Consider the following 72,089-nt stretch of genomic DNA (forward strand, 5'->3'; position numbering starts at 1 on the left):
TGCTGAACTCTTGCTTGTGGCCACCAGGTCCCTGTGGTGCCAGGGGAGCTACCAGCACAAGGCAGGTAGGTAGACAAGGGACCCACACCAAGGAGGAACCTCACCTTACCCCAGCCTGCACAAGACATTGCCAGGGCAGAGAGAAGGAAACACACAAGAAGATTCAATAAAATGAAATCTACATTTTTGCACAATAGCTCTGTAGGTTTAACAAGCATCTGAAGTCAGCCCTAGGACTGACCCTTGGAAAGGCCTATTTTCTTCTCCTCCTCTACCTCCTGCTCAACTCACATGGCCAGCAGTGAGAACCATTTTGACTGGAAGCAAGCAACCTCTGAGCCAGTTACTGGGATCAAGCTCAGAGAGTCTGCTCATCTAATAGGGGCTGGTAATTGTCCAGCTGACACATGGCCCAGGCCACCCACAGGCAGGACAGCACACTGGTAAGCAGCAGGCTGCTAGCTAGTGGGGATGGGCACTGCCACCTGCACCAAGTCTTACTACAACTCTGTCTGGGAATCCATTAGCCCCTGTCTCCCCAGGGTGCCCTTGCCTCCCAGCCAGCTGCTCAGAGAAAAACAAAACAAACACAAAAACAAAACAAAAAACACAAACAAAAAAACAAGCAAAACAAACAAACAAACCAACCACATAACCAACCAACCAAAACACACACCCCAACAGGGAAAAAACAGAGTCCTAAAAAAAAAAAAAAACCAAAACATAAACAAAATCACACACAAATCAAACATACCAGAAAATCTAGCCAAGCCAGCAGGACTCATCAGATGAGGCAGCCAATACTGAAGGTGCTGGTGAAAAATGGACAACTCAGCAACATCAAGGACCTGCTTCAGAAAGCCACAGAAGCCTAGCTCTCCTCTCCAGCTGATGCCTACCTGGACAACAAAGCCTCCCCAGCTGCCTTATCAGGGGTGGCACCCTACAAGCTCATTAAATCATAGATACAATCCATGTGTGTTGATCAATAAATAATTGCTTTATATATTCAATCTGTGTATACCCCACTTGTAGAGCATCTTTTTGTCTGTCTACAGGCACCCATATAAACTAGCCCGGAAGGGGAGTGCTAACCACTTACTTGCAGCCCGGTGACTGGAAGGAAAAAAAGTCACTTTGTCTGAGAAAGGAATTGTGTTTGGTATTGAGCTCATCACGGTGCCCATTAGGTAATACTATACTGTTCATGTACATGCAACACAGCTGAAACTGTGGTGGGCTACCATGGTATTTTCACTTGGCCATAAAATGAACTCCATCAGTGTTTGTCCTGGTACTGCTTCCCATGTGAAAGCAGGGTGCCAGGGTTCTCTCTGCTCCAGGTGCCTATCCAACTGTTGCTGCTCATACAACACTGACCAGCAACAAACATAAATGAAAAACCTATGTGGGGGCTTGTATAACTCAGCCACAGAATCTGGTGTATCTGGTGTAAAAAAAAAGGACACTGGGGCTGTGGTTGTCACACAGAATAGAAGTAGCTACTGTGAGCTGATGGCTGTTCTTTTTTTTTTTTTTTTTTTTTTTTATATATGTAGGCAAATTAAGCTCAGCTTCCAGTTCTTCTTTATTTTTAAAAATTGACCAGCACCTTTACTTAATTATATATGCATTTAAAATATTGCTAATGAAAACTTATTAAGTTTCTATAGCACCTTGTGGGTGCCTTCCCATTAACATTCTTAGACTTCCCATGAAGGTGTGATTTATGGCCTTATTCTGCAACTAGCCATTGGAGGGATTTTGAATTCACTAAGACAATCTGCGTGAGTAAATGTTACTCACATACATTAGTGGTTTTCAAGTCAGGCAATTAACTTAGAAATGTTTGCAGGCTCTTCCTTCATTTTTTTCATACCGTAGTCAGGCACAGTACTAATATCCAGTACTGAGTCTAATAAGATTTCTATTACCTTCTAGGGTTAATAATGAACACAGCAGGGACAAAATCAGTATCACTGTATAAACTATCATTAAACAGAGTATCTAAGCATCAGCTTCATAGCGAGTGAAAAGCTCAGTGTATATAAAAATTTGTATTTGTCTACTTATCTTGTTCAAGTTCTAACTTTAATATTAAGCCTTGAATTTTAAAATTGGCAACATGCAAACACATTGTGCACAGTCAATTAAACTGAACTCTACTATTTTGTGTAATCGCAGGAACTGTAAAAACCACAAGTAAAATTTGTTTCAGCCCATTTCAAACATGTATTTTAGGTTTTTTTCATTAATTAAAAAAATGTCTGAACCCATTGATTTTAAATATGGAATTCCCTGAAGAACTGGACCCTATGTATGACCACTTCAACTTCAAACCTTAATCCATACTACACACTATAACAGTAAAATTAAATTTTACTATATTCCTTCATTAGCAACATGTGTTCATGAAATTGAAATACTTAAAGTTATGAAAGCTGAGGCATGTGTCTGGTATAGCATATGGAAGTCTGTGGTAGAGGGTTCAAGGCATATTCCTGCCTGGCTAACCTCGGGCACTTAGTTTAAGTGGTTGGGTGGACAAGTTGGCTCCATACAACCTGCCAAGCCAGCAAAGAGAGACAAATCCAAACCACTTAAGTCTGAAGTCACTTCCAGACATGATAAAGTGATGGCAGAATCACATTTTGGGGGAAGGAAGGGAAAAGATAAAATGTCTCTTTCATTAAGAGGGAGACAAGTAAATGGAAATAGAGCAGAAAGGGGTAAAGGACTCACAAGGGATCTCAGCTCCCCACATGCTCAGGGCAATAACATCATCCAAGTACCTTGATAATCCCAGTTGAATTACACTGGGTGAAAGGGAGAAGCCAGAGCTAGCGTCTCCTGCGGTCTTCTCCCACTATGGACACATGTACCCACAGGTCACACGGGGCAGACACAACCCAAATCTAGATGATGTCTATGCATGGCTCTTCCCTTTACTCTTCTCTGTTAAAGCGTGACAGTGAAAGGAGAAGCACCACATGAGTGCTAATTAACCTCAAAATGCACAGGTCTGCACAGTTCTGGTCTGAGAAAGTTTATTTATGGCTGAACCCCACTTGGAGTAACGTGCAGGAACCTGCAGCCACTCCAGTTTTAAAAGTAATCCTGCTGTTCTTAATGTGAACCACACACCAACACTGTCATTAATACTAGTTGGCATTTATTAGCAGTTTGAGATACAAGGCAGTCTATGAACTTAGAAAATGTGGCCTCTTAAGGCAGGTCTCTTCAGAAAAAAAAATGAGGCAACACAGCAGAGAAACAAATTGAGGATTTGCTTGCAGCTTTGTAATCTGCTTTTTCAGAGATTGGATCCATAGGTGAAATACATGGAGCAATAAGATAAACTTTCCAGGACTAAATCTAGATCATCTTTGAATACTAAACATCTTTTGAAATCCACTATTAAAATGAAATAGTTTCATAAGTACCACAATTTATCTTCCCACATAAATGAGAAGAAAATTAGTTTTAAATACCTCAGAAGCAAATTTTTTCTTCCTTCAGAATCAAATGGGGCTGAGGACTTTTTGAAAAAACAAAGGGATTGACAGCGAACACCTGCAAGCATCTGTCGCCACACGCATTTCTCATTTACATCTTTATTTTTCTCCTTCTCCCTCAAAGTAATTAAAAATCTTCCTTTTGCTGGAAGGCCTGTGGGAAATCATTGCAGGGGAGTGACTCTGAGAGATGATGAGGTTCTGAGGGGGACCAGCTTCCTCCGGGTCCTCGGTCAACATCACTTCCACTGTGCAGCAGACCTGGCAAAGCTTCCTTGACATTGCTCCAGCAGGCAGTGGTGGCACATGGAAATGATGTTTCCATGTCTCAGAACAGGGGTTTGTGCCTCTGCCCAAGGGCTGACTCACTCTACTGACTTTGACCCTGATTGACCCAGCCCTGTTTTGTCTGTAAGAGTCAAGCTGTACTTTAGGTAAGTGCAGCTAAATTTGGGAGATGATGATTTTATTTCTTCACGTCCACTCAATTAATCTGTTCCTGGACTGTCAGTGATAATAATTCCCCAAGAATTACCGATTAAGTCATATACTTAAAATTGTTTTCTAAAATCTCCTATTATCATCTGAGAACTTTGACAGTGACTCTGTCATTACAGACCATTGTGACATCCAAAGTAAGGTTTATGATTTTTCTTGTACATTCACAGGGCTGTAAATGTAGTGGAAGTGTTACCACTTCATATTCTACTTCTTATTTGCTAGAACTTTCCTTACCTAATTTTCCCTCTGGGATCTTTGCAAACATAAACTTCCTTATTCTTTTATGATATTATCTGCAATTCCTCCTTGTCTCCATTATTAGTACTGAAATTATTCACTGTCTTTCACTTTCTACTTTGTAAAAATGTTAAATTCCCTCCCCATCCCAAATTGTTTAAGGGCTTTCACTTCTGACATATCAGATAGTCTAAAGCTCTAGTTTTCTGTTTTGCTTAACCCTAATTAAATTTCTGGCCCACAAACAAATGTTGCCTATTGCCTCTGTGGCAGCTTTTGCTTTTGATTAATCTAGAAATACTCATTTTCCTATATATTTTGTACTAAAGGAAGTTGTCTTTAAAGTCGAACAACTTTGCTCTTCAAACACTTAATCAGTGAATACCACGCAGAGATGTAATCTGCTTTCATACAGCCATTCCTGCATCAATCTACCATGAAGCATTTTGTACTACCTACAAACCAGAAGACTATTTAAGAGCATTTAACCACAATAGGACATAAATACTCAGATTACAAAATAAATAAGTAAATTGAGAAGATAAAAAATATAAGATTAAAAAAAAAAAAAAAAAAGGGCCAGGGGGAATTTAATCCTGATGTAAATCCAGCTAGTTAAACTGTATTCTTGCTATATGGCCACCATTAGCCCACCCCTGCAGTTTCCAGATGTTTATTACAGGATATGTCTGGACAAATCTTCTTTCATAAAAGCTCTTTGACACAAAGACACTAAACTTTAAGTACCTTAACACAAAAGCCGACCTTTTAAAGGGGATTTACTTGAACTTTTTGTATACAAAAACAGCTGGAAAGGGAATAGAATGACAATGAAGTAAAACAATACTTACAATCAGTTAGTAAATCTCCATCTTCTTTAGGCACAAAAGCAAACTCCATACACCATCAGCACCACATACACAATAGTCCTATTAAGCTCACAATTTTCTAGAAGATTAAGGGCTGGATCAAAAGACCACTGAAATAGCTGGAAATCTTGCTATTTGTTTGAATAACTCTGGATCTGGTCCATACCGACTCCATAAGAACAACTGCTCATAACAACTCAGCTTAAAGCTGTAAGAAAACAACTCTGGTTATAAGCTCCATAAAAATACAATAAAAAGGAACACATGCTTTCTTTCTATTTACTTTACTTTCCATAATTTTTAAAATGGAAACTTCCAGGATTTTTCTGCACAATTTTTCTGCACAACAAGGCATTGAAGTTTGTTTCCCTATTCTAAGATGTATCATTATTTACAGTGAAAATAACTGCGTTTTTATCCCTCAGATTGATTCCGAAACAAAAGGTAATTGTCAAAAATTGAGGGGACAGCGAGATGTACTTTTTCTTTCTAAAAATGTTCTCCATATTGTTTATTCCAGGGTCCTGGTTCTGTATTTCTTCTATGTCCCAGCTCCCTATGGGCTTTTCCTCACAATTTCACATGATCACTAAATGGAAGGACAGATTTCTGTAACTGACAGTTTTACTCCCACTTGTACGTATGTGTCTGTGTGTATATATTTGCATTATAGAGCAAGGCCAAAAAATCAATATAGCGTCAAATGATAAAAACAAGGACCGTGATTCCAAAACATTTTAAATAAAACATATGCTTGTTGGATACTGACCATTCTTAATTCCAGGCAAAGCTGCTACTCTTTGCAATGAGTGTCAGAAGAAGTAAGTTTCTATTGTTCCTGTAAGACGGAAAAACAAAACAAAACAAAAATAATGATCAAAGAATGGTTGTCCACTGGCTGACAAAAACACACAGATTTGTAGAACAAATGAAGCCATGTCTACAAGCAGGATCTCATCTTACCCCAAGTAAAAAACTCTGTATCAAAAACTCCAGTGATTTAAATGAGACTAGAACAGATGCCAAAGTTATGTTGCTCTTATAGACAGAAAGGTTAAGCCATTTTGTAAATTTTTTTCTACCACCCTCAGAAACTGAAAGCTATTATTGCCAAATGTTATATTTGGCAACCAGATCATACTGAGGAGACCTCTATTTTAATTTTACAGCTATTTTAATAAATTTATCCTAGGCTTTTTAGATTACTACTATATGATTAGCATCTTCTGTATACAAGTAGACAGACCTTATTGTCCACCAACAACAAGCTGGATGAGATTCAAGTTAATCAGACAATCATAACCCTAGTAAATCCAACAAATCAAACAATATGGAACATCTACTGACTTCTTCCAAGTCAAGGCAGGTGCTCCCTATGATCTCCAGCTTACAGTGGGCAAACAGTAAACCTTATCACTACAAAATTAACTTATCTGTATGTTTTGAAGACATCTGAATAAGCCAAACATGTTTATATCAGCCACAGCTACAGAATTTTTGATGCAGCACTGGAAGCTCTAACACTGCATTTTTCATACTGCCAAACCACACCAAGTGCCTACAAAAAGTTCCCAAACTTCTGCTGTTAAGATGTCCAAACCAGACATTTCTACTTCTGCCTCATTTTATTACAGAAAGCTTTTCTCAGACTCATACACAGTAATGAAATTCAATTCCTGCATAGGACCTTCTTACTTACGGGTCTTATTAACTTTTTTCACAGGGGAGAAATCATATTAAGCCCATTATATGCATATAAAGACCGAGGTATGGAAAAGTAAAGCAGTTTTTCCAAATCACCACCACTAGCAAAGGAAGAACACAATCCTCAGTCTTTTAACTTTGTTGCTACATCAAATGGCGACTTTTGCCATTCCCTAAAACCACATAAGTTTTGGAAACTGTTTTATCACAGCAATCATCTCTAGAAATTTTCAGAGCCAAATTATTACCCAGAAAGGTCATTTTGGTGGGGAAAAAAAAATAAAAATCATTAAATACATAAATTTTTTCTAGCTCCATTTTTTGTGATTTCTCAGATTAGTATGCCAAACAGATATTATCTCTCCTTTTCCCACAGAGATCACAACACAAGGTGGTTATTTATTGAAAATTCTAAAAAAAAAAAAAAAAAAAAAAAAGGCATTAAAACTTACAGTTTTATTTATACAGCTCTGTAGAAGTAGACTTCTCGTGATGTTATAATTTTCTGAATTCTGGCCAAGGATTTTCAGTTAATATTCTTTGATACCACCCTGCAAGCCAATAGTTACATTGCAAAATCAATGTATACAACTATTATTTGGCTTTTCTCTCTTTGCCTGCAATAAGAACTACATTTCTGAAGCTATTTATTGGCACTTTGGTAATGCCATAAAGGCTATTTCTTCCTTCCTAATTGTGCTTTTGTTCCTTTCTGTGCTGAGCAAAGTATGGCAAAGGGTCAAAAGTACATATCCTTTCTTTCCAGTGAATTGAATAGTATAAAGTAGTTTCCTGGTCAGCTCCAAATTCTTAGAAACTACAAGAGTGGCAGAAACTTGGGGACACAAGTGCTCCCCAGATCCTTACTGCCTAACATTACAGGACTGTGGAAGAGCTGCAGACAACTTTCTAACACATTATTCTGGAAAAGATTTCCCCAATTAAAGCCAACAGTAGGCCACAACCAGTAATAGCAATAAATTGTTCCAAAATATTCCCACTCTGCTCCTAACCCTGCCTTTTACAGGAAGCAACTATTCCCTTTCACCAAGTTTCCCCCAATTACAGGGAAATCTATGAGAATCACTAAAAGCCAGAAAACTTGCGGATGCTTTTCAAGGCTAAGAAAATCCAAGCCTTCCTACAACATTTCTATCATCTTCCCACTCTACCCTAAATCACATTTACATTACTCACTCTTCCATTTTACACTTCCCACAACTCGAGTCCTTCCTGTCTTGTCTTCCTTTTCCCTCCTTTGCCTGCAAATCTCTTCACTTTCATGTTTGCCTCATGTAGAGTTATCAGAGTGCCTGTGTTATATTTTTCTTCATTAAATTGATTACTTCTTTAAGTCACCTCTCTGCCTTCTGAAGACAGACGCTCCTTTCATGACTGCACAGCAGTGCAGATTACCATGCAACAGTACGCTGCATTGCAACTTTTATTTGTAATAAGCATAGCTCCTCTTTTTGCATGGGCATTGCATGGCTTTTTTTTTTACAGTGCAGCTGCTGCCTCCTGCAGCTGCAGGATTTGCCGGACAATCCCTTTGAAGTAGCAGCTCTGCAGCTCACAGCTCTCTGAACATCAAGCACAGTAGGGATGCAGAAAGGCTGCTGCTGCTGGGGAGAAGATGCTCTCCCTTCCTGTTGGTACTCGGCTGCTGCTAGGGAAAGGATGCTCCCCCACACTGTAGGACTCAGCAGCCAGGAGGAGCAGCCACCAAGGCCATCCAGCTACAGTGCTGAGCTCCACCACAGTGGGGTAACCCTGCAGTTATGGAGGTAACATTTTGCTTTCTTGACTGACGGAGTTGTTCAGTCTTTCCCAAGAGCATGGAAGTGCATTGAATTAGAAGACGTTGCCTCTCACTAGAGACAGGATCGTGTTTGTATTGACCATTGCTCCTGCTGAACTCAATTGCAGCTGCATTCCCTCTCGCCACACACACACATCTTGCAGTACTGTCATGTCTTTTGAAGCTCAGCATCAGGGTTCATGTAATTACACATAAGCATATGTATATGGTTGCATATGCATGCATTACTTCAAAAAGATTTGCATAGTAAAGCCTGTAAAATGAGAAAACACCAGTATTAAAGGAAGCAGATGTGATTCAGCAGCTTGTTGTGGGCATGTGAGGGGACAATCATGTGTGACTGCAGACTTCTTTAGTGCATATCATGCCAACCCTCCACTTCCTATAAAATCTTAATCACCTCTTGAGCTCTTCTTATCATATCCAAGTGCTTCACAACTATTAATCTATTCATGTCAAAATACGTTTTCAATACTGTTATAACCCCTCTTAAAACAAAGGAATGTTGGCAGATGTTACATATGTTAACACACAATAGCATATGGCATTCAACACATTTGACTATAAGATCTTTCTTTTCCATCCTCATGCATTGTACACTGCAACAGAGACCACAATCCTGCAGGTACTAACCAGCTCTGATTCAACATCAGCAGCACTGCTCATAGTGTACACTGATCAAACAACAAAAGCTTTCTTGGAAAGGACCTTAACCCAGAATAAGTCTGGTATCATTTGGGTCCCCCATTCCAATGAAAAAGTCGCAGGGCTGATGGGCAGCAGAGAGGGATCTCAGTAACAGATCTCCACAATGCATAGGCTCATTAAAAGCAAGAACACGAGTAACTTTCAAATCAAACATTTCTTAAGTCTGATTATGCAACTTGCATACTTTGTTGATAATTTTTGCAAAGTTCTGCTGAGTGAGGCATATCATCTCTGTCCCCCGTAGCTGCAAGATCCTGCTGATCAGAGCAACCTTGCAGCTGGGTGAGACAGTGACTGCTGGGCTGGCCCAGCCCCCAGAGATCCCGACTTCAGCACAGGCTTCTGTTGAGAGAGACAATCTTTTGTTTTCATTGCTTAATTGAAAAACTTTAACTGTAGCAACACCAGGCCTCAACTTGCATAATTAATAGAGTGTGGACCATTGAGATCCATAGCACAGACCACTCCTGCTTCACCTAATTAAGTAACAGCTAACAGTCGTGAGCTTCGCCATATGCATATGTAAAGCCTGATGATAAAAGGGGAATGACAAATCTAACAGCTTTTGTTGTTAGGCTACAGAAGCTTAGGAAGCTGCTGAGAAGTCTGGTAGTTACTTATGTGGTTATAGGAGAATTCCTTCTGCTTTTAAGTATAATTTTTTTATTACTTTTTTTTTTTTTTTCCTCTTACCATTTGTTTCACTGCATGTACACGTTTGGTCATTTCTATCTACTTTAGTACTTGTGGCCTCCTTTTTTCTTCTATTCTTTGTGTTGTTCTGTATGTATTTTTTTTTTTTTTTTAATTATCTTCTCCTGCTTCCCTACAACCAGTAGGAGTAGTGAGTATATGGATGCTAAGTGAATATATGCTTTGAATCTATATCCAGCTCTACAGAGGAGCCTGCAAAACTCTGGAAATAATTATTTCTGAGAAAAATTGTGTTTATCTTTCACAACAATTGTATTGAATGTGTGAACTTGTACAGTTTCTGTTGTGTGGTCCAGTTACAATGGAGGAGTACTGAGAGGAGATGCCTAGTACAGATGTTTCAAGAACCAACTTATCAATTTCTAAGAGTGTGTAAGCTGAGGATTTTCAAGGACTTGTCACTTTGGTGCATCTTCCTGAGAACAGCAAAAAGCACTCTTGAGGCCTCCATCTGCCAAAGTCACTCTTCCAAGATGTGGAGGTGGTAAAATTTCTGAGTTGAATATTGTAATATTTTTGGCATAGATAAAATAATATGTTTTCTTTGACTGCTGCTTTATAAATGACTAAACTGCTTTCTATTTGGAACTTCCTCAATATTCAAATTGAAGTGGGTAACACAACGGAAAAGTTGCCCTGGGCCAGCTGCAATTGAAGGAGCAAGCACCAGCATGTAAGGTCTTATGTGAAGATTCAACTGGAAAGATGCAGTCTTAACTATTGATAGCAAAAGTAGCTCCACCTAGAATAGCTACAAAAGTACAGATATGCACTCTTTTCCTAAGTGACTACATAATTACAACATTGTTTTTCCCACCTTCTCCTTTCTGAGTTGGTGCTATTGTTATCTGCTGTGTAGCTGCTACGATGACTCAAACGACAGAATTATGCTGGAGATTACATATATATGGAACACTGAGGCCCAAGAATGCAAGTTATTCTGGGCAAACAACTGTGGCAGGGGGCAGCCAGAGGCGGGTATTTATTCTGCCAAGCACTACATGTACCATGTTATAAGAATAAAAGTTGTACGTTTTAAATACTGCTTTCAAGCTGAACCTCAAAACAAGCTCTGCTTTAGTTCAAGGCTTGAACTTGCTGTTGAAAAGAAAATCAACAGAGCAATTTTCTTTGTCATGAGTAACTGTATCTACCTATGACTTTGAGTGTATAATAAGAAACTTAACAGAGTTAACTGGAGTTTTCCACTGCAGTTTTGTCCTTATTTGCTCTAGTAATCATTCAAGCTTAGCAGTATTTGTTAAATTCAGATACAGGTCAACTGTATTTTGATTAAGTTCAAAGAAATAGGTGTAGCTGTTATATCATATATCATTAAAAAAAAAAAAACTTATACAGAAAAATAGTGGCTTGATGATGCCTGTCTTGATAAATGTAATAATATTTTGCTTCTCAGCTGATGCAATACCATGTTTTTCTCTCTGAAGTAAACTATCTTTCTGAAAATTCTAGTTAAACTACAAGTAATTTGTGTTATTTAGAAGTATTTTATAAAGGAATACCTTCAGCAAGGTAAGCTAGGTACAGACATCATCTCTCTTCTGCAAGTAAATAAATTAATCAAAAGGAACACATATTTTTGACTGATTACCTTATGTAAAGTCATTTCTTTTGGTTTACACTGTATCTGCAGTGCTACAATAAATCTAATTTCAGGATTGTCAGATCTGCCACAGATTAACAGGTTATAAATAATGGGACATGAGGCAAGGAGTTGGGCCCAATGTATGTTGGTTAGTGTAAGCCTCATATACAGAAGTGAGACTGTTTTGAAGTGACCAGGACTTTGTTTGCTCTGACCTGGTTGCTAGAAAATATTGATAGCTTAACTATGGGAAAAAGAGAGTTTTCTTATAGTTACCTCAATGCTTACCTGAATCAGCTAAAACCACAAGTCATTAAAACAGGCTAGGATGTTGGTTTGTTTTGGCAATAAACACTATGCTAGGCTCAGTCGGAAGGCTGAAGAAGGTGGGATAATAGCAATAGATTACACCGATCTACTAAAGCAGCCTCTTGCTGCTTGAGTGGTCCCTCTAAAATCTGTGTGAATGTTCAGGGGTAAAGAAAAGGAGGCAGAAGGTGGCCTTAAGAAACCCCTATAGGATATGCATCCACTATCATTCTGTTGCAGACTGTGGTACATCCACTGCAATACTTATTCAGAAAGACTCCTGGCACCTTCTGGAGATGCTCCATCATATCTGATCACTAATGCAGCACAGAGCTTGTAATGAAGTAATACTTTATCTTCATTCATTAAACCAGCTGTCTAAGGTCATAAACACAATGAATTGTTTTTATCACCAGGAGTCCTCCCGTAAGCATGAGGATGATGATTAACATCGTATCTCCAGTTCTGCTTACATTTGCAACCTCACAACAGATGCTTGGCTCCAGGGTTGTTTAAAAGCCATCAGAAAATGTCTTGCTCACTAGTGACCTCTGCAAGAACTTTGGTGGCTGCTACATCGATCTGACCCAAGGAGTGCTCCTCAGGCAAACGTGAAGGCAGACTGTTTTTTTATTGATTAGCCAAATGGTCTAGCCTTCCTGTTTTGTCTCCTCATTGGCAATTAAGGAAGAAATCCATTGAGGGAGTGGTGGCAGTGAACCTTTCCCTCTGACACAAATAACCTTAATCAGGCCTCTTAGTTAATTTCTGAAATTGTTCTGTATCGACCTCTGTTTGAAGCAGGATTTTCATTCTACAGCCCTATCAGTAAAACACACACATCTTCCTGTTAGCAAAGAAGGCTTTTTCTAATGATGACATCTTTTACTTCTTATTTACAATCCTAATCACATTGTTGATTCCAGTAATCTTTCCTGCACTAAGAGCTCTTGTTAATTTTCTTGAAGGAGAACCTGGGTGGGTTTTGTTGGGGCTTTTTTTGTTGTTTGTTTGTTTGGGTTTTGTTTGGGTTTTTTTGTGTGTTTGTTTGTTTGTGGTTGTTTTGTTTTGCTTTTTGTTTTTTTTTAACCCAGATAATTAAAATTAAACCAAGTAATGAAAATTTAGGAGATGAGGGAAGGGAATGTAGAGAGAAAAGGGGCAGAGGGGAATGTGCTATTCTCAATGTGATCTAACATCCAGATAGTAAGGAGGCCATTATGTTTCCCAGCCTAAAACTAAGACTGATACCTAAAATAGAACCAGAAAATAATTTCTAGTGACCCAGCTAAGCAATGCAGATTAGCTTTCTACACCCAAAACTATGATTGTCTACATTATGAAAGTGATTGCTCAGTCCAAAACACAGCATTTAGGCATTTTCTTACTTGTGTGATTCCTTTTGTGACAGAACAATGGAAATATGTCACTTGTGTAATGAGAAATTAAGCGTTTCCTCAGCTCCTCCCCAGTAACCACTGATTTAAGGCATCCCCAAATGAATGCATTAATCCTCTAGCTCCATCTTCCCCAGCTCTGTTCTACACAGTTTCATGAAAGGGCAGGTCTTGCTTGTCTTTCTTAATGTCGAGTGATGTTTTAGTCTGGGAACCATCGAAAAAATATGGAATATTCATAGATTATGTCACTATGACTCCATTGCTACTCTGTGATGATGGGCAAAGGAACTTGGTCGTGGGAGGGGAAGCCCTGGCCTTGGGGCACTAATGCGTGCTGAATCTGGGGCTAAGCATCCCCCCCATCTGAGAGCTCTTCTTCCCTTTTGGCACACACACTCAGTTTTTTGGTGTTAATTTATTCTCCCAGCATGTGTCAGTTAAATGCAAAGTTCTTAATCTTTAAGAAAATCTGTGAGGTTAGTTAGATGGAGATGCTAGGGTGGTTCTGGTTAAGCAGGAGTACTATTTATCATATGTTCTCCTTGCTAGAAAATGCCTCTCTGTACTTGGGGTGCCAAAGAGACACATGAGGATTTTGGCAAGGAGGAAAGGTTTGACTTACCTATGTGCTATCTCCGTCAGCATGGTGGATTTACAAACCTGATGTCATCTATTTACATTTCTAAATCACAGCATGGAGTGAAATGCAGCAATATGAAAGATTAGTCTTCATTTGGCGAAGTAACTGCCAAATTAAATGATGACAGATGGAAAAACTAAAAGCCATGGTGTCAGGAGTCCAGTGATAGCCCTCTGCTTTAGCAAGAGGTAAGTACATAAACCTCAGCTGGTGCCCGCAGAACATATGCGTCCAGTTTGAAGACAGCCCTCGGACTTTTTATTTAATCAATACCCCCTATCGAAGAGAGCAGCAGCATACGGCATTAGAACTAAACCGGTGTTATTAGAAAATGATATACTGCACATTAGGATGTATAATTCATGTCACCTTCATTTGCTTAGACCGTCGTGAAAATCCATAAATCATTTTCTCGTTCATGTATTGCCTAAGTGCAATTTGTCATTTTGCATTAGAGGGCTGCCTCAGATCATCGGCGCTTTTAATTCACTGCTCAGGGTTTAACACAACGCCGGCACGGCGGGTGTCGGCGGAGCCTGCGGAGGAACCAAGCGCTGCTTGTGGCCGCTTTACACAAAATGGACACCCGGGTGCGCTGTGAAACGCGTGGAGGGGAGGCGAGAGAGGATCGGGCCACCCCGGGGCTGCACCCGCGGCCAGCGCCCGGCCCGCCGGAAGGAGGGCGAGAGGCAGCTCTCCCCGCGCTTATACATGTATATGAATATACACATATATTCCCGCGTGGTTATTGCCCCGTGTTACAAAAGCGTCGCGTGGGTATCGCGCCTCGAGCGCGCGTGGGGAGCGCCCCGACGTCGCCTTCGCGGTGAGGCGAGATGTGCCGCGCCGGCAGCCCGGACCCCCGCCTCCCCCCTTACCTCCGGCCGCCAGGGGCGGTTTCGGTCATGGCCCCGGACAGACGCCCCTCCGCTTCCGAGGTCCCACGGGTTTCGCGTGTCGCGCCCTGGCTGCCCGTGTTCCTCGAAGGCAAAAGAAACAGCCATTCTCGGGGGTCTTGCGGTGGGGAGGGTTTAGACGGGCCGCCTGGGGTCACGTTAAATCACGGGAACGGGACGTTTTTCTAAAGGCAGGTTAAGACCCCGACCCCTTGCACCGGAGCGCAAGAAAGACCCGAACTCTGATATCTGTGTTTTAAGTTGGTGGCAGCGCACGGAAAGATGAACGAACGATTGCGCTTCTGCATGCAAAGGTAACACAGCGAGCTCCCATCCGCATCCAACAGAAACCAGCAGCAAGGGTTTTTCTGACGAAATCCATTTTATTGGAAAACACCCACTGAAATCGACCGGCCAACTCTACTTAGCTCTGCTATAAGCGCTGAGGGGTGGGCGGGAGGGCTGAGGAGGAAAAGATGCTATTTAGGGTGGCATTTCCCTGCCTTCCGCGCCGGCGGGCAATATCGGTGGCTTCCCCCGCACAATCGCACGGATGCTGCTTTTCTGCCTCTACCCCTCCCGCGGAGAGGCAGCACCGTGTGCCGTTAGATCGGACTTTAAAGCCACCGTCGCCGCAGCCGCACAGTCACTTTGCGGACGTGAGCGTGGTAACGGGAGAGCTGCGATCGGCGCAGGCCCCCGCGCCCGCGGGAAGCGCGCACGGGCGCGTACTCGGCTCGCAGGGGCGGAGGGGCGTGTGCGGGTGAATGGAGGCAGAATTTGGGAGCTCAGGGCCGGAAGGCGGGAGCGCAAGGGCTGCGACAGCGGGTACGAAAGCCCCGGTCTCCCCGGGGAGCGGAGGCGGTGCCGCCGCCCGAGCGCAGTGCGCCGTCGCCGCCGCTAGGAGGCGCTCGCCGCCCGCGATTGCGGCCGGGCAGCCGCTGGCGGAGGGAGAGAGCGAGGGCCGCCGGTGGCCGCGGCGTCCTGGGCGCGCCGCCGCCTGCGCGGGGGTCGGCAGCACGGGGCGCGGAGAGGCCACCGCCGCCACGCTGGACGCCGCGTCCGACGCCCTAAGGCGTCGCCGCCGGCGGCCCGAAGCGCAGCACGGGGCACGACGGCTGTGCCCCGCGAGAGCTCGGGAGGGGCGGGCGGGGGGTCGTGCCACTTATCGATCTCGCAGCTTTGGCCGCAACCGGGTGCGCCGTAACCCGCTTCTCACGGGTCCCCCGTGAGACCCAATTTCACCAATTGTCGTCTCGGCACCGGCCCCCGGCGTGGCGCCGAGATCGGTTTGGTCGCGGCGACGTGAGCTTGGCTGTGCCCCCATTTCAGGTCACAGCGGCCGGCAGTCCCGGGATCTGCTCCCCGGGGAGGGCGAGGGCAGGCAGCGGTGAGCAGCGACACTGCCAGGCGGGTATGAGCGCACACGAAGGCGAAGATGGTTTTGGTACACGTACAAGTTCGAAAATGTGAAGTCCTGTGTTTCCTCAACGGGAAATGCATCTGAGCATGTAGTTTGTTGAAATGTATGGAAGGAGCCACCACTTACCAACTGATTAAAGATGAGGTCACGAGTCGCTGGTCTTCAAAGCAGAAGCTGCTCCCGCCTACCTGCTTTGTGATGTTCTCTAGAAACAATAAAATGACGTTTTGGGGAGGGGAAAAAAAATAAAAAGCAAGCAAGAGTATTTATTTTTTTTTGCTCTTATTTTCTTCATTTTGTAAAGTTACGGACATGGATCTCCAGTTGTAAAAAGCCCATGGCATGGGACGCTAACATCACTACGGGTGCCGTCACTGCGAACACCCGTCTCGAAATTTACCGCTCGTTTCACAGAAATGCATTCATCAAAAACATGTTAGTGAAGCACTTGACGTGCTATAGACACTATTTGTAGAATCGAGTTTATTTAGCACAGGGCTGTCTTCCCGCTGAGAGAAAAGCGAAAGGAAAATGTCCTACTGCTGTGTGAGACATATGGATACCCGGTGTCGCTTACTGAAGTGCGCGAGCTTGGAAGTTGCGGACCCGAGCCTCGGTGGCGGTTGCGGGTGCCGGCTCTCAGCCCTCGGAGCAGCCAAGCAGTCGCGGAGCGTTCAGCACCGTTACCGGCAGCGTGGGAAACACCGATACAGCGAGCATCGACACTCGGTATTGGAGCATTTCACTTGAAAATAAACAAATCAGTGGCTGTGAGCCTCTGCCGACTCTTCCTGCCTAATGGTCCCCCTCCCTCCCCCTACCCCTCAGTGATGCGCTTCCCTGCCCCCTTCCGCCACCCGAAGTAGCCAGTGACGGAATATTTGACACTTTTCCCTTACCCTAAGTCTCCTGTTACATTAGTGGAAATTCAAAAGTGTAAATTGGGAAAAAATGGTGCAGGCTTATGATACTTTAAATTGGCTGAAGCTGGAAACACTATACAGATGTATGATGGAAAGTTGCACTTTCTCCACTGTCAAACAAACTAATTAGCTAAGGTAGCCCATGGGGGAGGGAGGGGGGAATAATCTCAAGTTTCCCCTGTTTATACTTTTTCTAAAAATGCAACTGCGCTCGGTCTAGGGTAGGAAAGTTAGTAGCTGGTGGAAACTCCCTCTCCAAGGAGACGCTTATGATTACCCCTGTGTGCGGGCTGGTAAGAGGTTATTTCCCTACCCAGCGACTGCAGCGGGGGAATAACCACTCTTGGAGGCTGGCTGGCAGGGAGGGAGGGAGTCAAGCAGGGAGGGAGTCAAGGAGGGCAGCAAGCAAGCAGGGAGTTAGGCAGAGAAGCAGGCAGGCATTCCCCAGCAGCGCCTCGGGAGCTGCCTGGCTTTGCCTGCGCTGTGCGACCCAAGCTCCCTCTGCCTGCCTGCGCGCTCTCCCATCTATGATGCAGCCTAGTTGACGTACGCCACGGCCAATAGAGTGCCGCCCCCGGGGGTGTTGCTGCCAGCTGATTGGTTGGCAGGAGCTGAGCGCTGCGCAAAACCAGAAAAGCCGAGCGCTGCCGGCTCAGAAACTGCCGGCAGAGATCAGAGGAGCCGGAGCCAGAACCGGAGCTGGGACGGGAGGCGAGCGGCAGCAGCAGCAGCAGCAAGCAGAGACAGACACAGAGAGAGAAAAAGAGGGGCTAGATGCAAAACCAGCAAGAAAGGAAAAAAACTGATCAGCACATCCATAAAAAGCAATGATGATGAACATAATAATAGCAATAACAGAAGAAAATGAAAGACTATCACTAGAAGAGAGAAAAATCTAAACCTTTAAATAAAAAAGAGGAAATCCCAGAAAAATCGAGGAATGAAAGTTTTGGGTAGCAAAGCTGTTCGCTGCCTTTTTTGATATGAAATCTTTCTGCGGGTTATAATTTTTTTTTTTTAATTTCGCGATTTTCTGCCTTTTTCTTGTATCTAAAGAGGGCATGTCCACCGGCTCCTCCAGCGGCATCTACCCCTCGAGCTCCCACCAGGAAGACAAACCGAGGACAATCTTGAAATATAAAAATTTCCTCCCTGGGATTTGCTGCTGCTATTGCCTCCGCCGCCACTGCTGCTGCCGCGGTGCAGTGCCAAGACTCTCGGAATAAATAAAAGCGGGCTACTGTGTATCTCTAGATCCATCCAGCTAATAGCTATTATTAGTTGGCCATTTATTTCGAAGATCACAGATGAAGTGGGGACGCCTGTCTTCTTCATTTGGTCAGCGTGTGAAACAATCATACTCGTAAAAAAAAAAAAAAAAAAAGGAAGGAGATGGGAGAGAAAAAAATCCTACCATGAATCAGAAGAAATAATATCTAGCACCCCCGTAAATCAACCTCCCTCCCTTTCCTTCCCCCTCCCCCGATCCCTCTCTCTCCACACGCTCGCAGGCGCGGACACACACGCGCACACACACAGAGACATACACACACACACAGACACTCAGAGGCACACACACTGTACTGTGTATTTTCGGAGGAGGTGGTAGTGGTAGAGGCTTTTGGAAGAGGAGGAAGAGGTGGTGGTGGGAGGGGGGGAATCTACTTCCCCATTTGGAAATGATTGTGCTATTCCTCTTTGCCTTGCTCTGGATGGTGGAGGGGGCCCTTTGCCAGCTCCATTACACGGTGCAGGAAGAGCAAGAGCATGGCACGTTCGTGGGGAATATCGCCGAGGACCTGGGCTTGGACATTACAAAACTTTCGGCTCGCCGCTTCCAGACGGCGCCCAACTCCCGCAGCCCTTACCTGGAACTCAACCTGGAGACCGGGGTGCTCTACGTGAATGAGAAGATCGACCGGGAGCAGATCTGCAAGCAGAGCCCCTCCTGCCTGCTGCACCTGGAGGTCTTCCTGGAGAACCCCCTCGAGCTGTTCCGGGTGGAGATCGAGGTGCTGGACATCAACGACAACCCGCCCTCCTTTCCGGAGCCCGACCTCACTGTGGAGATCTCGGAGAGCGCCACGCCGGGCACCCGCTTCCCCCTGGAGAGCGCGTTCGACCCCGACGTGGGCACCAACTCGCTGCGCACCTACGAGATCACTCCCAATAGCTACTTCTCTCTCGACGTGCAGACTCAGGGGGACGGCAACCGCTTCGCCGAGCTGGTGTTGGACAAGCCCCTAGATCGGGAGCAGCAAGCGGTGCACCGCTACGTGCTGACCGCAGTGGACGGCGGGCAGCCCCAGCAGCGCACCGGTACCGCCCTGCTCACCATCAGGGTGCTGGACTCCAATGACAACGTCCCCGCCTTCGAGCAGCCCGTCTACACTGTGTCCCTGCCGGAGAACTCGCCGCCGGGAACCCTGGTGCTGCAGCTCAACGCCACCGATCCCGATGAGGGCCAAAACGGCGAGGTGATCTACTCCTTCAGCAGCCACATCTCGGCCCGCGCCCGGGAGCTTTTCGGCATCGCGCCGCGCACCGGGCGGCTGGAGGTGAGCGGCGAGCTGGACTACGAGGAAAGTAGCGTGTACCAAGTGTACGTGCAAGCCAAGGACCTGGGACCCAACGCCGTGCCAGCGCACTGCAAGGTGCTGGTGCGGGTACTGGACGCCAATGACAACGCGCCAGAGATCAGCTTCTCCACCGTCAAGGAGGCGGTGAGCGAGGCGGCGGCGCCGGGTACCGTGGTCGCCCTCTTCAGCGTCTCGGACCGTGACTCGGAGGAGAACGGGCAGGTGCAGTGCGAGCTGCTGCAGGGCGACGTGCCTTTCCGCCTCAAGAGCTCCTTCAAGAACTACTACACCATCGTCACCGAGGGGCCGCTGGACCGCGAGCAGGCGGGCGGCGATGCCTACACCCTCACCGTCGTGGCCCGGGACCGCGGCGAGCCGCCGCTGAGCACCAGCAAGTCCATCCAGGTGCGGGTGAGCGACGTGAACGACAACGCGCCGCGCTTCAGCCAGCCCGTCTACCAGGTCTACGTGAGCGAGAACAACGTGCCCGGAGCCTACATCTACGCCGTCAGCGCCACCGACCGGGACCAGGGCGCCAACGCCCAGCTCGCCTACTCCATCCTGGAGAGCCAGATCCAGGGCATGTCCGTCTTTACCTACGTCTCCATCAACTCCGAGAATGGCTTCCTCTACGCCCTCCGCTCCTTCGACTATGAGCAGCTCAAGGAGTTCAGCTTCCAGGTGGAGGCCCGCGACGCCGGCGAGGAGCCGCAGCCGCTGGCCGGCAACGCCACCGTCAACATCATCGTGGTGGACCAGAACGACAACGCCCCCGCCATCGTCAGCCCCCTGCCCGGCCGCAATGGCACCCCGGCGCGGGAGGCGCTGCCCCGCGGCGCCGAGCCGGGCTACCTGGTGAGCCGGGTGGCGGCGGTGGACGCCGACGACGGGGAGAACGCCCGCCTCACCTACAGCATCGTGCGGGGCAATGAGGCCAGCCTCTTCCGCATGGACTGGCGTACAGGGGAGCTGCGGACGGCGCGCAGGGTGCCGGCCAAGCGCGACCCCCAGCGCCCCTACGAGCTGGTCATCGAGGTGCGGGACCACGGGCAACCGCCGCTCTCCTCCACCGCCGCCATCCAGGTGGTGCTGGTGGACGGCGCGGCCGAGCGGCCCGGCGGCGGTGGTGGCCTGGGCGTGGGGGCGGGCGCGGGGGGCGGCAGTGGCAGCGGCTCCGGTGAGCATCGCCCCAGCCGCTCCGGGGGGGACACCTCCCTCGACCTTACCCTCATCCTCATCATCGCCCTGGGCTCCGTCTCCTTCATCTTCCTGCTGGCCATGATCGTGCTGGCCGTGCGCTGCCAGAAGGAGAAGAAGCTCAACATCTACACCTGCCTGGCCAGCGACTGCTGCCTGGGCTGCTGCTGCTGCTGCCCCTGCTGCAGCCGCCAGGCGCGGGCCCGCAAGAAGAAGCTCAGCAAGTCGGACATCATGCTGGTGCAGAGCTCCAACGTGCCCAGCAACCCGGCCCAGGTGCCGGTGGAGGAGTCGGGCAGCTTCGGCTCCCACCACCACAACCAGAACTACTGCTACCAGGTCTGCCTCACCCCCGAGTCCGCCAAGACCGACCTGATGTTCCTCAAGCCCTGCAGCCCTTCCCGCAGCACCGACGCCGAGCACAACCCCTGCGGGGCCATCGTGACCGGCTACGCCGACCAGCAGCCCGACATCATCTCTAACGGCAGCATTTTGTCCAGCGAGGTAAGGCCCGCGCGCCTGGCACCCCTGCCTCGCCCCGCCCCGCGCGCCGTGCCGTTAGGGGCCGTTAGGGACCGTTGGGCAGCCGTTGCGGGCCGGCGGTGCCCTGCCGCTGCACTGCGGGCTCTCCCTAAACCCCGCTTCACTTTCCCGTAGTCTGCCGAAGCTCCCTTCTCTCTTCTCCCAGAGGGGAAGGCACTTCGCCGCCTTCCTCCTTCTTTCCCCTCTAATTCATTTGTCCGCCGCCTCAGTCCTCTTTGGCCTCTAATATTTGGGACGCTTCAGCGGCAGGCGAGGAAGAGGTGAGTGTAGGCGGCCAGGCCCCCGTCTCGCCGAGCCGCTGGCTCCCTTTCACCCGGACGGCCGCCTAGGAGCGGCTCGGAAACTGTTGCACCCAAGGGCTTTCCCCCCCCTCCTCTCCCATCCCCCAGCTCCACCCCCCCGCCGTGGCTCTGAACGAAGCTGGGCCCGGCCAGGAGCATCGGGGCGCAGAGTCTCCCGAGTCTTCTGCTGCAGGCGGATCGCCTGGGGTTTGCGGGAAAGCGAGTGTGTGTGTGTGTGTGTGTGTGTGTGTGTGTGTGTGTGTGTGTGTGTGTGTGTGTGTTACTGCTTTTCGCAACGTCGCTATAGCCAACAGTAATGAAATTATGTCAGGCGGGTCACAGGGTTTTCTGAAGCAACATTTTAAAACTATATTTTTTTCCTCCTGAAATTTTTTCATGTGCAAGTAAGGCTTTGGGTGAACCCCCCTCTGGGACTGCGTAAATCTCTGCAGCTACCAGGAGCTTTAATTAATTCGTGAATTAGGGTTTATCAATTGACTTTTCTTTATCTGAACAGCTCTTTATAAACCAAAGCTAAGTACACAAAGCAAAGTATCGGGAGTTTCCATGAAATTATATGCAGGGACTTAAAATCCTTTCCTGTTAAATACGATGCCTATATTGTCTTATCTCGTGTGTAGAGAATCTCTATCAAAGCATATACCATGCCATAGTGCTCCCCTGTTAGTAATTTTCTGCTGGGTTAGCTCATACATGCACTCTGTACCTCTCTGCTTGTGCACTAATGAAAACAAAGTGTTAATTCCCTCTTGGCATGAATACTAAAACCTGAATGCTGTCCAGTCTGGCTGAAGTGGTTTGAATGATATTTCCTAAAGCATTAAGTTTTGCATTAAAACATCTAATATTGGATTATAAGGTTGAACTTCCCTCAAAATGTCTATAAAACTCTGCCTTCTGTTGCCTTTTGTAAGGACTCGAAGGTATCTCAATGTATTTTCTTCCTTAGGGTGCAATAACTTTACTGTCTGCTCTTATTTTTATGCACTGAAATCAAAATCAGGCTGAAAATTAGATTGCAATAAGTTTTTCCTCAGACTAAGTAGTGCACAATTCTAGAAATAGTTCTGTTGATTTCTGTGGGAGTCCTTGTGATGCTTGACAGCATGCACTGTGAGAAAATGTGTCAGAATCTCATCCCAAAGAACTTGGGAAAAAAATCCCTCATGCCTTCCCATATGTGCAAATAAGGGCTGGGTTTTTTTTCCCCTTAGATCCTAGAAACAGACTGTGTAGGCCTACTTGCAGCTAAGCATTAACAGTTATAGTGAATATGGTGAGCTGCTTGTGTGTAATTTCTCATTGAGATTTAAAATCTTTCCAATATCTTCTCTTTCCTAGACAAAACATCAGCGTGCTGAGCTCAGTTACCTAGTTGACAGACCCCGACGGGTAAACAGGTACAAGTTAGCCTTTATTTCATAATGCATGCTTTAGCAAATCTGAATGGGATGCCAAAATGTGTTTAATGCAAATGTAAAATAGTAGTAAAGCAATGGGAAATTGAATGTGTATAGATACACTAAATAAAACACTCTTGACTGAATGAGTTTGAATTATGCTTTTTTTCTGAATGGGTTTCAAAACCAACCAAGAAGAGAACAAAATCTTGTATTAGTCTAAAACGTGCTTTAAATACTTATGAATGCCACTGTAGGGTCTTCCAGACAGCATTGGTTTCTCTGAGTTAAAATTTAGCTATCCATCTTAAGTAAATGCTACCAAATAATTTGCACCAAGTACACGACAAACAGGTGGAGTGATAGTGCCTACTGCCCATTTCAGGCTAGACTACCAAGGTCTGAAAATGCCAGTTCTGTTCATGGTGGACAGAGCACCTCTGCAGAAGCAGTGCAGCAGGCAGGAGTGGGTGAATGCAGCACCGTATGTGGCCATGTGATGGCAGAAGAATGTTTTATGAGTTCCTTTTTCTTGTTTATTCTAATGTAAAGATGTTTCTGTGTCTAGTTCTGCATTCCAGGAAGCAGACATAGTAAGCTCTAAGGACAGTGGTCATGGAGACAGTGAGCAAGGAGACAGTGATCATGATGCCACTAATCGAGGTCAATCCTCTGGTAAGTCTGATAAGAGAATGGAAGTAGTAGATCTTTAAGCAGGGAGACTAGAAAGAACAGTTGCTTGCAGGAATATAATACAAGAGGGACATAAATCATGTGAGCATATTGTATGGGAGGCTGGGTTTATGTCAGTTTGCCATTACAGTAACCTGGGCAAGGAGACAATTTTGAACTGTTTTCATTCATGGAACAGAATTTATTTTATACTTTTGAGCTGGGGTGGGGCTTGGTATGTTAGCCTGCATGATTTGCTGTAGAAGAACTTCCTGCACATTAAGACAAAGTTATTGGTACATTTTATAGTGCATTTTTTTCAACAGCAGAATTTCAAAGCATTAGGCATTTTTGTTTAGTAGGCACTTCAGCTGACATGGCAGTGCGAAGTGCAGGGGGAGTTCCCAAGGGAAAGAATGAACCCAGTGGCTGAATGACAGCCAGACTCTGAGGATTTTCACTGGTGATCAGTGGAGACACATGGGGTGCTCTGAATGTGTAATACCTTAGCATTTTTTTGAGAGCGGTTTTTGAATTCAAATTAAGCGACCATGATACTGTAAGTGAGCTCCATGTTAATAAGGCTAAAGTATTCTAAAGTACATTTATTTCAGTGCTGACAAAGGAAAGAAATGTTTTAAAAGACTATGGTTTGAATCACCTAGAAAATATATACATTGCAGTGTTATTCCCATGCATAGAGTTTGCTGGTTTTGCTCTCACACTGTCAGGATTTTTTTCTGAAAGAGATGGACATTTGTTTAGAGTCTATGCATTATAATTAATTCTCACCATTGTGTTGCATTTTAGCCACAAATGCTTGTGCTTTATTCCCTACCACAGTCTCCAAATGTCTGGTATGTCTTGATTCAAACAGTGATTTCTTTCCCCTTGTTTCCTCTGTGCCCTATCATGTATAAGGATTTGCTACAAGTGTATCATACAAAATACTGCCGGGGTCCCCTCCAATCATCTATTTTTTTCCCCTGACCCCCCCTCTTAAAAGATACCAGAGCAAGGGACTCAGTACTGTCATGGCAGTGCTGCCTCACCCACGTGCTCTGTTAAGGTCCTCTTTTTCTTGCCATTATAGTCACTGTCCCCTTAACGATGGGAAAGCCAGGCATCAGGGGAAGAGGAGGCTGCTACAGGGCCCCTTTATATTGCTGCAAGTCATTAATATGCAGACCTAATGAGACTTGAGAAGAGCCAAGAGTCTCCGGAGTTCCCTGCTTCTTGCAGGGCTTCATGCTAAGTGAACACAGTGTCTATTTTGTGTCTGGGAACCTGACAACAAACCAGGTCTTGCCAGAAGTTTGCATCTGAACACAGAGCCTCTTTCATTTTTGGCCTATATATGGCGTATGATTTATTGTTGTTTTAAAAAGCCATGTATTTTTCCTCCCCCCACCCTCTCTTTCACACTGTTTCTGGTGCAGTGATCAGTGCTACTGAGTTATAAAAATCTCCCTCTCCTCCTGCCCTCCTTGCATTCCATTTTTTTTTCTTTTACGCATTTTACTGCAGCAGTCATCTCAATGAACATTTCAATCAGCTTAGTTCCTCAACATAATGAACCATAATAACCAAACAGGAGAGAAAAGAATAAACATCTGCAGAAGGGGCTGGGTTTGACTGATGGTGGGAATATAATCATATAGTTGCACATCAACTGAAAGCTATTTTCTTTTAGATGCATTCAGTGCTGTTATTGTTGTGCCTCTGCTCTTTATTCTTTCTCTGCACTTTAAAAGTAGTCTATTTCAGATATGAACACTGGAACTACCATCAAACTTCTTAGCTGGCTAAATTCTGCATTTTCATCATCTCCATTTTATGAAACTAGGGGAGAAATCTATTCTATACTTTCAAAATGATTTCAAAAATTTATGAACCTGATGTGATTTATGCACTTCTGTGTTTTCAATGGTGATTACATATGAAGAAATGAAAGCTGACAGGTTTGGTCCACTCAGAATTGACTGTTAGAAGTGAAACCTAAAATACACAGAACTTCCAATTTAATATAATGGTGCCATGATTTGAGAATAGTTTTCATGCACAATTTAAAAAATGTTAGTTCCAAATAGATATTGAAATATCTATTTGTAAATAGCTATTTCTAAATCTCTGTATAAACTGCTTTATTTTCCTACAAACATATGATAATAGTTTTTCTGTAAGTTTTGGGCTGAATCCTGCTGTCATGACGCAAAGAAGATACCCTTTGACCTCAGCAATGACAAGGTATATTGATAAAAAAACTCCACTCTTGCCAAGAGCTTTTGGTGATGAATTTAATGAAAAAAAAAAAAAGAGCATAAATTCTGTTTGATCTTGAATGGCTGGAGGAAATATCTGGAGGTATGCCTTCTGTGTTTTCTAGTCATTCTGGTGCTCTATAATAAACTCTTTCTAAATTGTTGAAGGAAATCACACGGCAGAAGTTTGGACTATTTTTTTCAAGATGTTACCTGATACTATGCAGCATCATATTTGTTTTCAAAAGCATTGTATTTGCATCCAAAAATATTTACTAGATAATTCACGTTGAAAAGTAAAACTCACTCCCTACCAGTTGTAATCAGCAGTATGTTATGCTCGTGAAACATCTTTTTACTGTTCTGTACAAGACTTCTGTTACTGTCACCACTGAACAGTCATGTGGCACACAAGTAGCTATTCTATAGTAATCCACTGCTAGCCAGACTGACTGTCAAAAGTCATGGTTAATTATTAGTTGGGAAGGAAAACTTGCAGGATGAAAACCTATCACTGTGTCATAGATTTATCCTGCACAATTATTTACTGAAAATGTTGAACTTAGCTATTCTGTGTATCATACAATGATAGAATAGTTTGGGTTGGAAGTGACCTTTAAAGGTCATCTAGTCCAGCTCCCCTGCAATGATCAGAGACATCTTCAACCAGATCAGGTTGCTCAGAACCCCGTCCAACCTGACCTTGAATGTTTCCAGGGATGGGGCATCTACCACCTCTCTGGGCAACTTGTTCCAGTGTCTCACCACTCTCATAATACAAAAATTCTTCCTTAACCTTCCTAGTCTGAATGCCCCTTCTTTTAGTTTAAAACCATTACCCCTTGTCATATCACTACAGGCCCCACTATAAAGTTTGTCCCCGTCTTCCTTACAAGCTCCTTTCAAGTACTGAAAGGGACTTTCAGCAATAAGTTCTTCCCAGAGCCTTCTCTTCTCTAGGCTGAACAACCCCAAAATGTTTTCTTATCTTTTGAAATAAGATTCTAGTTCACCTTTTTACAAAATACTTTTTCCTAACAGTGATATAATCCTGGTTTCAAATGTGCTGGTATGTAAGGAATTCGTATCGTTCTCATTAACGTACCACCTGAATGCCTTGTAATTATCTACATTCTTATCTACCTTAATATCCATGAACTACAAAAGTATTGTCACCTACATTTATCAGGGAATGGCAAGTAGTGGGCTACTCAAGTGTTCAAGAGCCTAATTCTTGTGCATTAAGTAGTCATATCACTAATTGGGATAGGAATCCAAGCTTTTTGGAAAATGGTTTTCCAAAGGTGAAGAAGTACATGAAGTTTTTGGCAAACATAGGAGGGGTTTCTCAAACACCATGCACATGTCGTAATTACTTGTTCTCTTCTTTGTCTGAAAATTGTTGAGACAAAAGCTGCTACTTGTTGTAGAACAAATGCAACTAATACAACACTACTGCTTATTATTAACAACACACTGTACTTCAATCACGTTCTATAGGAGTAATTTCTAAGCGTGAGGTTAGTTTATTTCCCATGGTTGATTAAATTCTTGGCCTCCATTGTGAAATTGCCGACTTGGGTGCCAATTAATACCCTGCATGTGTGTATGTTTAAATTGTATGATTAGACACCTGTCCTGTAAGATCTGGACTCATGCCATCAACTTATTTCGTATGGTTGCTCACTAGCTACTCAGCTTTCTCAAGCTGAACATGCAGGGTTCTTGACAATATTACCTTTGTTAAACCTTTCTCACTGAATTGTCGTGATCTCTCAGATTCACTTCAGGAAGGTATATCCAAGATGTGAATCTAAGTAAATGTACTGTAATGTATATACTACAAAATGCATCAACTCTTTTGATAATCTCTTTCGTGCAGCACCAGACAGTATGCACTGGTGACAAGCTGAGATCTAAAATTAGAGTTCCACTAGTGAACTTTATGAAGGGAATCCATAAGGGTCTAATACAAAGGCACAGGCTGAAACATTATCTCACACCTTTTCCATACTGGTTAGGTAAACCCCATAAGGGTTAGTATGCATTATTGCAGAAGAGCTATGATATTTCAGTGTTCATAACGAGTAGAATTCGAGAAGTCAAGGGTAGAATTTCAATGATAAAGGGACAGACAAAACCAGTATTCCTTCTGAGGCAATGCAGAGTGACAGCTAAATCCTGTTTTGAAGGTCACTTGGGCTAAGAGTCTATCTCAGATAAAGTGAAAGTGAACATGAAAATGGCTTAGAAAAGTGCTTTGACTCAAGCTGAGGGTGGTTTCTTTTTTCTTTCTTGGTTTTGGCTTTTTTTTTTTTTTTTTTTTTTTTTTTTCCTTGGACTGCATGCTTAATAGTGTTCACATTTCAGTGGTCCAGGCTTTGAAATTCTGAAGTTGAGATTTGGAAGAGTTGAATATCGAAGATGTTTGAGTCTCTATTCATGTTCTCATGCAGATGAAATCAGTTTTATCCTAGGCAGCACACCAATTACTTAGCAAGAAAGAATGATAATAATTCTTTTTCATAAAGTCTAGTTCTTCAGTAGATAAAGTCTTCTACAAGGAGCTTAACATCATTATCCTTATTTACTGACACAAAGTATGAATCATAAGGAAATGAGTAACTTGCTCAAGGATAATCTAACGAAAAGGACGATGGTTCTGGTAATGGAGCTCTGAAAAGGAGTCCTGTTTCCCTACATCATGCCTACCTTCCATCTAACCGTCTTTTTTAAGAAAAGCTGCCACAGAAGAAATGAAAACTGCCGTTTAATTCCAAATAAAAGCCAAAGTTGTGAAAAAATGGCATGTGTTGGGAAAAAGAACCCCTCTCAATAACAATGCTATAAAATAACTTTGTCAACATTTAATAATTTTTTTTTGCACTTTTTTACAACATTTACTCCGTGATACATGTGAATTTGTTCACTCATTTACTTGGTGTATGGATCTTCTCCCTTAATTAAATTAAGAAAGAATACATTATTTAAAAATGCTTTTAGGCCTAAATTTTGCTTTGATGTAAACTGCCTTTCAAACCAATTAGAAATCATGCACATAGAAATTTTGATTTTTCTCCTTTTGAAATATAAAAAAAGGAAGCAAATTGGGAATATGCTTCAGAAATGCAACACTACCAACTATCTGATTCAAAGCACCTGAGTACAGGAAATTCAGATGCAGATATCAAACTTAATATTGAACTCCTTTACGAGTTTTTGTTTTCCTTTCAGGGGAGGGATGTGGGCTTGTTTTGCTTCAAAATCCGCAAAGTTAAGGTTATGTGAAAGCACAAATTGCTCACTGGCATATCTAGTGATAAGACTTGAGTAAGTAGGGATGAACTAATGGCTCTTGCCATGAGCTTTTATATGAAGGCTGTATTTGAAACAGTGCAATGCTTATCATTTCTCAGCATTTCAGTGCATTAAACTGTGTGCATCTGCGAAGGATATTTGGAATTCAGAACTCAGAGTCACCTTTAAAAATTCAGTTTATCTGCATCTGTCTAATGTGATAACTAAATGAAAATATAAAGCATTTTTCTTTAATTTGGATTTGCAATTATGAAGGATAGTTTAGTTCTGAAGGATTCTAGACATAACCAGATTCATGAGGGAGATGAGATGGAAGTGTTCTACTGCTGAACGTTTCTTTTAGTTATAAATCAAGAACATTATTCTTGGTATATGAAGGTGTTCTGTGCTGAATGTTTTACTTTGTTTGCTAAGATATATCCTTCCTTCTTGGAAAACAACAAATAGCCTTTGCCTCCTCTGCTTTTAATGTTTTTCTATTAGAAATGCAGAATTCTATATCATGGCCCACAGGAAAAAGGTGGAGGAAGAATAGCCAGCATTTATATCTTAGTCAGCATAAATATACATAGGTGCCCAGGGATTTCAAAATCAGAGTTCTAGTTGAATTTATTTTCTGTCAAAATACTAAAGCCAAAGACTTGGTTCTGTGTCCATTAAGCTCTCAGGGAATGTTGTGACTGATCCAAGTAGGAACAATACACAAACACCCCTCCAAAGATTTTGTTCCCATCCTATACAAGCATTTACATTATAGCTGTATATTGCAGTAGTATATATTAAAATTCCAGTTTTTCTGGGTTTTTTTTTTTTTGTTTGTTTGTTTTTAATTTTAAATATTCCTATCTTCAAGGGGGGAAAAGTTTGTCAGACAAGCCTACATACTGTATCCACTACATTCAGTAATTTTTTTATTCAAAATCCTGATTTATAGTGGCTATAAAATCTCTTTCATAATAAACTGTTATATAATTCTATTCAGTGCATTGCAGTAGACAAGCAGTATTCAAAAAGGAACTGAAAACCACTATTTCGACAGAGACATTTTACAGTTTAGCAGCCTATGTGGAAACAAAATAGTAAAATGGAGGATGGTTTTCCAGGAGAAATTAAAATTTATGAAGGGCAAAAAAGGGTCTGTCTGTGACTGCCTATATTAAAAAACAGTATTATAGCATCTCCCTCCCCATATACAAAAGAATATAATTTAATATTCATTCATAATCTCTTCTTTCTCCTGCTGTCTTTCAGGAAATGTTGAATGATTACGTTCATTGATACACTGTTAGCAAAATTAACTGTCATCATTTTTTTTTATTAAAACTAGGGTTATTTGTTGTTCGTATGTAGCCTGAAAAATGCAATAAGCATTTGTCTTAATTGTCACGTAAGTCTTCTGAATGGCAAAGAGTTAGATTAATAAAATAGTTATTTTCTTGCCTGACATATTTTTGTGCAGATATTTCAATACATGAGATACACACACAGTTTTATAGACATTGTTATATATTAACTTCTTTCTAGAAAGCCTGCATCTAAATCTTTCTTTTCAGTCTTTGATAGCTACTACCGCTACAGAATTTAGAACTATACAATTTGTACGCCTTGCCTGATGATCTTCATCTGACTCCTTAATCATATCTGCAGTTCACGTCTGCATTCTTCAACAGTTCACTGATCAGTAATTTATTTTCAGACTTCTTCATGCCAATTATCAATGCAAGGTTCTAATCAAAAGTGGACCTAGTATTGTATATTACTCAATTTAAAATTAAAAAGTCATTATAAAGTGAGGATAATCTGAGATACAAAGCTTATTTTTCCTTCATTATTTTCCTCTCTGCCTAAGTGACTGCGTTTAGTACCCAAGCACTTGATCATTCAGAAAGATTCTTGCTTGCTGAAGAGATTTTTTACAGTGTGAGATATCGCACAACTATTAGTAATATAAATCAAATTATGGTGCAAAACAGTGATAGAATTCTTAATACTAATCCTCATATTAGAGATCAAGCTAATCCAGTTCTTTACAATCTTGGCTGGTGAGCAAGCTACATTACATGAGTCTTATTACAGCTGTTCAAAAATTTGTCCTATTTCTTCTGCAAGTAATGTCATTTTTTATAATTCTAGTGCAATGCTTGTAAATGCAATGTTTACAACAGATTTAGTTCAGTTTTGACATACACCTATTCTAAGACTCTCAGTTCTTTTTATAAATACAAGAATAAGATATTTCTTTATTGTTCTGCTTTTCTGTAAAATATTGACTATCAACTTGGAGACGTTAGTATTTATTTTCCTCTATGCCTAAGATTTCATATGCCATTTCTCTCAAAACAAGTATAATCCAACAATTTAGTAACTCACAGTCTCAAAATATTATTTTGGAAGGCTGATCTATAGGTAGTCAATAGAAGCATAGCTTGTCATTTGAAATCTTAATATCATTAAAGGATTTGTAAGAAAAGAGTTACACTCTGGCAGGGAAAAGTGTTTGCTTATATAAGGGAAGCATTAACAATTTTTTCAATAGTATCCACAGCCATGTCACACTGGACTACAGCTACTTTTGTACCACTAATTACAGTAATTTATTATAGCATTCTGTCCCACTACTTGGATGACTTGATGATAGTAAGGTTTGCTGCCATAGCAGTGAAAACTATCTCTGAAAGAATGATGTAACTATTGATTTAATAAGGCATCCTGGTCACTTGAAAGCTGGATTTCTACTTTGTAAGATCTGCTTTTAATATCAATAGGCTCCATGTGTATACTAATGTATGCACAGATAGTTCCTTTATAGGACTCATTAATATTTCATTTTTGTAAATGAAATCTGTGGTTCCTCGATCAGGACATTTAGTTTCTCTGGTCAGAGATGCTTTTATGTAGAAAAAATTCCTTCATGTTCTCAACAAGTATTTTCAACTGATAAACCGCAGACATCAACCTACAAGTGGAATTGAGCCTTTTTTGAATGGGTTCTAACAGTGAGATCTGAAAGCTATTTTGTGAGATAGAACCACCAGTACCCCTCTTCTTGTGATATTTTTGTATGTGTATGACATTTTGGCATTTGTTTATGCTTACTAAATGGTGTCTTTGACTTTTGAAGTCTGGACAGTCAGGGTTTTTTTTCTTCTATTTTTTTGTTGAGGAGATGAAGGTAGTGGAAGAAGTTCTTACGACATTTCTTTTTCCACTTCTCTCTTTGCTAGGCATAATCTTTCTTATCTGTCAGCAGCTGTTCATGATGCTGAAGCTTATATCTGTAGTTTCTTTTTCTCTCATGCTTGCAGGCATGGATCTCTTCTCCAATTGCACAGAGGAATGTAAAGCACTGGGCCACTCAGATCGGTGCTGGATGCCTTCCTTTGTTCCATCTGATGGACGCCAAGCTGCAGATTACCGCAGCAATCTGCATGTACCTGGCATGGACTCCGTTCCAGACACTGAAGTGTTTGAAACACCAGAAGCCCAGCCGGGGGCAGAAAGGTCCTTCTCCACCTTCGGCAAAGAGAAGGCCCTTCACAACACTCTGGAGAGGAAGGAGTTGGATGGACTGCTGTCTAATACACGAGCGCCTTACAAACCACCATATTTGAGTAAGTACTATTCAAAAAGCTATATGAAAATGTTCCCTTTGCGGGAATAAAAATTAGCTCTTTATGCTATTAATAGTAGGAATAATATAGACACAGTTTTAGGAACAGTGGGGAAAATGGCTGCTCTTGGATTCAGAAACCACTGAAGAAGGCAATGTTCAATGCTTTTAAAAAAAGACAAATCTTTGATTGTTTTTAGGATGACATAATCATCAACAACAAAAGTATCGTCTGATATTAGTGGGGGAGTTGCTCAATTTTATTTTCTGATGGTGGATTATTTTCCAAGTGTCCTTGGCTAGATGGTTTAAACATTGCCATTGCCAGGCTAACATTTTTAAGAATAAAATTAAGTCAAGAGGACTGTCCTAAGATCTTCTTTTTATGATTGAGTAGTATCTTGTGAATAAACAGTATGTGTATTATTTTGAAGTAACTATTTACATAGTTTAATGGTTTGGAAAGAAGAAAAAACTTTTTGCCTTCCATCTGATCATCTTTCAGCCCATGCCTTCTGTCTGGTTCCAAAACCTTACTTATTTCTTCAGTTGCCTTTCGACTATGGTTGGGTGTTGGGAAAGAGTGTGATAGATCTAAAAAATACCTTCATAATTCCTTTTGGAGGCTGAGCCAATTGTAGAGCCCTTGAGTAAGACTTTCATCTAATATGTCATTTCATTCTATTCAGCACCCTTCTGTATTTTATTAGGAACTGTAATCTCCTTGACTTCAAGAGTTTATGATGTTTATCTCATCCAAATAAGCCAAAGACATTAACATTGCAATACCAACCCTTTTATAAAGCAGCAAGTCTTTTAGGACAGCAAATCGGGAAAACAAATCTTCCTGAATGGTATTAATTTATTTATTTTTATAAAGCACTTAGTTGTTCTGAAAGGTGCTGTACTGGCAGTCCTAACCTGTGAAGATCTTTGCTACAGATCATTCTCAGCACAGACAGCTCAGTTTTCCCTTGTTATTTATCAGTCCTTCAGAGAGGTCTTTTAACCACCTCAGTCTTTAGATTTGCTTTACTGAAAGCTTCTAAATCTGGATACCAGTTCTGAGATGTGACAGACATTCCTAAAAAACCTGTCCCGAGACAATCAGCTTATTTTGTGTAGGCTAAAATGTCAGGTGTCAATCATCTGCTCATACTTTAAAGACCAATGTGAAATTTCACTTAGCTATGACCTAACAACTTATGACTCTGACTTTCCCTAACTAGTCTTCCATCATTTACCTCTAAGAAACATTCTTTAGTACTAAACTGTAATCTATCAGTACAAATTTCATCTCTTTCATTACCATCTAAAAACTTGAGTTTTGTAGCACTGATTAATCACGCCAATTCTGATGCAGTATGTGCATTACAATGATAATTATATCTGGTGACACAACACTGTTCTGTTTTGCTCTAGGCCTGAGACTTTTGTTTCAAATAACAATGAAATATTTATTTTCTTGATAGTTTAGGGATTAAATTTTGTTCAGCTAACATAAACAATATTGCTGAGCAATTTGTTTACAGATAAACATTGGTCTACATTTTACACTTTTCTGGTATGAGGGTCTAAAAAATCAGAGGTAAAATGTTGAAAGTAAGCAACATAAATGAGTAGTATTACATCATCCACTTGAGAATCCAGATTCAGTTATACTTTTTTTCTTTGAATCTCAAACCTAAAACTGCCACAAAACCAAGAATAATATTTTTCTGTTTTATTTTACTTTTTTTTAGACATATTCTTTAGTTAAATTCTAGGTTATAATTGTATAGTGAAAAACAGGAGCAAAGAAAAGAAAATTAACACAATGTTTGTAGCAATGGGTAAATAATTCATTATTAATAATGTGTTCAATGAATAAGACAAGACGAATATATAAGAGGAATTTGATTCAGGAAGGAACTTTAGTTGAGCTACAGTGTAATTGCAACCATAATAAAATTAAATTCAGCTTCTTAAAGAATGTAATATAAAAACTAGTTTGTCAGTAGAATGATTTTTTTAAAAAGAAATTATTAAAATGTATGAAACAGAATCCTCATATTCAGCAAAAATACTGTATAAGAAGGTGCAGCATGTATGGAAACAGCTGTATTAAAAAAACATTAGCAAAGAAGAAAAAGTATATTGCAGAATACAAAAACTATTTGAACTAAAAATGTCTGTAAAAGAAAGAGAGATTCTTACGTAAAATGAACAGAAGAGAGCGTAAGTTCTAGCAGGTAAACTTCAGGATGGAAATTAGCAGAGATATGTGGAAGTTCTCAGAGCAAATAGCCAAAGGCATTCAAATAAATATAGACAATTTTTCAGATGTCAAATGTAGCAAGCTAGAAGAGAACTGGTGTGTTTCTTGAACTGCAGTTGGTCAGGACAAGGACATTACAAAGATTCGAAACTGTGTCTTTGCATTTGTTTTTACCAGAGGGGGGATGGAGAATGAAAGACAGGCATATTGAGGCAGCTACCTATCTCAGGTAACCACTTCAAAGGAGTGTGCAAGACTGAGTCATGAAAGAGGATGTTGTTGCAAGTGTGACTAAAAGAAATAGGAAGAAGCCAGTAGATTATTTTTCTTTCATTTTCTAACAAAAGCTAGTAGACAAAGAATGTTCCAAGTTGTGTTTATCATTTTAAAAAAAGGTAGTAGAAAATCATCTAAATCAGACACCATTGAGAAACTGTGGCATAGGACATGACACTGTGACTATGGGGTTTTGGAAGAAGGTAGCTGGCATCTGTCCAGGAAAATTAAACAGAAAGATTGTCAATCTATTAGAAATTTGATAGAATTTAATCAATCTAGCATATATGAACTGACAAAAAAGCCTTTAGCATAGCTTCTGTGTAGTGGAATAAGCTAGTAAAGCATTACCAGAGTATCTGTGCCTGAAACAAAAAAGTCACAAGGATAAACAGAACATTTTAGTAGAAGCAGAGTTCCCCATGTGTCTATACAGAGATCCATGGAGTTTAAAAATATAATTATCTAGAAATGGAAATGAGAAAAAGGTGGCGGTATTTGCAGATGATATAAAATGGTTTAGGTCAATCAAGTCTCTAATAGACTATGTATGCCTACATTGTGCAGTGAAGCATGGTCCAGAAAATTCAGTCTATTTCTGACCTATCTCACTCTGGAATTGAAGGCTGCAGAACAGTATCAGCATGGTAGAACAGCTGGGAGAACTAACTTGCTTAAGCTGTGCCATTAGGTCAATAGCGATGAATATAAGCTGGTAGCTCTATGTGGAGCTTTCAACTGTGCCATATGAGTGTCTCTGCTCAAGCTGTGTCTGCCTGGTGATTCCTGCATGGTGTTCCGATGGGTACGTTCCATGCAGAACCATAGAAAAGATAAATTGTATCATGAGAAATCTGAACTCTTCTTGGGAAAAAAGACCGGGAAATAATTCCCTGAAAAGTGTCTCCCAATGTACAAAGCCAGCAAGAACGAAATAAAATGCTAGGCTGTAAAAAGGAATTGACTTGAAAATACACTAAAAAGTGTTATAAAACCCTCACACAAAATTGTATCACTGTGTTGCTCTAACCAGTCTCTTCATTCCATAGAAATAAATAACATAACAGCAAAAATATTGAAAATATTTATATTCAAAGTAATACGAAAAGCTTAGTACTAGTTAACGTAGACAAGCTGTGATAGGGACATGGAGTAAACAGGAGAGTGCATGAAAACCGAGAAGGTAAGCTGGGCACTTTCATTTGCCATTTTCAATAACAAGAGAACAGCAAGGAAACAAAACAATTGAAGGACAACCAGGTCATGAACTGACAAGTTCATACATATTCCATAAAATTATATACATTTGACATAAATAATACAGTAATCTGTTGAACTTATGATTATGGTGTGTGATTGAAACCAAGGGCTTCATAGTGGGGACTTAGAGGTTCGCTTCTTTGTTGTTTGAGGTTTAGGTCATTGCATGGATAAATGAACACAGCAGCAGCTATATTACAAATTTTAAGGTACAAAAAAATACAAATTCTCGTATTTAAAAGTTTTTTTTTTATGTCCCATTGTCAAATTTTCACCTTACTGATCTAAGCCATTGGACATATTCAAACAACAATTTCCACATACATATTCTGTTTATTATTCTGAGCAGAATACGCCAAAAGTAGATCTTTACTCAAATAATATATTTTGAATAATAATTTTTTTTACATAATTTTTAAGTATTTAGAATGAAAAATTGTGATGGGATCAATACGTTGTAGGGTTTTTGAAAAGAGTTTTCTTATAGAGTGACTCCAGGCTTCTTCTAACTTGCATATTTCTCTTACTGCTTAATTTACCCTTATTTCCTCTCATTCATCCATGTGATTTGAACACTGCCTTTCTGCAAACAGTTAAGAAATTTTCGTAATGACTTGAATGTTCATAAAACATAAAAGAGATTCTGAACTTGAACAAGTGAATAACACTTGTGAGGAAAGTAAAATGTAGCTCTTGAAATTCCTCTATTTTTAAAATAGATTCTAACTATTTCTATCTGATTTTTCAGTCTGAATTCATTATATTAGCCATTATTTTTATAAGTGTTTTTACTGTAGTGACCAAAGCCACTAATTCAAGATTCAAACTGTCTTGTACCACATTCTTTAGGATATTTAACAGAGACCATCTTCACAATGAATACCTGATCAGTCTGATTCTGATCTATTTCTAATATTTTTGGCTAGGTTCTGAGATGGTAACAGTGGGAGTAGCACTATAACATTCAGCTCAGTAGAGTTTTGGTTGATAATTGATCATAAGAAGTAGCTTTCACTTGTTTTGTGTTTTGTTTTGTGTTTGTTTGTTTTTTTTTTCTGTAATTGTGAATCATTCTAGATGTACAATTCTTACATAATACTTCAGAGTTCTCCTAAAATTGCATACTGACATGAGTGATAGAATATTTTTTTTCTTCCTAGTAAGAGGTTAGGATTTTTTTAAGTATGAAAACAGCTAAATATCATCATAATACCTTAACTTTCTATGTAGAAATGCTTAGTTTGCTTTTAAAAAATTACTTCAGCATAGCTTAATCTACTTTGGAAGCAGGTTTAAAACAAGCTGCAGAAAGTAATGATTTACTACACAGAATAACAGTGTTTATGCGCAGAGACATTCTGGAATAATAATTGTGTTCTAAAGTAGAGTCCTAATTAACTTTGCAATATCTTCTATATACACAGAAGCATCTTCATCTTCACTGATGAAAATATATCATTATCATAGTAATTATTGCTAACACCACCAACATATTTTATGTACTCATCCTCATTCTGTACCTCTGTTTCGTAGCCTGGATAACCATTGACTGACTCTGCAGCCGAGGTACAACGAAGGGCTGTCCACAACCACAGGGATCAGGCTCAGGTCTGAGCACAAGTCCCTATATTCATGTGAAACTATAGATGTAGTCTGAGTTTCTCATTCCGTGATGTATTTGGCACCTGCTCAGCTTGACCTATCCATGTCGTGTTGGTTTACAAATAAAATTAAAAAGCTTTCAAAAGTCTTTACACAGTTGAATGTTTAGGAATTGAATCATCAATTTATTTCAAATAATCTACCACAGAGCTAGCACAAAGAACAGTTTGACTTACAAACATTATCTATCTCCCTGAAACAGATTAGAACAAATGACCTGGAAGAGAAAAATGTTCATGTCTTTATACCAGGACAAGAAGTGTCTCACAATCCTTTGATTAACTTTCAAAGTATTAAAAAAAGTCCATGTAATATTTTTGGGGTATTTTCATCTAATTATGATCATAAAGGCCTGTTTCTGTATGGTAGGGTATGTAACACAGTATTTTCTGCGGATGTTTAACAGAAATACAGGAAAAGATGTTTTAAGCAAGAAGCCTGTATTGTTTTGGAAAAGTGTCCTTCTCCCTGCCCCGTTCCCCCCCCTGCACCCCTCAAAAAAAGGAAATCACAATTTTGTACATTTAATAAGACAAAAGAAGAATTTTTGGTTTTTTAGTTATTTCTTGTTTCTGGAAAGTATTTGTGTAGTTTTATCACAGCTGTGATAGACATTATAGCATTATATTTGCATAAGCATAAATATCAGCTATTTTGAATGGGACACTTGATTGACTTTTTAAAATGAGTTCTTTTTGCTTTTAAAATTAACCTACTTGATTTCTAATACAAATCAGGTAAAATGGTGAGCTGTCTGGTCCCTTTATTAATAATTTTAAACTCAATTTATGATTTTCACACTTATGTTTAATAAAAATGCACAGAAGTAAAAGCACACAAATTAGCAACAATAAGTTGCATGCATGTCTGACAGTTCTTGGGGTAGGAAGAAAGAAAACATTCTAATGCTCAATTGAAATGAATGGCATTGAAATGCAATTTTATTGGTATGAATAAACAAATTATATGTGCATAGTAAAAGAGTTGTTCCTTTGTGAATAGTGCAGTTTTGTGCTCAAAAAGAATGTTAAAATTGTATATTTCAACTTTGAATCTGATCTGCATAGCTGAGTATTCTGCATATCCTGTCACAGACAGTGGAATTCTTAACTTATAGTAAGGAGTTTATCTCAGTGACAGGATACAGCTCTCATTTCTGCACAAATGAGAATGACATTGTACATGCAAAATCCCTCAGCAAAAATGGAGGCTGAGTTGAAAAGCCAACATCCAATAATGCTCAGAAACCTAACTGAACACTTGTCCATTTCTAAAAAATCTAATAGAGCATTCCCATTTTTGCTAACAGCTGTATCTGAACTGCTCAGAGTTTTAACCGCATATACTTCTAGTTTGCCAGTTCAGATACATTATCTCTATTGGGTAAATAAAGCTTACAAAAAAAACCCTAAACCTGAAATAAACAGGTAACACTAATTAAAATAGAATAAGGAGAGAGCAAGACTATGATGGATTTTTACTCATTATTTTAGGTACTCTGCGATGTTAAATAAGCCACTTATGATGATTCACTGTTCAATGATTATTGCATAACTTCTGACAGGTATTTTTATCTCGCATCCATGACCGCTTTGCCTTCTTCATCTGAATATTTCCTCTTGCAGCTATTGCTCAAAGGGAAGAACACTTACAGAGTACTACTGAAATAACAGAAAGGAAAGGGATAATTCAGAAAGAAAAATTAGAAAGAAACATATAAATATGCAAAGATAACTTGGCTATAGCCCAATAAAACCTATACATGGCATTATTTTCATGAAAATAAAGAAAAAAGCATTCTTTTAATTTTAAAGCACAGATGTTTGTTAGCTGTTATATTTAAATACAATTTGCTTGAATCTCTTTATGTAACTGTGATGTTGGACAGATTTAACAGTACCTTATATTGTACAAAATACTGGTAAAAAATATACCTGTTATTAGGTTTACATAGCATCTTCTATCTTGGACAACTCTAGAGCTCTTACCAAGTACGGTGAAGGAAAATAATTGAAAAGGTTAAAAAAAAATATTTTTAGTTTGTCTTAAAAATATGTCATTTCAACTATTTATGTTCCTCTAATAGCTGTAAAAGTCTGTGTTTGCCAGTTCTGACTGGAACACTGAGAAGTCTTGTATATCTAGCTATCTCAGACTGGTGCTATATTTATTCAATTATGTCAGTTTTGAGAGTGCTTATGTCTGCCATGAATATACCATCTGTGAGATTTTTTTAATATTTTCTTTTTTAAATAATGAAATGCCATTTTCTGGATTCCTAACAGTGGAATATAAAAGAAACCAGCAGAAAGATTGCTTGAAAATTTAGGAGTAATTTTTGAGATTACTGTGTTATGCTGGTTCAAAATTCCAAAATGCCTCTTTTTCTATAAATTTTAATCCTCTGCAAAAAAAGTAGTTTAGCCACTTATGGACATGAGTCTCTTTGGAAAGCAATGAGATGTTTACAGTTAAAATTTTCAAAGGCACTAAAGTTATTTATTTTCCATAGGCAAATCCTATTAATTATGAATAAATGTTATTCTTAAATATACAAAACTCCTTACTGTGACATTCAGGAGCTGGAGAATTGAATGTGTGCCTAAACTTGGGTCTACACACAGCGAAGTCTTTTCCTCTCTGCTTGCCTCTATCTTAGGAACTCCTTGGCCTGCACAGCAGAGGAAATTATTCTTGCTTCTGGCTCTTTTGCTGCACACAATAACTCTGATTTTCTGCTGTCATTTCCACTGCTTTAATTTTTGAGGGCTTCCCTTTCTTTCTTTTTTTTTTTTTTTTTTTTTTTCTTGACCAAAGGAGGGCAAAGAGGGAAAACCATTTAAAGAATGCAACAGAGAGCCAGTAAAAGAAGGAACTGCATCTATTTGTTGTGTTTGGACAAAGTACACTATAGGGATCAGTGTTGCTATTTATCTGGCAAGCCTGTAAACAGCTCTATTTGCACACTAGCCACTGAGAATGCACAGTTTCATGCTAGCAGAAGGATGACTGCTGCTGGGAGGTAGCTGTCAATATATTTAATTTGTTTTAGAAACATAGTATAGTGAAGTCAGAAGAGTGAAAAATGATGTATTTGGTACCTTCTTGTAAGACAGGAAGTAGGAGATACAGACAATTACAATTTTTAACTTCAATACCTAATAAATTGTTCGAAGAACTAAATATTATTATAGTAATCAATGCGGATTCACTGAAAACCCAATCTCTCCTAAGGTAATTTAATTTGTTTCTTTGATAGGCTAATGGTCTTCTTGGTTGAAGAAAATATTGTGGACATGGTGAAGCAAATGTTCAGAACTTGCTTCCTAAATTCTGCCTGAAAATCATGTGCATGTAAGAGTTGCAAGAGCAAACCTGCATTTCTTGCATACATGCGATCTGGTTTATATGTGTAAATGATGTTGTTTTACATGACGTTTTCACAGGTTATCAGGAATAACGTGGATTAGAAAAAAAAATAAATGGATGCAGAGTAGTTTCACAAAAGAAGTTACGAGGAAGACAGACTTCTGTTTTAGCAAGTGATCTGAGTCCTCTGACTTTCTTTTCACCTCCCGCATCATGATCACATTCAGCACTGGATTCATTATGAGACTGCTTAAATGCAACTTTTCTCTATCCATAAGGAATTTTTATACATGCTGATATTGTGGATTCATCTTATGTCAGAGTAAAATTCTGTCCCTTTGTGACCTTTTTAGCTGCCTCTTTGTGCTTCAATTTGACGTCCATCTATTCTAAAATTGGAATTTAGATGACAATTGACTGTAGCTGCACACAGCTGTTGTATATATATAACTTTTTCCTGCTGTACTCGAGATAAAGTCCTGTGTGCTTTGTACCTGCAATATTTTTTATGTTTGATATGGATACACTGCTTCTAATTAATTAAATAAGATTCTTCCCAGCAGTGGAATGTTACGGTCTGTACTCTTACACTCTCTGGCATATCTTTAGCCTGTGTCAACTAACTTTCTTCCCTAACAAGTCCTGCGTATGGTGTGGGCATCAGAACATGGGCCAGGGACCAGTCCTGTCAGCAGACTGAATAGCATCACAGTACATGGTCCTAATATACTGCTCGATGTGGCTAAGAAATTTTAATAATGTGGGCATAAGTAATTCCATTCTGGTAGTCTTAAGTAACACAGAATGCTCATGGGCACGTTTCATTCATGGATAGAAACTGAGCCAATTAGACTTTTTGAATAAAAGAAAATATGACAGGATTGTGAGAAATTTAGTTACACTTAACATACACTTAAGTATGTTACCTTGGTAAACTGGGAAGGACTCTCTGAAATCTGAGTGTTTGTGGCTCATGAAAAACAATGTTAAGTACTGTACTTTAGAAATGGAAAATAAAACATTCATGGAAGGAGAGGGGACATACCTGCCCAATCATAATGTCACCTAATCCCTGCTAGGAGAGACGGGTGGTGGAAAAAACATCATAGCCAAGATAAAAAATTACTGTTAAATACAAATATCTTGGCTTTTTTTTTTTTTTTTTTTTTTTAAATGAATCAGATACTTGTATTACTAAGGATAGTATAAAAATTATTAGCTTACAGTCAATCGGGAAGAATGTGAATTTGCTAATAGAGCATGAATGCAATTAGAATATGTTGTTGATGGAGAATCAGGAAATATTCTTAGGGAATATGCTCTGTACTAAGTTTAACAAAAATCAAGAATAACTGACGAGTTATTTAATTCGTCTTAATATAACACAGAATTATATGAACTCTTGCAAAATTAAATATTCCATGATTCTCTGAATATGATGATGATGTTATATATTATCGTTAGTGTTTTCAGGTAGATAATGAGGTTTTAATAATACAGAAAGATGAAAATACATTCTTCTGCTTACTATATCTTTTGGGAAAACTGTCTTTGGTATTCTTCTGGCACATTATGGAATATAGATTAGCACTTTCTGTGCTGAATTGTAGTAACTAAAAAGCATTGTTTCTGTGGTAAATGACGGCAACCAGAGATAAATCAAATCTGATACGTACTCTGCCACTGGGCTATTGCTGGCAGTGAAAAAGATACTGTCATTATTTACAGCAGAATCAAATACACATAAAAGTATCTTATTTGCCACAGAACATTGATGACAAAATCCAGGACATAATTCAAAAGAAAATCCTTCTTAATCGCATGTTTAATGTACAGCACATGTTGATTAAGGTCAGTGCTTAAATTTAAGGCTATGCTTGAGGATAGTCCTAAACAGAGAGAAATTTTATCTGGTGCTTACATGAGCTGAGACTTAGATACTTAAGAACTGAAATGCTTTTTTTTTAATTTTTTTTTCAGAGGATCAGCTAAGTCCAGGTAGGATATAAGTCTCAGAGCACTCAATAGCACCAGATAAACATTATTTCAGTGACTGTCATGATGTGTCGACATTTGTATCAGGTAGTCCATTTGCCACATGAAAATATTTACCAAGACATGTTCCAAACATCAAAAATATCTTTTAATTATGTATTTTTCTGATCTTGAAACAAAGCTGATAAAAGTGGCAATATGTGTCAGAAATTTGGTCAGTATATATTTTTCAAAAAAACACGATAATCAGTTTGTTAATACAGAATTCAACACTGTGTTTGCATTTGAAAAGTGGCACTTCTCCACTTAAATACAAAGAACAAAGCTCTTGCCCCATTTTCATAGAGTGAATAACACTATTTGTCATGTTCACTGCATTATGGGCAGTGTACTGTCCACCACTGTCAAATTTTAGCTTGCCTGATAATCAGTGTTTCTTGAACTGATTTGAATAAATATAGACATGGAAATATATGCTCTTAATGTTTAAGACAAAAGGAAAGGATATGTGGTTACATTGTCTATTTTGTACAAAAGATAGCTTTTTGGCATAATCATCTTGTTCCAGAAGATGTATTCTCAAAGGAAGGAAAGATTTTAATGGTCTAGGAAGTTTGTTTATTTAGCTAAAAGCAAGTCTGTTTCTAGAAGAGAGTCAGTGCAACAATTACAAACTTTTGCATTTTAGCCTACTTTATTTATTTGCAGCCTGAAGATCTAATGCTCACAAATTTTTGTTGTTTTACATGAAATCTGGGTAATTGTACCCATCAGTCCAAATACTGTCAGTTTATTTTAGAAACAGTATTTATATTTTTGGTTTTGCAGATCCCAGAAAGAACATTTCAGTCATACTGAATTCTATGTCTCTATTAGGGACAAATTTTGCCTTGGTGCAACTTATATGTTTACATGTGGGAGCTTCTCCTGCCTTCCCTGTCTTGTCAGATGCCAGAAATAGCCAAACAGAGTGTGGTCTCATTCTTACCTAACTCCCTGAGCAGCCTTCAAGAGTCTTCAAACTTATGCATAAGCACATAAACAATGGCTCATTATGTGCATAAGCACATAAACAATGGCTCACTGACATTAGGGGACAGTTGGCTGTTTGTTTGTTTGTTTGTTAAAAAACAAACCAAGCAAACAACAACAACAACATTAATTAATTAATTAACAAAAAAAAAACCCAACCAACAAACAGCAAAGTACAAACGTAAGTATGTTCCATCTTCCTTTTTTCAATTACTTGATATAATACAGAGTTAACAAAACTACATTAATTGTGTAAAACGTAGCATTGGCATCTGGAATGCAAGCTATTTTGTTCAAATGTGCTTTACAGTGTACATAGGTTTGAAACACAAAATTTCTTAACTAAATCCTTGAATGAAAAAGGAAAAAAAAAAGTTCCCCTTAAACTAATTCATTAGGAGAAGATATACGAGAAAAATATTATTTTCATACTTGTGTACCGAAGTTTATTGGACTGGATAAACACAATCTCTTTTTATAACACCAATAATGGAGTTTTCATAAAATATTATTAGTAATGATTTAAAAAAAAACTTATTTAAGTAATTGTTCATTTAAGAAGAAAAAAGACTTTATGGATTGCAAAAGATACTAAATTGACACCTGCAGTGACTGGAATACTTTTTTATCCACAGAACATGGGTGGCAGCAGAGTAATCCCCATTCTACATCCCCCAGCCCCAGCCCCAGCCGTGTGTCTCACCCTTTACCTGGATACACCACTACAAAGGGTGAGGGAGCTATGGCAGTTTACTCTGCATTCCCATTCACTTGTTGACCTTTTTCCAAAAATATAGTTGCTGCTAACTGAACTAGAGCTCCAGGGTAACTGAAATAACCAGGTTATTTCATAGAGAATACCTTCTACCACTATTTAAATCCTGGTCTCTCTTCAATTGGGCTGAGTTAAAACAAGAATGCTGAATTTGCAGTCTGTTGGTTGTCACTAGAATTATCCATTCCCGGTTCTGTCAAAGCTGACGGGACTTACTAAAGGGCAATATTTCATTTGCTACAATTAACATGTAGACTGTAAAACAAACAATAAAAATATGAAGAGTTAAAATCAATAATTCAAATTGAAAACCAACATTGCCACAATGTATATGAGGTAATCAACTCCTTTTTAAGTAGTTGTTCCCTACAAGTGAAAGTCATTCACTGTAAAACCTAACGAGCTGAGTGGAATGCAGGAGATGACAGTCTCCCATAATCTCTGTATCAATTGCAGAATTGCATGGGGACCACCTGATCTGTGCAAACACGGCATCGTGAAGCACATTTTTTTACAGGGGACCCAAAAGAAAAGATGTAATACATTGCGTGCTTTCATAGAAGCCTGTATCTGAAAGTCCATGTGAAGACAAATAATACTTGGATATTGTGCTAACTTAGAGAATTTGGGTCTGAAACACCAAGATGACAGTTTACGTACTGGCTTTCCCTCTGTTCTTCTGTTGCACAGATGGCTTTGATTTAAAAGAGAGTTTTTAAGTTCAAGTGCATTCTTTCTCCATGTGAAGAACAGCAATATATCTGTAACAGCAGCAGTATGCTTGGTATTTGGTATTCTTTGAAGATTTTAGTATCTTGGGGTTCATTTGGATCATTACACTGTTGTCACTTGAGGGAATTCTGCAGTCATTCAGTTATAGCAGTTATAATACTGTGGGAGTTTATGGAGCTCTCGAATATAGTATAGACTGAACAGAGACCACAGCTATAAAAGGTAGAGGATGTGTCTTCTACTGCTGCTTTGGTTGCCAGCTGTGGAGGGAAGCAGTGGGCCTTCTCTCTGTCCTTGTCAGATTAGCCAGCAATACTATGCAGGAGAAAAATTTTATTCAGAGAATTTGAAGGTCTTCCAAGTACAGGCAATCCCCTCTAGGGTTTGCCAAAAGAGGAAATGTATATGACTCTATTCATGGTTGTAAAGTACTAGTCTGACATCAAGTTTGGATGCAGTGGGAAGATTCACAACAGGGTGAAAGGAAGATTTATTAAACAGACGAGAGCTTGACAGTATTTTCTGTTCATTTCTGATTCATAAGGTAGCAATAATCACTGCATACTTTATTTTCTCTTTTCTGTTTCTTATGTTACTGCTTTTCATTTCTTTTTCTGTTCACTTGCCACTGATGTCTTTACATGTCTTGTCAGTCTACGCAGAACTAGCTCACTGTGAATGGGAGGCTTACTAATGTGTAGTGAGGAACAAATGAATCTAAATGTATTTTTGCTGGGTTTTATTTCCAGTTTTTATTGCAACTCCATATAAATTTTATGCATTAAGCGCTCTTACTGTAACACTCCAAACCTTTGTTAAGGTCTCTGGGGAAGGAACTATAGTCAGTACGGTACAAATTGTGTACCCTAAGAATTTTAATTGGAATATTTGTGACTATTTAATCATCTTGTTCACCTCAAACACTATTAGAGTCTGTGTACAAATAGTATAATTACATTAACAGAATTATGAAACCGTTCATTATTAAAACCCTTTTTCTAACTCATACCCATACTCACACAAACTTGAAGCTTCCTTATGCACTAGTTTGAGAGTTCAGAACAGGAGATGAAACAGGGATGAAAGAGAGAGCTGTGATCTCTGAGGAGATATTAGGCACCAGAAATTATGGTGTTCTTGTGCCAGCTCTTACACTGACTCTGATACTTCCATTTCTGTAGCACTTGCCATCTCTGGATCTCAAAGTGGATTATAAAGAATAGTGATTTAAACCTTCCTGCACCTCTAGGAGATAGGTAAGCAATATTATTCCCATTTTACAGATGGAGAAATTGTGATACAGAGAGGCTTGATGTTTCTTATTAAAGTTTATTTATGAACACACATGCATGCACACACGTAGAGCTAGGAACAGATGTCAGAACTTTCATTGCCCTCTGTTTTAAGCTGAATCCATCCTCCTTTCCATTTAACCTCTCTGATTTATATTCCCCATCTGTAAAAAGACGGAAACTGGTATAGACATGGAGAGATTTGCTTGCACATAAATTTCTGTGCAAATACAAAAAAAACCAACCAACCAACCAAACAAACAAACCACAAAACAAACAAACAAAAAACCAGACCAACAAACAAAAAAAACCCCACATACCAAACAAAAGTTGCCTTTGAAATCCAATGCATGTTTTGTGTTGGCAGAGGATATTTTAGGATTTAGGACAAGGATTTTTGTAGGTGGGAGAGTTGCAGGTGTTCTGTACCCTGATATGTGATACTTAGTTATTGCTATAAAATGGCCTGATTGTTTTGTAATATAAACATAATAATGGAAGTTTAAAAATTAAGTTCAATTAATTTACATTGCAATGGACTAGACACGGCCAGCAACTCAATCTCTGTACTACCTGAAAGCATATCCTAAACAGATTTTGCTGCGTACCTCAAGTGCCACATCAACACCAATGCACCATTTCAGACAGGAGCAGAAGGAAATGGGTGCTGCATGAAAAAAGCAATTGCCCCAGCTGCAGATCTGTATAGTTTTATCCCATGAAATTCCTGCTGTGTCTGTACTGCAGCATAAGTTCCTCAATGGCACACAGCAACCTAGACAACTGTGCTTACGTATTCATAAGAGAACTGAAATTATTAGTGAACTTTTGGAACAAAAATTTGGAAGACCAAATATAGGTCTTGTTATTTTTATAACTATTATTGCAATGCTTTTCCTTGTTATATTTTAAAATATATTTTTAAAGATGTATAGAAACTTGATTGGTCTGATCACATATACATAAACATCACAAAATTCTGATCGCATTAATCTTTATCACAGTGTTAAAAAAATATACTGCAGAAGCTTTTAAAATGTCTTTCTAATTCTGTTTATTAATTTGCAGAGTTGAGACATCCTAAACATAATATATTAGATGCTTTAATTGTAATATTAATAATATGTCTGGCAATTGTCTGTATGTTCAACAGATAGCTTATGAATAAATGTTTGTTGCATTTTTCTGTGTGCATCCTATGGCATAGGCAGGCTAGATTAGATGAACATACAACACCTATGTTAAGATTTTCCTGTAAGTAATCTAACTTCTCTGTGATACAGTAGATACATCATTAGATGTTTACTAGTGAATATAAATAGTGAATAGGTATGGCTAATGTATATTTGTGTTAAATGGAACGGAGACTGGATGTGTTTGTGTCAGCATGTAAGCATCAGCATATATATATGGATGGCTTGATTCAAAGATTCATTCTAAAGTTAAGATTCTTTGGTTTAGTTGTAATACTTCATGCACAGAAATATACAGAATTTCAGGTAAGGATTTAGTTGATTTGGAGCTAAGGTAAAACCTGATTTTATCTTTACAATTTTTACTAAATAATGATGATGATAACAATAATACAGCAAGTTAGTTCCTTGTCTCAACTTCATGTGTGTCTGAAATCTAACCCAGGGTCTTTCTGAATGCTAATACAAATAATTTGTTACCTTTGCTCCTGATTACAGCTGAAATAGCTAGTGTCTTGAGGTAATATAGCTACCCCAGCTGATGGATTAGGATATGGGTTTGCTAATGCATTGACCTTCTTATCTGTGTAACATGAGTTAATTTCCAGCCTGACAGTAAATGCTGAAATTTGAATTGTAGCACTAATGCACCACTTTTTCATCTCTGTCAAACCAGACTAAAGGGTCATTTGGTGATAAGGATAATGGTTCTTTTTGAAAGAGAAGGAAAACCAGCTTCTGAATCTTTAGGGGATTCTAGATCTTGCTTAGAATAGGCTTGGAAGTTCCAGGAATATTGAACCTGCAAGTCTGACTGCTTGTTTTGTTCTTATACTGATTCTGTATGAGCACATTGGAATACTTGCTATGACATGTTAGACAGAATAATAAAAGAGCACGTGAAGTTCGGTTTTCAGACTATCAAGTCTCAAACAGATTTTCCTCTGAAAAGTGGGGATTTTAAGCAAAGTTTGTGACAAATTTTGGCTGTTTCTCTACACTCTTAAGAAATACTAAACATAAGAAAAGTTGGAGACTGTGTTTGGTGTTGGTTTTGGGTTTTTTTGTTGTGTTTTTGTTTGTTTGTTTGGGTTGTTTTTTTTTTTTTCTCTGTTCTCAGAAGTGTCTTTATTTCTTTCCTGCAGCACGGAAAAGGATATGCTAGTCACTTCTACAGGACTTACCTGAAGCAGCATGATTTGCACAAAAGTCGACCAACAAAAAGCATCAACTTTCAACTTCATTATCTTGGCCATCCAGTTCTGTGTAACTGAAGGATTTGTGTGCTGTTGGAGACATCATGGCCAACAATAGGACCTAATTGCTCTCAGCAGGCCTGAGAAATGAGTTGAAATGTGTAAAACTGTAGAAACTTCAGAGGCAACTGATCTTGCCTCTCTGATCAGTGTGTGCCTGTTTACAGCACTATATATCTTTCTCTCTCCAAAATGTCACTGAGCCCTTTAGATGTTTATATTCACCACAAGAAGCCAATCGTACAGATAAAAGAAATGTGCATTATAAATGCAATATCACTGTTTTAAACTTGACTGTTTTATATTATTTTTGTGTGATCAAGTGTTCCCCAAATTATTCCAACTTTACAAGAGAGATTGTGATCATGTTCTTTTCACCTGTGGGTCATAAAAATGTTGTTAATCTGAAGACCCACAAAAATTATCAAAGACATTCTGTAGTTTATACACCGTGTTGCAAAGTGTTTACTGTACTATTTCAAAGCTTCTAAATAAATATAAAATATATATATATTATATTATATATAATTTTCCGGAAAACGTGGTACAACTTAGTTGATTTTTAAATGGATTCATACAGTCTACACCATACGCTAAAGTGAGAAGGTAATTCAGGGTTCCTAAGCTATCCTTGCTAAAAATGAAAATACAAGAAACCTTTAATAGTACTTCCCCAATATTCGTATTTTGGTCAATCCTGTTTTCTTGTTTAAACAAAAAAAGCTGTAAGCAACAACATTTTGTCTAAAAGTTGTAATGAATTTTCAATGCCAAAGATGCAGCTGTCAATATTACCAGAATGAGCGCTATGTACTATCAGAGGTATAAATCACTCTCCATTATTTTGGTTATATTTCTATGGTTTTTAATTTGGAATCACAAAATCTTTTATAAGGCTCTATAAAATCACCTGTATATGTTGTTAAAAAGAACACTGGGTGTCTGTACATTTTGCGATGTAAGATATAATGTAAGTGAAGTTAAGTATTTTAAGAAAATCATCCCAAACTCATTAGTATGCATACGTACATACATACATACGCACACACACACAAACACACACATCTCTCTGACATAGGTTTGTGAAACTATACAAATATATTGCCTAAAAATATTTCTCTTGTGGCAAGGAATAGTTGTTGCTAGAATTCAAATTATGAAGGCAAACTTTATGCCAAACTATTGATTCTTTTATCACAAAGGAAATTTGAAATTAGGAACAACCAGATTCTCAGCTGACCCTTCTCCCAGTGGAGTTGTAAAGGGGTTGGCTGCCATCTTTGTTGGGAAAAGGGTTAAACCCTTGCATATAGTCTTTATGTTCTGTAAAAATTCTGTGGTCTGAAATGTTATCTTAGAGCATTTCTTTTCTATGAAATATTGAAAAAGGTAAACTTTCAAAGGTGAAGTTTAAAATTACTCATGTCCATGGAGTTTAAGTACCATTTACTAAATGTAAAAATCTAGTAAACTGTTTTTTTCTTTTTTTTTTCTTTTTGTATTGTGCTTTTTTCCCCAGCTGTATCTTAATGTCAAATATTAACAACACAAGAGAACACTGTGTTATCATGCAATGTCTAGCCAAATTTGAACAAATTCCTAGTAATGATTATTAAAACAAGAGAAAACCTCTCACTGATTCCAGTTATATAGGAATTCTGATATCCCCACCAGTGCTGCCAAAGGAGGAACGTGTGAGAAGCTGAATTTGGCCACTGCTATGTTGTAACAGAAATTGCTTTCCTTCCTTCTTATTTTTTTGTTATAGTTACAGTTTCTATTAGATAGAAGTATATACATGGAAACCATCCTGCTATGGATCCAAACAAGACTCCCGATGAATTTGTGAGAACTCTTTGTACAAACAGCTACTGGACAGAGCCCTGAAGTTGTTAATTTCATTACTCCAGACAAAAATTTACCTTTATTAAACTCTTTTAATGTGTACTTCTAGCACATTTGTATAAGTACAAAATATTTTATGGGGTCCTTTTAAAAATGTATATAGTATACAAAACACAATCAGAAAAAAGCCACCAACAGTAGATACTGATTTGAATAAACACAATAGTGAAATGTTTCCCTGCCTGTAGGTAACAGGACTTTAGGTCACCTACATGCTTTGCTAATTTTGTGGGGAAAAAAAAAAAAGTTTTTGACAAAGGTTTCATTTGAAGGAGTTTGTTAAATTTTTGTTTCTGCTTTTAAGGCAAGAAAGTCCTTGCACTTCTTAGAAATGTTTTTGCTTTCCGAGTGTGTCTTTCATATTAGACATATATTGTAAATTTAGGTTGTTTTCAGTCTTTGAGAGGAAAAGGAAATATTTTTCCTTTCCATTTCATGGGCAATTGAGATGTTTCTATTTAATGGAACTGCTTTCACATTTTGCATGCCATTTCTCCTGGAAAACTTGACCATATCATACTGTGTCATTCATTTCCATAACTGAACTCTTTCCATGAACTGTGTATGTGATATACACACCTTTTTTTTTTAATATTAAATAATGTAGCCGTTGGTCCAGGTATGCACAAAGACCCTTCTGAGTTCATTGGGAGAGTCCCAGAGGGAATTATGATAGGACACAGAGCTGCTTGAGAAAAGGAAGATTTAAGTACTGCAGCCTGGGCTTCCAAGATATTTAAAGACTTAGCTTTTCCTGATTTCCCTAGCTCACTGTGCATTTCAGTATGATAACATTTGATAACATTTAGGACACACTAAAAATGAGTACATGGCTGCTATGTCCCAAGAGAAGTGCTGAGAAGTGTATTTGGCAATACAGAGGTTCAATTTCTCCCATTTCTCTGTTGTAGTGGGGAAGAATCCTGTTGCATCCAGCCAGCTCCCATTGCAATTGAGTTGTTCAGCATCTACCATATATGTCATCATGCTCCTAGGTGCCTATCTGCACTGATAGGTATGTAAATGCCTTTAAACATGAGCTCTTCTATTTGCCTCTTCCTTTAAGCATGTGTGATGCAAATGTCTAAGGACTCTGATTTGCATATTGATCACAAAAGTAAACTGAAGTAGTCAGAAAAGGTTTAGATTGGATATTAAGGGGAAATCTCTATACCCATAAGCTGGGATAAGGAAGGTTCTGAAATCTCCTTCATTAAAGGTTTTCAAAAATATTTCAAAAAATACCTGTCAGGGATAACATAAGTGTACTTAAACTTGCCTCAGTGAAAAAGCATAGACTAGCCTCTCAGTCCTGTTGTTCTATGATGTTCCTAGTAGAGCACATTAAGCTTTGAAGTATGTGATCTGTACACAGCTGTGAAGATAAGAATGTTCTATCCTTCAATTAGGTAGCAAAAGCAATATTTAATGTTTAAATTTACAATTTATGAGCATAATAGAACAAGCTGTCTGTGTTAAGAACTGTCTTTGGAGTAAATTAGAGTTCCAGCACAGAAGACAGGATCTTATAAAGGATAACAAAATGGAACCAGATCTGTATTTTTTTTAATTATTTTTATTTCTTGTTTAGATATGTAGCAATGGATTTTTAAGCAACTTGCTTATTCAATTTATTCAAAACTAGACTTTGGTTTCTTCCAGATGGATTCTTCCAAAACTTAGAAATACTAAACCATTTCATTACTTGAAATAAAATTTCAATGATTTAATGTCAGTTTTTATTAAGCTGCCTACTGAGAGAAAAAAAAAAAAAAATATATATATATATATATAAAATCCTTTTGATATATTCTCAGCTGATTTGAACAAGGTGTAGTAATTTTTCATCAGTACTGTTGCAAAATTAAGTGGAATGACAATGCACAGATAAGTACAATTTGTAAAGATTATGCTTCCTGCATTATAGTCACTATGTATGTGTATGGGGAGATATGTGTGCGTGTATATAATTATAGTTCAAAATCTGGTGAGTTGCCACTGGATTTTTTTCATACAGGAGTAAGCTCCTACCAGTAAATGCAAACAGCAGGGTAGAAACATATTTATGATACTACGAAGTTAGACTTGTTTCTTAGTGTAAAATGGAGTTTCGCATTCAAGATCTGAATTCAGCCCCTTCTAGATGTGTTATACTCACAACCAAACACACCTTTCAGTATTTGAGTTTCCAAATTTTATCAGCTCATAGTAGGACATTTCTTTTCTTTATCTACTATCATTCCTCAGGGTAAAGGGTGGATAAACAGATAGTCTTCCTAGGCTGTTAAATTGCCATTGCAGTTTTGCAAGGCTGTTAAATATCTGTATGTCTCACACAGAGAAAGCTGATCATATCCTGCCATTGTTCCATGTTCAAGTCTCGAGTTTTATGTTATCAGGAGTTTTGAATTAAAATTTATACAAAGGCATAGGGGCCAAAATAAGCACCTTCAATACATATTTAGTTATTGCAGTTTAATTGAAAAACATTAACATCAGATCTCTTTAAGAATAGGAAGTTGTTTATTCTGTTTGAAGTAAAGTAAAAGACAGCCAGTGAGTCTTTATTATATTATACCACGAGAAATTCTGAAACTGTGAGTTAAATCCATTGCACTGATCCGTACAGTCAGAGCTCAAATTCTTCTTAAAGAGCTCCATCATTTTAGTTTGTCTCTAATCTGCTAATTTGTCTTGGTATGAAATGGATACATATATATAAACAAATAACATATCCATTAAAATCCATTGTTGAGCATCTGTGTTTTTGTAGATATCCTCATATGTATGAAATAAGCAAGAACTAACTTGGACAGCTTTCTTGAATTGAAATTGGTTTTGAATTTGAATTTGTTAATAAAGTTCGTGATATTGACAGACATCAGGAAAAAATGAAATCTATGCGGGTGTAGTTCTCCTGAAGGCAAATGCTTCATTTTGGAAGCATCCTGTCAGGTGAGTGCTGGGCATCTTGTTGAGTCAAGATGAAATATACTGTAGTAAAACTTCCTTGTTCACCATGTCAGTACTAATTAAAGTGTCCTCTGGATGTTAACCGCTTCAGTCAATCAGAAGTTATCAAAAATGGCAAAGAGGATTTAGATAGCATTTACCATTCTTACTGAAGCAAGCTGAAGACAGACAGATGAATGCATACTAAAGCATTTATGTATATTATACAATACAGAAAATTAACTTAAGCCAAACAAAGAAACTCTGCTTCCAAACACACACACTTCAAAGATTAAAGTTCATCTGATGCTCAACTTAAAAGCATTTTTTGGATAACTCCTCTTCGAGCTGCACTAACCGTGAAGAGTAATGTATTGTATAACAAAGCCTTATGACAATATGATAAAGGGAATGTAACCAAGCCAACCCTAAGTTTCAGAAGTCTTGGATTCAAACATTCAAATTTCAAACTGATCTATATTTTATATGTATCAGAGCCTGATTCCATTAAAGACAATGGCCCAAGCCACAGTGATTTGAAGAACAAAAGGAAGTTTTCACTTCTTTCTTTATGCACATACATTTTTGAGCAAGAACACCCTACAATACATTTTTTGACACTGACAAAAGGGAAACTTCACTAGCTCTGTTTTAACAAGCTGTGCAATCAAGTTTGGAAATTCAGACATGGCTATGTGTCAGTTTTAAATAGACACGTTTCTAATAATTTTATCTCAAAGCAAAATAACACAACACCTTAAATGATATCATGGTTCAGATTTTCTAAGAAGACAAAGACAGAAATACAGTCCTGAAAATATATGTTCATGTTTTCACTATGCAGAAGGGCAGAGAATCAAAAATTCATTGGAGCAGAGTATTCTTACACTGCCATAGCTGATGGTTGAAAATGTGAGCAAAGCAAAGAAAGTAAGTACTAACCTCAATAATGAATGTTTCAGCGAGTTTTGCTTTGGAAGGTAATAATCAGATCTTAAGCACATTATCTCCTTTCAGAACTAAATTGAAAGATGTTTCCTATTATCTTTTCTGATCTAACTTTTACCTGGTGTACAAAAGCAGTCCTCTGAAGGGTTTGCCTGTTCACCTCAGTATGTGTGGGGGTATATCCTCATTTGATGAGGATAAAACAGAAAAAAGACCTGGAAAAATGTCTGATGTCAAAATTGCCTAGTAATTCTATCCCCATCACTACAGCTTTTCTAGACAGGTTATCAGAATAATTTAGGGCAGAAACTTTATGCAATGCTGACAGAAGAGCAGTGGTGTGGCACTGTTCCACTGTGAAGAAGAAAAAGAGAGAGAGAAAGAGATAAAACGTTCTCTGCTTTTCCTAGTCTCACAGATGACATTAATTGGTACTTAAATAGTGCTTTGTTCAGGGACATAAATATCATGAAAGAGAAAGATTTCACCATGAGAGCAATATATTTGTTGTGGCTTCTGCTAGCTGCAGAAAAAATGATGAATGCAAGCAAACCTTCTCCTGCTCCAGCCCCTGAAGATGAGGCTAAATGATGCCATTGGAGCTCATGGCCGTTCCATTTTTGTAAGAGGCTTGGTTTGATTTATATTCTGACTGTCAACAAAGAAAGGGAGACAGAGTGCTGGAAGTAAAATATAGTTAATTAATATAATCTAGGGAGAAAATGAAACATACCTTGTAATGGTATCCTTAAACCTCACTGAGCTTCTGGAAAAGTTCTGTTAAAAATTAAGTAAACAAACAAAACCCCCAAAATAAGAATAAATCTGCTCCTTGTCACTCCAAGTACATGTTTAAATCAGACCAATCACAGCTGAGTTGAAAAATAGTGGCATGTGAAATATCGTATTCTTTCTTACACCTATTTTCACGGGATAACAGGGGACAGCCCTGGCATTCAGCACCTCCCTGGCGACAGTGGTGCGCTGAGGCTGAGATAGGCTGTGGTTCCACGGGTGAGGGGCAGGATCAGGCCCAGTGAAGGGAACCAGGCAATGCCCTGGGTCGCGGCCACTCACCAGCATGGCAGCGAACCTCTTCCCACAGCTCCCAATGGTAGGATGGGACCAGCCTTGGGTGCACTGGTGTTGAGCCAGCCCTGAGCCCCCAAAATCAACCCCCCAGAAGGGTTTCTTACCCTATTGTGAAACTTAGCAATTTACAAACTTCCTTCTTAAACATATTATTATATTCTGCTTCAAATACTACATTTTAACAGATGTTACTTCATTGTGATTTTCATGATTTGTCAAAAGTTTTTTTTGGGTTCTCAGCTTTGTGTATAAGTGAGTAATAGACCTATCAGCCTAACTTTTAAAATATACCCTTATAAATACAGGTGGAATTAAATTAGCCCTTATCATATAGAAAGTTATTAAGGTTTCTGGGTTCCATTTTGCTACTTTAGTTCCTGTTGTCACTTCCTTTGTGATATCACAGAAATTAATTTCATTTTATTATTAAAGAAATAAAGTTTAGTTTTCTTTAGTAAATCTGATGCAAGAAGTACCACTCATCCAGAAAAAAATTCCAGGCAAAAGTAGGTAGTTTAACTTTTTTCTTTTTTATAGAAATCATTTTCAGAACTCTACTGTTCAGGGATAAGGACATGAAATGCAGTAACAGAAAATATTAAGTCTGCATAGTGTTTTACTGGATGGGGGAAATTTCTTTCCTGTTTCCATTCTGTTTAGAGTAAACTGGAAACCACCATTTGCATGCAAACTTCTTAGGTGTTTAATTCTTCACTTGCAGAGTGAAATCCACAGCTTCACTGAACACATTGTTGATATTCACAAATATAAAGCTTCAGGAAAAAAACAAACCAAAATCTGTCTTACTGTTCTCATCCAAAAAATAACCTTGAGCACTGGAAGATCTATGCATAGCTGGAAATTGAAAATCTGTGTATTTCAAACTTAGGTTTCTATTGACTGCTCTTCTGTGTGCTTTATATCCTTTATTAGTAAGCAAAATATATTCCAGTGTTAAAACAGATGCCTGTATCACTGTCCTTATCTTACTGAGGCATAATTGAGAAATCTCATAATACAGTTTATTGCAGAGATGGGAATAGGGCCTAGTTCCTAAATTAAAATAATAAGAAAAATGCAACCACAACAGTGATTATAACATAAAATAATGTAAAACCACATGGGTGCTACAATACCGAGATCTTCCCACATGCAGGTTAATGAGCTAACTAGTAGTCTAGAGAGCAATATGTAACTTGGTGCCCTCGGCCTCTCTGTCAGAATAATATATAATTATTCTTTGCAAAATGGGACAGCTTCAAAGAGAAGAATCAAGAGCTCTTCATCTTTCCACTCAGAGCCTAAATCTTTTTGGATTTGATTATTAGGGAGGGTTGGGAAAATAAAACTGGGTCTAGATCCCATGATACAAAAGAAGCATTTGTCCTCAAGGGCCAACATCATGGGCAAGTACTATGATCAGTATTGTATGAATAAGGGCCTCTGTCAGCACTCCTTTCTCTGGTAGTTTTCTTTTCAATACTTGTCTTCTCAAAACACCTAAAAATAGGATACTATTTTGTTAAGATGCTAAAGAGTATGTATCTAAGATTTTCAGAGCAGATGGTATGACTTCTGGAGTATTTTTTTAGGATGTGAGAAAACTGTATTCAGATAATCTCTGCATCCATATCCAGCTTAGAGGAGTTTCTAAATAGCAAGTTGGAGGATTATCTCCTATTTTGGTGTCCCAATCTACGAAAGCACTTAAACGTCTCTTGGTGCAGGAACAATGTACATGTGCCACCTTCTATGGCTAATCACTGATTACAGATTCATTTGCTTGCTCTCCAGCAAGTAGTACTGTATAAAATATTTTGCTCAGTGAGGTTTTTTTCTTTCAATGACACACAGAGTGACACTGGGCATATTACAGAACCATTAGAGAGCCTGGTCTCTTGCCAAAGAGATCAAGAGAGCAAACCACACCTGGCATGCTAGTCATGTAAATGAATGTATTATTAGAAAATACTCAGATATACACTAATATAATGCATTACAGAGAAGGATTTACCCAGTATGTACCTGGCAGATGCTAAAAAGTTCAGAGATTCTAGACAATTGGATGAATTTCCAGTAGGTAAGTGTTTCTGAAGTCATCCTATTGACAACAACAGAATTACTGCACCAGTTAAGGTGGAAACAATACTTCTTTGCTGTTTCCCTGGTGATCCATGCCCAGGGCTGGGGCTGTCTGTGGCTGCTCTCTGGCTACCTTGCTCCTGGCTGGGAGCCCCCAGCCCCTCCATGCCCTGACACTGGGAGGTCATCATTCCCGATTCTTCTGCCTTGCTGCTGGATCAGCACTTTGAATGCCATTACCAATACAAGTTTATCTAAGCTGTTCTTACAGACTGTACTAATGCCAGGCACAACATGTCTTCGTTGTAAACGAGAGATTCCAAAGAGGATGGAAAAAATAATATTTCATTTTCAGATGGAGTTTTGTTTTGATATTTTTATTTCCTTGCTGTTATGTTACTGTAAAATACTAGAGTATTTAGATTGCAAAATAATAGCTGTTTCAAATAAATCAAACAAGTACATTTCCTGTGCATATGTTGTCACTAATGTGACAAGGTCCTTGTTTTTTCTTCTTGATATTGGTTTGCTCTTACAAACTAAAACCTTACACCTATAACAGTTCTGTCTCTCCCTCTTTCCCCAATCTCCTCTTGCTCCAAGACACTTAAATTGGCCTGACAGTACCTTGAACAAGTAACATTATGAGAGAAGCTGTAGGAGACATGAAAATAAATTTGTTACAAGAATTTCATACACTTGTTGGTGTGCAGGTAAAACTCTGTTTCAATTCCAGTGTAGTCTATATAAACCAGCAGAATAAAGGTAGGGTCTTAGCCTAGTGTCTGTATGTGTAATTCTAGTCTAGTTTAGGTGAACACGTTGCCTTACCAGGTCCATTATAAAGAAGGTAAACTGACCCATTAATCAAAATTCTGAGCATCTATATAGAACTACAATTTTATATTTGAGTGAATATACGTAAATAATCAATAAATGCAAACTGAATCAGAAACGTGAGATATGGGGTTGTCCCTTTCAAAATCACAGCACAGAACTCACAACTTAGATGAGAAGAAATGAGACAATATAAAAGGGTATCTGAATTCATCACTCTGTACTCCTGATATAAGCTGATTATACCAGAAGTATGACAATTTTTCAGCAGCCATCCAGACTATATTGCTTCCAGACTATATTGCTAGAAATTAAGATGTCTTTCTGTCCCCACCCTATTCCCAGGACTGGTGTTCCCCTAGGCCTTTCAAAGAAGAAAGAAGAGGGTAACAGAGACTGTTCTGCCTTGCTGCTGGTGAGATACCTCTCTGGATTATCTTATATTTTAAAACCCTGTTGTATTCCCCTGCACTTCCACTCAACATACAGAAACTAAATTGGGAGAAAGTAGCGTGCTTAAAAGATCAAAATCTCAGAAGACTTTGAATCCTTAAATAATATGGAAGATCACAAGAAGCCCATTCAAGTTAGAAGAATCTGTTCATCACCTTGAATTATATCAGTATTGTCCTTCTCTTTATTGCCCTTAGAGTGTGCAGAGTCAAAGACAGAATGGCATAACAAATGACACTCCATGGCCTGATGATTTCTGGCTGCCATTTGTACATTAAATCACTAGCAGATGTCACAATCAGAAAGACTGGTAGTCAATATTGGAAGAGATAAACATACACATACAAAAATGAAGACTTGACTCCTTAGGGGAAGAAAGCAAAACTAAATAGAAATGGAGTAGTATAGACAATACAGATGCTGAATGAATAACTCACAATGTTGTAAAAGGAATGCGGGGTAAGTGCTTTATAAGCATCATTTATGTCAGTACTCCTATCTGAATTTGTAGTGTGTATTGCCTCTCAAAAAGTGAATGGAAAATATTTCTAGATGTAAGGCATTTTTATTATGATTGTTTGCATGTGCTTATGTTGTATGATAGTTACTACAATAAGCAAAAGTTTGGAGTTTCAGAAGATTACAGCTAACTCTCCAGTTTGGGGGATTATGCCATCTGCTTCTTAGTGCAGTGAGCTCACTTGGACTTCACGGTGGAGCCACTTTCTGGTTACCTTTCTTCGAAATAACTGGGGAGCAGGCCTTTCCTATGGAATCGTCACTTGGTTCTTACTCAGGCTGAAGAGTGGTTCTTTCACAACTTATAACTGAAAAGAAGTTAGGTGTTGAATGTATTTTTAATCTGAAAATACTTCATATCTCCAAAGACTGATTTTAAAAATTCGTGAACAACCAGAGCTCCTGTTTAAGTTGAAGGGTGCCAGGTATACACAATGTTTTTCAAAAGTAAGTTAGTACATTAAAAAAGAGTCTGACTCCTTTTCTCCCACAATTATGGATGCAGTATCTCCATCATCTTTATTTCTATGTTAAACTTTCTTTGTTCAACACACAGAAGACAGATTTAGAAATGTCTACTGGGAAGGTACTGTGAGTTTTATTTCCTTCCTGAGCTGCATATTTATGCAATACACGCTGAGCACTGTTTTGCAGGTATGAACTTATGCATGAAACAGTGTTGAATTCCTCTTGTTTGTAGATTGGGTACCTTTCAACTGATTGAATCTCACCTGCTACATCTGTTAGCACTTCACTGGAAAGTGTCTTTCCTTGATGGCCTGTCACTCTTCAAGAAAGATCCTTCCCTTTTGTTCCTAATCTCTGCACAGCATTGCTATTTCTTTGTTAGATGCATCACTTCTCCAGAATTCACAATCTTTAATAAACACATCATCGACAAAATGCTTTCATCTATTCTTTAGATTTTGTAACATCTCTAGAAATGATTGTGCTCCTTCTACGTGTTTTGCATAAACTTGTCAGCAAATCTGTTTACCGCATTCTCAGGGAACTAAAGTTTTCACTTTTGAAAAAATCTTTGTTCTTCTCCCAGCTCAGTAACTATTCATCAGATGGCTTGCACTCTTTGGCAGTTTTTTCTTTTACTGCTCACCATGACAATTGAATTGATCGTACACAAGCCCTGGGCTTAGATATCCCACTGGTATCAGTGCAAAAGAAAAATCTAAGATCTGGAGTTCTATTATATGTAAAATATCTACAGCAGAGTCTTGAATTTTTAAGTTTTAGTTTTCGCATATGTTACAAATTGACACCATCCAATGTCCCCATGTAAATATACTTGACATTCTGTATTATATATTGAAAAGTTTTTTGCACATATCATAAAAATTCTGCTCCATATTGTAAGCATGACATTTGCTGATTAATGAAACACATGCAGTGTATCAATACAAAGACCTTTTTTTACTCATACTTGGGTGTGGACATCAGATTTTTATCAGTGTTGGTAAAACAATAGCACATAGAAGACCCGCTCACAGGCAGAGATGCTTCTACTAGTGAATCCACAAACACACCAATAAAAGATGTCCTCACCATACTGATCTTACAGTTTAATTATTAAAGTCAACAGGAGGATTTGGGAAAACAAACAGAGGACCACAAGGGAAAATACCCAACAATGAGAAGTGGGAACCTAATCTATAAAGCCCTGAAGTTCAGTGGTACTGCATAGAAGATGCACAGGAAAGATGCATGGCAGATGATGAGCAGAGATGAAAAAAAGCTGAAGATGAGAGCTTTTCTCCACAGAAATATTAAGCCCAGATTTTTGATACTTGTATAACACCAGAGATGTGTCTAGAGACTCAGAGCCTTCAGAATTAAGGAAGGGAAAATGCTGAAGTTTAGGTGTGGCCAACCTTTTAGAAGCTCACAAGTCTGAGTTGTGGTTGCATGTCATAGCCCAGACCCACCCCATCCAAGTTTAGAAATCAACATTAGGTGATCTCATTAGTATGTAGCAGTAAGGTGCTAAATAATACAGGGAAAGATAAAAGGCTATCAAGGGAAGTGGAAATTGAAACAGCACTGAGATGGCTGCTGGTGTTGCTTACCTGGCCAAGAGGGAGCTAAGGATTAACTATGCTCCAAATTTTGACACTTCATTTAAGTGCTAAAACTTCCATACAATAAACTCAGCCTTAGGAGCCCCATTTCTTAAGTCCCAAGGCAGAGAGTTCACTTCAGAAGATCTACATTGATCAGGGAAAGCTGCATTTTAAAAATCTTGGCTAAACTGAGCAATTGTGTCTGTACAGATTGTTCAGATGTTGGTGCCAAAGTTAGATTCCTTACCTGGGAAATGGAGTGCCCATGGTCTCCCCTCATCCCCAGCCCTGGCTGCTTTCCTTCACGTCACTGTCATGTGCATGGGGCAGGTGTGGTGAGGGTCTCTGCATGTTGGCCTCTCTTAGAGATCAATGAAGTACATCTAATCACCCTTTTCTCCTGCAACACACATCCGATACAGGTCTCTCCAATACTAACTAGGCAGCCAGTACTTGGAACTATAATCTGTTGTTGGGCTATTAACAATGAAGATGGAGCTTTTTTACTAGTATTGCTATTTTTTTTAACATTTTAATTGTTGATAAGCATTATTTTAAAAATAGTAGATAGCAGTTAAAGTTCTAAATCAACAATAGAAACTCAAATAGTTACTGTAGTTCATTATTAGCTTGGAAGAAAACAGAGCAGGGATTATTTCCCTAATTGTCCTTAAAGTCATTATTACATATGCAAGTACAATTTGGTACTCTCCAGAGTCTTTCCCTCATTACACTGTGTGATTCACTAAATTACACGATTGTGATTAGTGCAGCAATCGGTGTCCAAGTGGTATCAGGCAACTACTGGGCTCCTTTTGCGGAGGTCAATTTAATTACACTGTGCATGACAGAAACCAGGCCAACTGAGTATTGCCTTTGCCACCAGCAATTGACACCTGAGTGTTAATGAGCTGGTAATTAAGAGTTGGCATAGACAGGCGCATTTTAGTGTTTGGGACTGGGATTACCATATGCTTCAATGCCTCTATGCTAAAAGCCTGAAGTTATCCATTTTCTAAAATACACGGAAATTTAAAATAAAGGCAAATTACGTCTTTTCCAAATAACAAGCAAGAAAACACTTTTAATCAAGATGGAATTCTGCCTCTTCTGAGCTTCTGAGAAATCCTCTATTTCTACTTGCAATCTTTTTGTCAGCATTTTATTTTTGTAATACATGTTTACCAACACAGTCTCTCACTGAAACAGCCTATAATCAAAGGGATGTTTTAAAGTTCATTTAAAAGTAAATAATCATTGTTGTTAATTTCACTACTATAGTTTGGCCTAGAAAATTTAATCAGAGCTGAACCCATATTGAAAGATCTTTCTTACAATTTGGAAATCAATGCAATATCTTTCTCAAACAAGCTGGTAAACATTAACAGACATGCATTTTTTTAATAAGAGGCTATACATACAGAAATGTTAGCTATACTTTTCCTGGGGTTTTTTTTTGTTACTGATTTCCCTAAGTTGTTACAGTATTTTTGAAGCTCTGAACTGTTGCCATCTGCCATTATTAAAATGTAATCTTGTGTTTCAACTTTTTTCACAATATAGCTTTATAGAAAAGACATATACCTCTGCATTTCTTAACAGCCAGAAAGTAAATTTTCCAGTCATTACTATCATTGATAACATTAGTTAAAACTTTTTGTAAGGATTTCTCAGACAACTGATTATAAACAGTGTTTCTTCCTAGAAAAATGGAAAGGAGGGGGTTTGTCTGCAGCACATCAGCTACACAAAGTGAAATGTCTGGATGCTTTTGCAGAAGGTAATGGGGGAGGCAAAATGCAGCTCCTCTGGAGTTGCTTTCCCAGTGCCTTCACTTTCCTTTGAAAACAACCTCTACATACCATCTAAACTTATGAAGAAGAAAGCAGAAGTTGATGAAGGAGAGTGAGCTTAAGGAGAACTGAAAAGTGAGTGGCATGAAGGAGAGTGTGGTGACAAGTTGGGGCAGGAAAGAGGAATGGAAAATTAGAGAGAAGGGAAAACCGTATGCTGGGGAAGCCTCCTCTGAAACATAATCCCAGAAATATAAACACCAGAAACGTAATACCCAGGAAATATAATCCCAGGAAAATTAGAAAGAAGGAGAAGCCATGTGGTAGGAAAACCACCTCTGAAATATAATCCCAGAAAATCAGTGTTCCAGCACTCATAATTAAGTTGCAAATATTCAAATTTTAATTTATTAAAATGTTCCTCAAGTTCCACAATTTTATGAAACTCAACCTTACTTTAAAAAAAAATGCATTTTCCAACTGTCAGAGACATTTTAAGCCAAGTGCATAAAGCAAGTAAGGTAAATTAGAAACACTCCAATGACTTTTACCATTTTTATGAGTTACATGAAGTTAACTCTGCATGTTCAGGGTAAGGAATATTACAAATGAACTGACTTCCATGATGCAGCATGTATAGCATATGTGGCTATAATTCCTGTATCTCAATTTTTTTTTTATATAATAAATTGATATGATACAGTCAAACCCAAACAATTTTATATAGTTCATTATCACAACAGAAAGAAATTTTGTGTTAAGATGGATGTACCTATTAAGAAGTCCTTCTCCATGTCTCTTTCATGATGTCTTAAGCAAGTAGTGTTCCTACAGACCCTTCCTTCCTCAACAGCCTGCAGCAAGAAAGGTGCTTAAGCTCTGGGAGGGTCCTTCAAAGTTCACTTCAGCGTACTGGCCTTCTCACAAGGTGCCTCAAGGTCAACAGGAGACCTGCCACACACCCCAGGTGGCAGTAACATTTGAAGCTGTGGGCCCCTTGTAGCAGCTATATTTTTTTACACATGCAGACTGACTCAGTGCAGTGGCTTAGACAATTTTCCAGTGGCTGTAAGAATCCACAGACTGTTCACATCAGATGAGAAATCTATTAACTTTACTGAATCTTAGTTGTGGGATTTACTTCTAATTTTCTTCTTTCGAGGAGTTTGGTTTTTTCAGCTGAACACTCTGTAGGACATACAGCCTTTTATATGCAGATTGGTATAATTATGCTTTGAAATAGCTTTGAATTCCCAGTGGCTTAAATGGAGAACATGAAAGGGCAAATGTTATGCTGAGCTGAAGGATATGAAAGTGGCACGTACATCCATCTAAAATGAGATATAGGGATGAACAGCTCTTTACACAGCGACGTCAGTTCTTGACAGGTTATTGAAGGATCTTTGCAGCCACAGAGGCTTTCTTGGGCAGTGCAGAAACACTGCCTAGGGATATCTTATCAGCTTACATTTTTCTTTTTTAATACCGAAAGGTGAGTAGGTGCTGAGTGAGACAAGAGAACCAGACCTCCATGAAAGCTACAGTTCTGCCTGCTGCCCAGGTGGGCACCACACTCTGGCAATGGGGGGACCCAGGCTGCCATCACTGCTATGATATTATTTTACATAATATTAAAATAATACATTTTTAATACCCCTGTGGCCTGACAGGGAGGTGGCTGCCTTGGATGCCTGTTCACTCTGGCCTTGGTAAGACCCTCACCATGGCTGGAGAGGCCTGGGATTGAGGGCTGAGGGTCTCTCCTCTGAGAAGCAGAAAACCACAGAACTCCCCACAGCCGTGTGGCTTTGTTTATTTAGTTATTACTTAATCTTTTTTTTTTTTAACATGGAGAGACTACTTACAGCCCCATTGGGCAAGAAGTTCTGAGACCCAGGTGGCTACTGGGTGCTGGTGGGGTTCTGCTGTTCCCCTATGGAGGAGCCCCCTGTGGCCTCCTTGCTGTGGCTGGCACTGGGGCAGCAGCACAGAAGCAGTGGGAAAGGTGTGTGTGCCTGCTCCACACCAGGTGGCTTTACCAGGGTGAAAACATTATGTGGGCAAAACAGTTGCCTGCTCTGTGATGGAATGGCCAGGTAAAGTCTTCCTGTGAAGGGGAATTCACCATGTCCCTTTATAAGGACAGTGTTTTCTTGCGTGTACATGTTAATACAGCCAGCTAATTATGTGCATATATATATTCAATTTTTGGTTTAAAATGTATTGCCTACAGAATTATTAAAAGCTTTTTTTCATTGCTGTTTGCACGGGAAGGATTTGCTTTCATGCCCTCTAAAACATTCACACGTTTTCTTAAATTGTTGAGTCCCATGTGGGTGTGAAGTTTTGGGTTGGAGCTTTTTAAAACACTCTTTTAACTTACTCCATTTCCAGCAGCATCTCTCAGCCCCGGCTGAGGGCGGGAGGGGGGAGAATGAGCCGCCCCGGCCGGGCATGGGAGGGCTAATTAAGGGCAGCCGGAGGTGGCTGAGCCGTTACCGCGCGCCTCGGTCGTTATTGCGCACCTGGGCCGTTGCCACGCGCCTGGGCCGTTACCCGGCTACCCGGCGGCGGTGCGCGCTGTGTGGGGAGTTGTTTTAAAGGTGAGGGGAAACGGCTGATACGGGGCTGCGGCCGCGACGAGGTGGGTCCCGCAGAGCCGAGCGCGGCTGGTGTCGGGGAGGAGGAAAAAGGTGTCGAGCGTCGCAGCTGTCCTAGTGGGGGGCAGGAGGCAGGCGTAGTGGGGTAAGTTGGTCATACCGCTTTATGAACGGGTAAATAAAGAGATGAGTTGGTCGGAAGTTGGGAGAGGAAAGCAGCGCAGTGGGGAGGTTCCCGGAGCAGTGCGCAGCCGGCTGCGGCAGGGCTGGGCAGAGGGGCTGAGCCCGCTGCCTCTGTTGCTGAAAGCTGAAGGTCTTCTGCCAAGTGGTGATGTTCAAAGACGGAAAAAATAAGTTAGACAATAGAAATAGGAAATCTGGGCAAGTAGGTATCCTCTGGGCTAGAGCAAGACGCTCCCGGGTGGGCTCCGTCTGCTGAAGCGGCAGTATCGCATGTCGGGGGTGGGAGGTTCTCCTGGGGCTGGAAGAACGATGTGCTGGTGCCTTGCGGAGACCTCTGGTCACACCCTGCCCTTAGATGAGTGTTTGTTTTTAAACAACCAAACCAAAAACACCCCACAAAAAAGAAATAACCACAAACAAACAAAAAACACTAAATAACCGATGAGGTACTATAATCAAGGGGCTGCTGTGGGCTAGAGGCTGTGCAGGGCAGTGTTCTTCGATGTTACTCCCGATCCGTTTCTCTTCAAGGTTACATCAGGTATGGGACCTCAGCACTGGTCGTTTCGGTTGATAGGCAGAAGCTAACCTCTGCACATTTCTTATTGGTATCATTCTAAAAACAAAGGTGTGCTAAATAATGGAATAGAACTGAGTAGAAAATAGCTGCTCTGATGGTAAAACTTTCTGAATCATGAAATTCTTTATGTATATTGATGAAAACTTTTTTTTAAAGGGTGAAACAACCGGAAGTTTGTTTTCATTAAGTGTAGGGTGAAATTTAAGAACTGAAGAAACTTGCCCTGTCGTGGTCAAGTGGTGGTGGTTGTGTACAAGCTTAGGAATTTCCCCCTTCCCCCCCCTGGAAAGCCTCTGCCTTGATTTACACAGTTTAAGGACTTTAATAGATAGGACAGTTGAAAACCTTCATTTTCCTTCATTACTTGAAAATGGACCATATGTTTTCAGAGGTTATAAAGAAACAAAGAGAAAAGTGAATGTGTGCTGGGAATTAGTTATGTAATATTTAAATGCATTTAACTGGTACTCTTACTGGATTGGCTTTTGTTGTTGTTTAGGAGAGCTTGGAGATGGAACAGAAAACTCTGGTAGTTTGAGATGTTTGAGAAGGGTTTAAGTATTTGACAAATATTAAGAATGTTACTCTTGGATTGTTGTGCTATTTATAACAGTTCCCCAAACTTTTTTGACTGCACACCCCTAACAGTAAAAATTCTTGAGCATTCATCACCAATATATGAATACGTATTTATAAATTGTACTACTGTGCTAATGTATTATGGGCTCTAGAAAACATACACAAAATAGAAATTTAAAAAAAGATGAGATAAGAATTAAACAAATCCTATTTAAAAGATATTCTTTATTTATTAAGGGTACAAAAATATTTTTTTCCTGTGCTCCAGTGTATTATCTTGCACACTCCCTGGGTTGTTTGCAACACACTTTGGTGAGCACTGACCTAGAGCATTTTTCTAGTTGACCAACTAAAGAAACTAACTCTGGGTGTGGTAGAAACGAGTAAGTGATGGTGCAATTGGAAATAAGTGCTTTTACAACTGTAGCATTCATTGTCTTATTTTTAACACCCTCTCTCCCTTCCTGCCTTTTTCTGTACTCAAATTCATCACTAGGTTATCAGCTTCATGTGGTCAAATATCCTAATTCAAATTCACTGGCAATGAGAACTAAATTTGGCTCAGCTGTGGAAATTCTTAATGAACTTAGTTAGACTCTTTGCTGATACCCTCTGATATGATGGTTATCGTGTAGCTGCTTCTAGAGTTCCAAGTTTTGGAAAGGCAAGGGAAGTTTTAATGAAGTTCTTGGGTTGTAGCAATAGCTGAAAACTTGGTTATTGAAAGGTTTGTATTTTGTTTTGTTTTTTTAAGGGATCTTGAGATCAAGACCTATTAATTTCTGGGAAATCAGACACAAGTTTACATGTTGAAGTTCAGGCGTATGTTCTGCTTTCATTTTTATGTGCTATTTTTTTTCCTTTGCTGAAAGCTGTTTTTCTGCCATGAAAAAAGTGACAAGAACACCCATATGAACAATACATTTTCTTCTCTGTAACTGAAAATTTCTGGCTTTGGTAAGGGATAGGGAACTAAATGAGAACTCTGATTTATCTGGTAAGATCTCATATCTTAGAATTATTTTTCGTAAGAGTTTGTCTTTTGCTATTAGTGAAGGAAATTATTTTAAAAAGAAGTTGTACTTGGCCTACTACTTCAGAAAATTACATGAAAATCCTCATGGAAATGAGAAAGCAATAGGACATATGTTGTCATTCTGAAAGTGAATCCTTGCTCACAACAAACAGATGAGCAGTAACTTAACTCACCCTACCAAATGAAAGATGACACGTTTATCAATGTTTGTTAGGAATAATAATTAAGGAGGTTTATGCTTCCTTAGTAAGGGTGTGTGTTCAGCAGTTCATTGGTCCTATAACCTTGCAGAGTATTGATCCTATGTTCAATGTTTACTTTAGAGGGCTAAACTCAAAAGGGCAAATACTGCATGTCCACTCTTTAATGTAGTGCAGTGATCCTTGAGCTACCTCAGATGTCTCCAGCATGGAACCCTGCCCTCAGTGAGGAGTTTTTCCTCCCTTTCTGCCACTTAAAATAGTAGCAATCCTGCACTGTAGCCACTGTTTTACTTCTGGGACTTGAACTGGTGTCTTTGTATTGCAGTACATTATGCTGATTTTTGTTGTTGTTGTTGTTTTTGTTGTTGGCCTATTTGCTGAGATCTTGGAGATGTATGAACTGGTGTGTGTATACACTATGGTTTCTGGATGTGTTTGTTTAGTTGATAATCATTGCAGAATCTTTATGTAGTATATAGAGTATGACATGTTAAAAACGGGATTTAGAGAAATGAGTGCACTGAATGCAAGACCTCTCCAGTTAACTGACAGGGAATGCCAACTGAAAACAGGGTGGCAGTGACTCTGTGAATCTGTTTTTTGACTCATGATTTAACTTTTATTTATTCATTAAACAGGAAATCTGGAAAGCAAGGTACTGATTTAGCCAGCTATCATGCAAACTGGTATAGAGTTCAGATAACATGTTTTAAGTTGTAAGAGGCGAAATATCCAAATAGGTTAAGTGCTCAGTGTTGAAAGTAGAATGTTCAGGATGTATGATAAATGTTTTGTTCATCAGGCAAGATGAATGGTGTATGAGTTGTGACTGCATGGGGAAGAGAAACTGTGTATGATGTCCTGGCTGCTCCTGGGCTCTTGGTCATATTTTACTTTTACTTGAAAGAGAAAGAGGGAGAAATTACTCCTTTCCTAGTGCGGTCAGACCGGGGAAGGCTCTGGTGAGATGACCAGCAAGAGGAGATACTGATTTCAGCAGGGACCTACTGGCCAAGCCCTACTTCAAGAGTGATGAAAGACTTTACAAATACTTGAGAGGGTTGTCTGATGTCTGTTAAACTTGAGAAAGTTCTGAAAGCTGTTGAGCCAGTAATCAGGACTGGAAAGGACCACTTCCCTTAAGCTTTATATATATGTATGTATATATATATGTATATATTTCTCTATTCATGTGCTGTCTTGCAAAACATTGTCTTTGTACATTCTAATAAAACACTGCTCGAGTCTGTAAGCCTGCTGTCTTTGAAGAAGAGGCACGAAAATATTAGGCAGTCACCCCTCCAAACCTTGTTGAGCTCAAGTCTCAGTATGATTCTGGATTTTATTTCAACTTGGACTTTTTTCCTTTAAATTAGTAATAGAGAAGAAATTTGAATGGAGCAGAGGAGAGGTGGGAGATAATTTCTTGGAGTAACAGAGAGACAAACTTGGAAATTTTTAGTTACAGATACTTAGCCATTTACTTCTTTATATATAGGGGGTTTTATGTCTTCTGGTGCATAAAAATCTCGTTGGTTTTCTTTAGTTAAGTTAAATACTAATTTGGAAAAGAAATCTGTAGGCAATCTAACTCATAGAGGGTAAGGCTTCTGAGCTTGTCTTATCAAAAGAACCTCACTTAATTTGACAGAAATTGCATTTCATACTGCTGTTTTTAAAGTACCTGGTTATTGTCATTGCTTACAATAAAACTGCTGCTTAAAAGTCTCTTTCAATGAAATCTCCTTTAATCATGCTGGGGAGAAAGTAATTTTCCTTACTGCTATCTTCTTGCTTAATATATATCCATCTTCACCACTGTATTTGTAAACCCAGATGTATGTAAAGAAACAAACATGCTATTGGAATATTCAAGAAGTGATTTAATGATTTCAACCCTTATCTGCCCTTTTGATTGTTGAGACTACTTTATTAGACTTATTTTAGGGATGGTACACAGACATTTGTGTGGGCTACTATGTTGCATCTCACTATCCAGTGATC

The 72,089-nt window shown here is 39.4% G+C and overlaps 1 protein-coding gene across 1 annotated transcript; it reads left to right on the plus strand.

The window, feature by feature from the left end:
* Window positions 1-18,946: 18,946 nt before the first annotated feature.
* Window positions 18,947-51,845, plus strand: PCDH10 (protocadherin 10; the record flags this gene model as incomplete). Its single annotated transcript, XM_082051005.1, has 7 exons — window positions 18,947-21,547; window positions 23,230-23,288; window positions 23,857-23,963; window positions 32,845-33,150; window positions 45,636-45,731; window positions 47,689-47,763; window positions 50,138-51,845. 6 exons carry the CDS (start codon window positions 18,947-18,949, stop codon window positions 47,721-47,723), a joined length of 3,204 nt encoding a protein of 1,067 aa, XP_081907131.1. The 3' UTR covers window positions 47,724-47,763; window positions 50,138-51,845.
* Between the last annotated feature and the right edge of the window lie 20,244 nt (window positions 51,846-72,089).

The sequence above is a fragment of the Streptopelia decaocto genome (assembly GCF_964273445.1).
Source record: "Streptopelia decaocto genome assembly, chromosome: 4".
Taxonomy (NCBI): domain Eukaryota; kingdom Metazoa; phylum Chordata; class Aves; order Columbiformes; family Columbidae; genus Streptopelia; species Streptopelia decaocto.